Below are 72,089 nucleotides of genomic sequence, written 5' to 3' on the forward strand. Positions count from 1 at the left end.
AAGAGCGGGTGTGATAACCTGGGCCAGCATGAGTCTCGGCAGGAGGCTCATACTTCCGCAACTTTCCTTTCGATTCTTCCAACTCTGCCTTCAAACCACAAACTGTGCTCTCGAGAGCCTCGAACTTAGTGTCAACTTCACGGTTACGCTTACGATTCTCGAATCCAACATTTTTCTTGAAGCTAACAAACGAATCCATACTAGCTCGAATCTGGTCCATCATCTCGTTATGTGGCAAAGTACGCATACAATCACTAAGCGCGTTAATACGTGTCTTGTCGGTGTAAGCTATGTTCATGTGAGTGAGAGTGGAAAAGTAGTAGTGAACGGGATCATCGATCAAAGGTTGATCAGCACGGCGTTCTTCAGCAGCCGAAGGAGTAGGAGCACGAACGGAGTTGTTGCTCGAAGTCGACATCTGCAAACAGTAAAACCACAAACCATGTACCAAATAGAAATAAATGCTTATGATATATCTCATATGAAATGAAATGCATAATAATGCTATAGCAAAAGGGTCGGGCTGTAGACTAGACTCTAATGCACCCTAAGAACCACAGGTTGGCCACATTAAGATCCCCTAGTTCCCTATAACTAGAGCTCTGATACCAACTGTGATGGCCCCGTCAAAACACTTAACGGCTCCATCACTTGGTCCCACAGCTTGATCGAACTTAAATGAATTTAACAAACGACATTGCATTCTTTTGTTTCAAAAGTTTTCCAAAAAGGAAAGCATACCAAAATATGTAGTTTAAAAGTAACCCAACATATTAATTAACCCAAAGTTGACATAAAACATTGTCAACAAACCACAAGTTTAAATTATCCAAAAATAGAATGCAAGCTTAAGTTTCATAAATTGTTTCATTAACATCTGCCCAAATGCATGCAGACTCTTCTAAATACAGCGGAAGCATCATATAAACTCAAGTACCTGTGAAAACATGCGAATAAACTATCAATACAAAGGTTGAGTGAATTATAGGTTTAAATAATTGAATAAACTTTAGACCACAAGATTTAAAAATGTTAGAAAACATTAAACATTATTCCATTATCAATGAGCCACCTGGTAACCACTTAACCCTTTATTTACCCTTGCCAACATAATAATAATATACACTGGACAGTGTATCTACAACAAAATACGAAGTACTAAACATTTCGATTATAAATTGCTAGCGCAACTAGCTCGAAATGGGATTGTCAAACCCGATAGATCTATCCGTAGGATTCGCGTTCACCGGTAGAAACCAATGATTACAGTTACCAGACTAGGGAATATTTTTGTCCAACTCACAATGAATAATTTAAATTTAATTGTCACTTGTGTCTAAACGTAAAATGAATTGCATGTAATCACATCCCAAAAATATACTTTGAAAAGGATGTAAAAACGGGACTATAACTCACCTTAATAGTAACGAAGTAACCAACACAATTAAGTGAACAGTAAATGAGTACAGTGATCAGGAATGATCACAACGCCGACCCTAATCAATAATCAACAAGTATAATCGCGTAGAGAACGGAATGAGGAACGCGTTGATGTATAACAATAGATGATCCAAGCTATGAAAATTGATGAAGATGATGATGATGGTGGTGGTGTGCCATCGCCAAAAGGAAGAGGGAGGAGGAGGAGATCAAAAATAAAAGCTAGGTTTTAGGGAAATATTGGTGAAATACAAAATAATCACAAAAAAAAGAAATCAAGGGAGTAATACTCCCTCCCTTCCTCCATTCGGCCGAAATTGGGATGGGGTGGGCCCCATTGTGGGCCAACTTGCTAAATGTGTAATCCCTTGTGGCCCGGAAGCCCAAACGAAACTCGAAACGCGAAAACACGCTTACGCGATTAAAAATTCGGAGAGGTAACAAACGCGCGACGAAAAATAAATATAAATACACTATATAATTATATGATCTTAAAATATCATATTTAAAATAATTAGGATTTAAATATCCCAAAAACTCGACCGTTGGTTTGAAAACCGAAAAGATTCGCCGGATAGAAATCCGCGATACGTAGAAACGTATAATTCAAAATATGAATACAAATATTCACATAACACATAATAATTAATATATTATTATTGAAATAATAATATAGGTCATAGAAATGACGTAGCACAATTAACAGTTAACGGTCGTTAAATAATTAACGGTATAAGATAACGGAAAAAGTAGGGTCGTGACAGTAGGTGTCGAACTCCGGTTTATTGGGGTGAAGTAGGACAAAGGGAAATCGGGAGTACCGATTTGGTTCTAGAGATGAATAATAAGATTGAGATGATTCGGGCTCGACTTAAGGCGGCGCAAGATAGACAAAAATCTTATGCTGATAAAGGAAGGCGACCGAGTGAGTTTCAAGAAGGTGACATGGTGATGCTGAAAGTTTTGCCATGGAAAGGTGTTATTCGGTTTTGAAAGCGAGGAAAGTTAGCTCCTCGATTTATTGGTCCTTTCAAAGTTTTGGCTCGTGTTGCCGAGGTTGCTTATAGACTAGAGTTACCCGAAGAACTTGCGGGAATCCATAACACATTTCATGTTTCCCATCTCTGTAAGTGTCTTGCGGATGACTCGACTTGGGTATCGTTAGATGAGATTACCTTGAACAACAAGCTAGAGTATGTTGAAGAACCGATAGCTATTCTTGATGAAAAGGTTAAGTTGTTGCGTAACAAATAGGTGAGAACTTTTAAGTTCCAATGGCAACATCAAAAAGGTTCCAAGTTTACGTGGGAATCCGAAGAGTTTGTTTTGGTCTACCTTCAGGCTTGTCATGCGGCTTGGATCGCGAGGACGCGCTCCGATTCAAGTGAAGGAGAGTTGTAACACCCCGTTTTCCCCGTATGTGATTTAAGGTACGTATTTGATTTTAAGAACGTTTATACTTGGTCGTATATGTGATTAAATGATTTAAAGATTTTGTTGAAATACGCGATATATATATATATATATATATATATATATATATATATATATATATATATATATATATATATATATATATATGTATATATATATATGTATATATATATATATATGTATATATATATATACACACATGAGAATGTATACATGTATGAGTATATGCATGGTTTATGAAGGTTTTAAGTCGAGTGAGACCTAGTGGTGAAGTCTAAGTGTATATGCGAAGCGAGTATGAAGGGCACGAGTCATACTACGAGTCTTGGACTTGGTTAGTCAAAAAATTGGACAAAATGCTTTGATTGTCGCGTCGGGGAGGGCTGGGGCCGCACCGCGACATTGTACGCAAATCAAGATCAGGAACCATGTTAAACAGCTCGAAAATTATGTTGAATGTCGCGCCGCAAGGATGTGGGGTCGCGCCGTGACCTTACTGCTGTGCTGATTCGATTTTCAGTTTTAAAAAGGGGTGGTTCGAGGGTATTTTCATCTTTTCGCGTGTGGATCAGATTGTGGCTCAAAATCCCAGCCACATATCTCTTTTATTCATTTCTTTTCTCTTTTCTTTCTCTCTTTTCTCTCAAAACATAAAACCCACTTAGATTCAAAGTGAGATTTGAGGGTGAAGATTTGTGATTTGATCTTTGGAGCAAGAAGGAAATTTTTTCTCCTCGTTCTTAGCTACGACTTGATAGTGTTGGTAAGTATTAACTTCATCTTTTGAGTTTTAATTGATTTATGGCTAGGGTTTGTTCATTTGAGACTTGTAAGACCCATTTGGCGGTTAAATGGGTGAATTCGGGTTAAATTGATGTAAGGAAACCCTAATGGTTATAATCTAGGGTTTTGGTCATGTAAATTGAAGTTTTAAGTGTTAATTGTGATGTTAGTCACTAATACACTTGTGTAATGATGAAAGATTGTTAATGGGTTTAAGTTTGACCAAAATTGTAAGTCTAAGTGTTAAAATGGGTCAAATGGGTAATGGTTGACCTAGTTGGGTAAGATGGGTACGAAGTACCCATAATTTGTGTTAGTTGGTGTTAGTAGACTTTAATCACTAGATTTTAGTGATTAATGATGAGTCTTGGCCTTTAATGGGCGGTTTTGGTGTAAATGGGTCATTTAATGCATTTGGGTCATTAAATGTTCAATAGTTAAGTATTGGTGGTTTGTTCCACTAGTTTGTATGTTGATTTGGGTACTTAATGTATTAGGTACTTCACTTGAAGCTTACGGAAGTGTTTAATCACCACCGGCGTGATAAGGTGAGTGGAATAATTATACGTGTACGTATATAATGTATTTATTTGTGTAACGTGAAATGTGAGATAGTCGCGGTGTTAAGAGACCACATTCTAAGTAACGAGTGGGTTAGTCGCGGTGTTAAGACACCACTCATGGGTTTGATTGACATGTGGGTTAGTTGCGGTGTTAAAACACCACATTGTCATGGGGGTGAGTTAGTCGTGGTGTTAAGACATCACCCGGGGGATTAGTGATTACGCGGTGTTAAGTACACTAATGGATGTTATGAACTCCGATGGTCTTTCGCGAGTACTGTTCCCTTGTACGATTGGTTAACCATGGTTGTGTGAATTTTGTATTAGCATATTAAATTGTGAACTATATGCTATTGGTGTTGCTAGCTTATTGTGAATTGCGGATATTAGTTTATGCATAATGTTTGCATGGTTGTCGAATTGCTAGCTTGTATGCGGTATTGTGCAAGTGATTGCAAGTAAGTAGGTTATATATGTATATGTATAATTATTGCATTCACTAAGCGTTAGCTTACCCCTCTCATTGGTTACTTTTTAGATGCAGGTGCGGAGAAAGGGAAAGAGGTTGTTGGGCACTAGATTTCCCTTGTTGGATGCTTGTTGAAGCTTTTGGAAGTCGACCAAGTGTTTTGGGTAGTTTAGCCCCAAACCATGCTCGGGTGTTGTTTGTATTAAAACTATCATGTTAATGAGTCGAACTTACTTTACATTTAATTGAGGGCCTTCGTGCCCCTTTGTAAACATTAAATTTGTTATATTGTTTAAATGGGTTATATGGAACGGTTTACGTTATGTAAACGTTTAATCGGGCGTTAATGGTTTATTATTTTAAAAAAAATTTGTCGGGTTCATACGGGTTGGGTTGTTTCATAAGCTTTTGTTCGAGTGTTTTGTAGCACAGATGGCAGATAATAGTGATGCGAATGCTACAAACCCGATCCACCCCGAAACTTTCAGTGCTCTAGATGTGGAGGATGAGGTGGAGGTATACCAGGCTGAATATGTGCACGAACTTGAAGGTAAACTCAAAGAAGCTCAGGATAAGGTTGCTGAGCTTGAGTTAGCTAGACAGTCGGGTAATGAGGATACACCACCAGGTTTTGCCACTGCACAGTTGCACACCATACCACAAATACACCAAAACCAGTACTGAAATGTCTCATTCATATTGACTATAAACGTTCCATATTAATTGATTTCCTCGCAAGGTTTTGACCTCTATATGAGACGTTTTTCAAAGACTGCATTCATTTTTAAAATAACCATAACCTTTATTTTTATCGATAAAGGTTTAAAAAGCATTACATAGATTATCAAATAATGATAATCTAAAATATACCATTTACACACGACCATTACATAATGGTTTACAATAAAAATATATTACATCGAAATAAGTTTCTTGAATGCAGTTTTTACACAATATCATACAAGCATGGACTCCAAATCCTGTCCTTATTTTAGTATGCAACAACGGAAGCTCTTAATAATCACCTGAGAATAAACATGCTTAAAACATCAACAAAAATGTTGGTGAGTTATAGGTTTAACCTATATATTATCAAATCATAATAATAGACCACAAGATTTCATTTTTATAACACATCTCACATCAGGCATTTCGCAAACTGCATAGAGACAAAAATCATTCATATGGTGAACACCTGGTAACCGACATTAACAAGATGCATATAGAATATCCCCATCATTTCGGGACACCCATCGGACATGATAAACTCGAAGTACTAAAGCATTTCAAATTCCAGAATGGGGGTTGTTAGTTCCCGTAGATCTACCTTTAGGATTCGCGTCAATTAGGGGCCAGTTCCCTAATTCTTAGGCTACCAAGCTAAAAAGGGCATATTCGGTTTAATAAGTCAACCATAGAATGTAGTTTCGATTACTTGTGTCTATTTCGTAAAACATTTATAAAACTACATGTATTCTCATTCCAAAAATATCAGATTTTAAAAGTGGGACTATAACTCACTTTCACAGATTTTTACTTCGTCGGGAAGTAAGACTTGGCCACTGGTTGATTCACGAACCTATAACAAATATGTACATATATATCAAAGTATGTTCAAAATATATTTACAACATTTTTATTACGTTTTAATGATTTGAGTTTGTTAAGTCAGCAGTCCTCGTTAGTAACCTACAACTAGTTGTCCACAGTTAGATGTACAGAATAAAGCAATATATATTATCTTGAATCAATCTACGACCCAGTATCTACAAGTCTCAGACTCGATCACAACTTAAAGTATATATATTATTTTGGAATCAACCTCAACCCTGTATAGCTAACTCAAACATTACTGCATATATAGTGTCTATGGTTGTTCCGAAATATATATATATAGATGGGTCGATATGATATGTCAAAACATTGTATACGTGTCTATGGTATCCCAAGATTTCATAATATGTATAATACAATATAAATTAGTTAGGATATGTTTAGTCTAGATTTGTTACAAAATTTTCGTAGCTAAAACTAGTAAATTTATCCAATTTTGTTTTACCCGTCATTTTTTCATTTCAAATCCATTTTGAGTGATTCAAGTTGCTATGGTTTCATATTGAACTTAAGTTTATGAATCTAAACAAAAAAAGTATAAGTTTATATTCAAAAATACAGGTTACAAGTCAATATTATAAGAGGTAGTCATTTCAGTCGAAAGAACGACGTCTTGATGACCATTTTGAAAAACATACTTCCACTTTGAGTTTAACCATGATTTTTGGATATAGTTTCATGTTCATAAGAAAAATCATTTTCCCAGAAGAACAACATTTAAATCAAAGTGTATCATAGTTTTTAATTAACTAACCCAAAACAGCCCTCGGTGTTACTACGACGGCGTATGTCCGGTTTTACGGTGTTCTTCATGTTTCCAGGTTTTAAATCATTAAATTAGCATATCATATAGATATATAACATGTGTTTAGTTGATTTTAAAAGTCAAGTTAGAAGGATTAACTTTATTTGTGAACAAGTTTAGAATTAACTAAACTATGTTCTAGTGATTACAAGTTTAAATCTTCGAATAAGATAGCTTTATATGTATGAATCGAATGATGTTATGAACATCATTACTACCTCAAGTTTTGTGGATAAACCTACTGGAAAAGAGAAAAATAGATCTAGCTTCAAAGGATCCTTGGATGGCTTGAAAGTTCTTGAAGTAGCATCATGACACGAAAACAAGTTCAAGTAAGATTTTCACTCGAAATAAGATTGGTATAGTTATAGAAATTGAATTAAAGTTTGAGTATGAGTATTACCTTGAATTAGAAAGATATCTTACTGTAAATAAGAAAGATTTCTTGAGATTGAATGATCACTTGAAATGGATTTGCAAGATTGGAAGTAAGCTAGCAAGTTTGAAAGATTTCTTGAAGGGTTCTTGAATGGTTGTTATTATGATGATTAAAGCTTGTAATTGAAGCTAAAAGATGGTGAAAATGCTTGGAGATGATCAAGTCTGATGTTAGGAGTATTTTGAAAGAGAATTTGGAGTGTAAGTATGAGAAAATGGAATGGAAAAATGGGGTGAAATCATAAAAACGGGATAACTTGTTATAAAGAAAAAAAAGATCCTTAAGTTTGTTTTTAGCTTATTAGTCATACAAGTTGTTAAATAATGGTTCCACATGTTTTTGACTCTAAGATGGCTGCTAAGAATGAATGATTAAAGGTGTATATACCAATAGTAAATACATCTAGAAGCTGTGTATTGTACGAGTACGAATACGGGTACATACGAGTAGAATTGTTGATGAAAATGAATGAGGATGTAATTGTAAGCATTTTTGTTAAGTAGAAGTACTTTGATATGTTTCTTGAAGTCTTTCAAAAGTATACTAATACATCTAAATACACTACATGTATATACATTTTAACTGAGTCGTTAAGTCATCGTTAGTCATTACATGTAAGTGTTGTTTTGAAACCTTTAGGTTAACGATCTTGTTAAATGTAATTAATTCATTGTTATTATACTTAAATGAGATGTTAAATTGTTATGTTAATATGATAAAATGGTGTATGAATATATCTTAACATCATATATATATATATATATATATATATATATATATATATATATATATATATATATATATATATATATATATATATATATATATATATATATATATATATATATATATATATATATATATATATGTATGTATGTATATATATATGTATGTATATATATATATGTATGTATATATATATATATATATGTATATATATATATATATATATATGTATATATATATATATATTAAAATACTATTACAACGATAATCGTTACATATATATATTGTTTCGAAATCCTTAAGTTAGTAGTCTCATCTTACTTGTATAGTTCATTGTTAATACACTCAATGATATACTTAATTATCATTTTATCATGTTAAATATAGTATATCAATATCTTATTACAATACATATGTATTTAGTAAGACGTTATTATAACGATAATCATTATGTATATCATTTCGAGCTTCATAATTCAATATTCTCATTTTTATGTATATCACACATTGTTAATATACCTAGTGAGATTTTTACATAACATAATCTCATGTTAACCATATATATGTCCATATATATATCATCATGTCGTTTTTACAAGTTTTAACGTTCGTGAATCGCCGGTCAACTTGGGTGGTCAATTGTCTACATGAAACTCATAACAAATAATCAAGTCTTAACAAGTTTGATTGCTTAACATGTTGGAAACATTTAATCATGTTAATATTAGATATCATTTAATATATATAATTATGGAAAAGTTCGGGTCACTACAAGTACTAATACCCATTACAGAATCAATTCCCTCAGTACATCATGCCCCCACAGTTTAATTACCAGTACCCAAATTCAATGATGATGAACTAAGTCCAGCCACCCATATATCAACAATCATTCACACAACAGCAATTCCAACAACAGTTCCAACCACCAAAAAGATGTACCTTTAAACAATTCCGAGATTGTAGACCTTCTCCCTATTCCGAAAGTTCTGTCCAACCACTACTCTCAACTGGTTAAGGGAGGTTGAAAAGGCATTCGAGGTGTGTCAATGTGAGCCAGAATTGAGGGTGACTTATGCGAGCAGGTTATTAAAAGATAGAGCTATGGTGTGGTAGGATTCCGTGATAGCTAGTGTTCCTCCAGAACAGGTTAGAATGATCACTTGGGAGCAATTTTACGCGAAGGTATGTGAACAGTACTGTAATGTGTTTGATATGAATAGGATTAAGATGGAGTTCCTAGAAATGCGGATAACGCCGCAGATGTCAATTGATGAGGTGATTGAGAAATATATGGACAAGTTAAGGTTTGTGCAACAATGGGTGCCAGATGAACAATCAAGAATACAGCATTTTGTTAATATGATCTTGCTAGAATACAGGACATTTGTGAGGTCCGCACTGATGTTATCTCAGGCTTTTATAATGGCAAAGATGGTAGAAAGTGATGTTAGAGCAACGAGGGGTATGAATATAGGGAATGTGGTATCACAGGCTAGTCAGGTTACCAATAAGTCAAGTTCTAAGTCAAAGAAATCATTTGGGTTTACACAAAAGGGTAAAAGTAATCAAGCTAGCATAGGGTCCGATTCGAGAAAGAAAGAATGGTGTAAAGGTTGTAAGTCTTCTCACAGTGGGCAGTAATCTGAGGCAATGAGAAGATGTTTGAGATCTGATATGGTAGGTCATGAGTCTCAGGGGTTTTCCTTCAGGGAGAATGTGTGTTGGAGTTGTCATCTGTCGGGTCATCATTCAGCAAGTTGTCAGGCATCAAAGGGCGCAAGTTCCGAGGCAGGGTCAGGGGCGCGTTCGGCATCTATCGGGGGTTTCACAGCCTCTAGTGGACAGAAGAGAAAGAACCCACTGACTGCAGAAGCAAGGGCTTTTCAGATGACAGTGGAGGCCGCTACCAATACCGATGATGTCATAACCGGTATGTTCTTGATCAACTCAATACCTGCTAGAGTATTGTTTGATTCAGGCGCAAATAGGACATTTATGTTGGTAGATTTCTGTACTAAGTTAGGGTTACCTGCTACTGTGCTGCCTGAGCCTGTTAGAGTAGAGGTAGCTGATGGTAAGACGGTTCCATTCACAACGTATGTGTTTGGAGCTAGTATAGAAATTGATGGTAGACCGCTTGCTATGTCTTGTTTAGTGTTGTCTATCCCTAGTTTTTGACGTAGTGTTAGGGATGAACTGGATGAGCCTATATAAGGCCCACATCAAGTGTGATAAGAAGATTGTGACCTTCGTTTGACCGATGGAAACCGTATTGTGGCCCGAGGGGAACGAAGTGGGTTCATTTTTCCATTGATTTCTATGATGAAGGCGAAGAAGTCACTTTCTAAGGGGTGTGAGTCTTTTATGGCTTATGTTATTGATGCTAAGATAGAGAAGAGAACTGTTATCGATATTCCAGTGGTTTCGGAATTTATTGAGGTATTTCCTGATGAGTTACCGGGGTTGCCGCCGGTAAGAGAAGTAGAGTATAAGATTGAGTTGGTTTCGGGAACAACTCCAGTAGCTAAGGCTCCTTATAGGTTAGCTCCTTCGAAAATCAGAGAGATGATGTCTCGGATACTTGAATTGTTTGACATAACGTTTATAAGACCGAGTTCCTCTCAGTGGGGTGCTCCGGTGTTGTTTGTAAAGAAGAAAGACGGTACTCTGAGAATGTGTATAGATTATCGAGAATTGAATAAGAGAATGGTTAAGAATAAGTATCTGTTGCCTAGAATTAATGATCTGTTTGACCAGCTAAAGGGTGCGTCGTATTTCTCGAAAATAGATCTTAGATCCGGGTATCATCAGGTTCGGGTTGCAGAATCAGATAAACCGAAAACCGCATTCAGAACTAGATATGGGCATTACAAGTTCTTGGTGATGCCATTTGGGTTAACAAATGTTGCGACAGTCTTCATGGACCTGTTGAACAGGGTTTGTAAACCGTATCTAGATCTGTTTGCTATAGTATTTATCGATGATATTTTGGTGTATTCAAAGACAGAGACGGATCATGTGACACATCTTCGATTAGTGTTATAGTTGTTAAAGAAAGAGCAGTTATATGCTAAGTTTTCGAAGTGTGAGTTCTGGCTTCGAGAAGTACAGTTTCTGGGTCATGTTATCTGTGAGGCAGGTATTAAAGTGGATCCGTCGAAAATAGAAGCGGTAATGGGTTGGAATTCGCCGAAGATGCCGACAGAAGTTAAGAGTTTCTTGGGTCTTGCAGGTTATTATCGCCATTTTATAAAAGATTTTTCTAAAATAGCGGGTCCGTTGACTAAATTGACTAGAAAAGATGTAAGTTTCTGGTGGGGTGATCAACAGGAACAGGCTTTCAGACTCTGAAACAGTTATTATGTCAGGTTCCAATGTTCGCATTACCAGAGGGTTCAGATGATTTCGTGGTTTATTGTGATGCGTCAGTCGCCGGGTTGGGATGTGTACTGATGTAGAGAGATAAACTTATTGCGTATGCTTCTCGTCAGTTAAAGACACACGAACGTAATTATCCGATTCATGACTTAGAAATGGCCGCTGTGGTATTTGCGTTGACTTTATGGAGACACTACTTATACGGTACAAAGTGTGTGATATGTACAGACCATAAGAGCCTCCAGTATATTTTCACGCAGAAAGAACTGAATATGCGATAGAGACGGTGGATTGAGCTTATAAAAGACTACGATTGTGAAATAAAGTATCATCCGGGTAAAGCGAATGTTGTTGCCGATGCTTTAAGTCGTAAAAAGACTGTAGAGACTGTAAAATTTATGAGAATCGAAATAGTTTCAGACCTTATTAAACAGATAAGATAGTTTCAAGCTCAAGCTTTATTGGAGGAGAATTTAAAGGCTGAATTAATGAGCAAAATAAAAGACCAATTGACTAACGATTCTCATGGACTTAAGACATTTATGAACCGAATTTGGGTACCTATTCTTGGAGATTTAAGGAAATTGATCTTAAATGAAGCGCACAAATCGAGATTGACCGTCCATCCGGGTAGTACCAAGATGTATATCGACTTGAAACTGATGTATTGGTGGCCAACGATGAAGAAAGATATTGTTCAATTAGTAAAAAGATGTCATATTTGTGCTCGGGTTAAAGCGGAACATCAGAAACCCTATGGTTCGTTACAACAGTTAAAAATTCCAGAGTGGAAATGGGATCATATTACGATGAATTTTGTAACCAGATTACCTAGATCTCTGTGACACGGCTAATTTTTTTTTTAAACGTGGCGGAAGCATTTATTAATTAATTACAAAACACACTTTGATCATTCAAGTCAACTAGTGTCATGTGTGATTTCAACAAAATACATGTTTATATTAAGAAGACGTATTTACAATATGTTTACAAAAGATCACCGTATAAAATAAAACAAGACTACATCAGAGTTTACTCTTGTCAAACATAACATCATCATGCCCGTCTTCTCCCCAAAATGCATCACTTACAAAAGCTAACAACCTGCAGGGTGAGGATGGAGAGGAATTAGCACGAAGCTAAGTGAGTACGACTAGCTACATGCAATAGTATACAGGCACCGTTATACTAATCATGTCACAAAGGCTAACACACAAACATCACCCAAGTGCCGTCTACAGAGACTCTGGCGGCTCGACCAAACAATTAACCACCAGCTGATCGGACTGGGGCTTACCAGAAGTTCCTCCACCACCGTGTGTATATATATAATCCACACATGACAGACGTGTCATTCACATATATATACACCCCGATTGTCTAGGCTACCACATGAGGAACCCAACCCGCAGGTTGATCTCTCCTACCGGGGCTACCACACAATAGGGACGCACTGGGCTCTAGAAGACAAGCATCAACTAACATGCAGTCATCACAACGTACTAACTAACCACAACAGTAAGTATATCTAACAAGCATGGCAATCATAATACAACATGCTACTCTATACTATATACTCCAGTTAGTCCCACTCTCCAAATACCAGCAACCAGCTTAAATAATCTATTACTGAGCGGCTTCCTTATCCTTATCACCTGAACATAAGGCAAATCAAGTTAGTTGTTGTCCGTTAACACCAAACGATACAGTATAGAAATTTTTGTATCAAAAAGCTTTCGCTAAAAATTTCTACTTAACACTTATGCATTTTCAAAATATACATCCTGATCATCAATAAATAAACGGGAAGCATAACGGCTAGGAAACAGCTAAATTTCACTATAATGCATACTGATCTACATCCGTACGGTTGCACATGCATCCGTACAGTTACAGCCTCCATCCGTACGGTTACAATATGTAACCATGCGGTTGCAAGTTTCTGGCCCGGTTGCACAACACTGCTGCATCCGTACGGTTGCACTTGCATCCGTACGGTTACACCACGCAACCGTGCGGTTGTGTTCATCGAGCAGCAGTAGCAGAAAACTGACGGGTTTCAAGCATAAATCACTAATTTTTGTTCTAGAGCTCATTTTTTACATCTAAAATTACCCACAACTCGATAACAACATAGTTTAGACTATAAACCCACAATTTTGACATCAAAACAACATCAATTTAAAGATTTTTGACCCAAATTCACACTTTCAACTAACTCACACAAAAAACCAATTTTCTCAAAGATTACAGCACGAAATGTTATGATTCTTACCTTAATAGAATCAGTAAATCACAGAGAACAAGAAGATATAATTAATTTGAGCTCAAGAACAAGATCTAGCATTAGGGTTTTGGTTCGGTGAAAGAGTAAGTACGGGTGTTGAGTGGAAGTTTCAAGAAATGGAAGAAATGAGCTGAAAATTGCTTATATATTTATGTTAAATAAAATACCCCATCACACACGGGTATTTATCAGTTATCTAATAACTTTCGTACATCATTTGGAAACCCAAACGAAGTCCAAAATAAATAAACAAACCTGTTCTATGACCCTTGTCACAAACTAGTCCTAACTACATCAATAAATAATAATAAATATTAAATAAAAATAAAAGCATATAATAACACAATACTAACTTAAGGGCAAACTAGTAATCTTACAGCTAGGCCTGATTGAGGATGTTACAATCTCAGAAAGGTAATGATATGACTTGGGTAATTGTTGATCAACTGACAAAGAGTGCACACTTTTTAGCAACAAAAGAGACAGCCTCATTGAGCGTTCTGGCAGATTTGTACCTGAAAGAGATAGTTAGTCAACATGGGGTTCCGATATCTATCATATCTGACAGAGATTCTAGATTTATGTCTAACTTTTGGAATAATTTATAGAAAAGTTTGGGAACGAGGGTAAATCTGAGTACAACGTATCATCCACAGACTGACGGTCAGAGTGAACGTACAATGCTGACACTAGAGGATATGCTTAGGTCCTGCGTGTTAGAGTACGGTGGTCCGTGGGATATCCATTTACCTTTGATCGAGTTCGCTTATAATAATACTTATCATTCAAGTATTGGTATGCCACCTTATGAGATGTTGTATGGTCGCAAATGTAGAACGCCGACTTGTTGGTTAGAAGCCAGAGAGAAACAGTTTGCAGGTCCAGAAATAGTTCAGATAACAACAGACAAGGTAGCGATAACGCGTGAAAAGTTGAAAGCGGCACGAGAAAGACATAAAATGTATGATGATCCATGTAGACGTCCGATAAAATTTGAGGTGGGTGATCGTGTATACTTAAAAGTTTCACCGTGGAAGGGAGTTATCAGGTTTGGTAAGCGAGGTAAGTTAGCCCTGAGGTATATTGGGCCGTTCAAGATTATTCAAAAGGTTAACGACCAGACTGTTGTGTTAGAACTTCTAGCTGAGCTTGCAGGGATTCATAACACATTCAATGTGTGTTACCTTAGGAAGTGTAAGGTTGATGATGAGACGCAACTGGTTCCGTTAAGTGATTTGAGGCTTGACTTGAATCAAAAGTTAGTAGAAGAAATAGTTAAGATTGTTGATAGAAAGGTAACAAAGCTGAGAAAGAAGGAGATCCATATGGTGCTTGCTGAGTGGAAGCATGGTTTAGGATTGAACCTTACGTGGGAGACCGAAGAGATGATGAAGGCTCGTTATCCACATCTGTTTGACCTTGACCAGATTCTGAGGATGGAATCTTCTTAAGGGGGTGGATTTGTAACATCCTTAGACCGGGCTTAGATGTAAGATGACCTTTTTTCCCATAGGCATGATTGTGTGATTATTTATGCCTTTATTTTAATTAATGATTAATGTTATTTTATTATTTAGTTAAGACCAGTTTGTGACAAGGGTCATAGAACATGTTCGTTTATTTAATTTGGTCTCCGTTAGGGTAGTCAAATTAAGTACAAAAGTTATCAGATAACTGGTAAAAACCTGTGTGTGATGGGGTATGGGATTTTAACCCCAAATAAGTGTATTGTGCTGCCTTTCTTCCAATCTCTCTAGAAAATTCACTAGACTAAACCGTACCTATTTCATCTTCACCATCAAACCCTAGATTTCTAATTTTTGTTCTAGAGCTCAAATCATTCATATTATCTTGTTATTTACGATTTACTGAATCTATTGAGGTAAGAATCAAAGTGTTTCAAGCTTTAATCTTTGAGAAAATAAGGTTTTTGTGTTAAGTTTACTAAAAGTACAATTTGGGTCAAAATGGTTGATTTATATGTTGTTCGTGTAAAAATCTTGTGGGTTTATGCTTAATGATATTTAGTGTACTTGATTTGGCCAGTTTTGAGGTAAGAAACGAGCTCTAGATCAAGAATTGGCGAATTTTGGGTTAAACCCGTAGCTGCGTTCATCTTCACCTGCAGATAAACATAGTCGGCCGAGTGTCTCCTGACACTCGACCAACTGTATCGACGATCGACCGGTTGATTGACACACTCGACCGCGTGTGTCTGAATTCTGACCAGATGATTTATTTTAGTCATTCGGCCGTGTGAGAAGTCACTCGACCGAGTGTGTAGACACAGTCGACCAACTGTGTGAGTCAGTCGACTGTGTGTCTTTGTGGGCAGAATATTTCACTAAGTGTTGATGCTAAGCTGTTATGCTGCCCGTGTGTCTTATGATAATCAGGATGTAAATTCTGAAAATGTGATGTCGTAGCGTGGGGGTACGAAATAGTTTATATTTTACTAGGAAAAACTATTAAATACGATACATTTTTACACAAGTTTTAATTATTTATTTACAAAATGGATATACCTAAACCTTGCTACAACACTATAGGCAGTGTACCTAATCGTAGAGTAGTATAGTTTTTAGTAAGTCCGGTTCGTTCCACAGGGAACGGGCTTATTGCACACTATATTTTAAACAATTATATTCGTACAAAATATATTATATTAATAATATATAAAAGGGGGTTTTACCGTTTAATGACCGGTTTGTCGATTTTATATTTTAAACGAAGCGTAAAGTAAATGACGATATTTAACTAACAATATAAAATAAATAACAATAATTAAAATGACAATAAATAAAAGTACGAGGAAAAATGAAATAAAATATATTATGCTTATTTAAGCTTCCGTAACCATGATGTTTGACGTTTTGATTATTTATTACCCTGGGTTAATTGTCCTTTGTCCTGGATTATTTGATAAGTCCATCTGGTTTTTGTCCATAACAGTCCATCAGTCATAAATATAGAGTGCGAGTATCCTCGTCAAATTATCCTTATACCCGAAGTCAAATATTCCAACTAATTGGGAACTTAAACTGTAACAAGGTTTTAATACTGTAACAACCCAAACCAACCCGCGAACAAACCACGTGAAAATACAAAATAAAAAAAAAATTGCTGCACAGTGAACTGGCGCGGCGCGCCAGGATGGCCGCGCGGCGCGCCATTCAGGTCTGTCCGGAAAGTCTCAAAATGCGAAAAAGATTGACTAGTTCCCGACACTTTTAGACGAAACACTTTTTACCATACCTCCAAATATGTAAAACTAACCTGTTTCAAATATAAAATCAATGTTTTACAAGCGGGGCCCACATCGGCCGTTTTACGAGTTTAATACAATTTACGAGTTTCGACCACCAAAAAGTTTAAGTTCCAAACTACACAATGAGCATGGCGTTTGGGATTAAACTACCTAACTATCGGTCAAACTCCAAGAGCTACTAAAGCCAAAAGCGTCCCCTAGCATCAAGCGGGATCTCTAGTCCAAAACGATGCCCTTACCCTTGTCCAAAACCGAACCTATAAAAATAGTAAACAACGAGAGGGTAAGCAAAGCTTAGTGAATGCAATAATTATACGAATACATATATAATTATACCTACTTGCATACACTTACACACCAAACCGCAAACACGCTAGCATACACATTTAGCTTATCGTCACAATAACAAGCTATAAATCTCCAATACCACAAGCTAGCATAACAACCGCATATGAATATAACTCGAATAATATAATACGCTTAAAACACAAATAACCATGGTTAACCAATAGTACAAGGGAACGGCGCTCGCGAAAACGCCATCGGTGTTCATAACATCCGTTAGGGCACTTAACACCTCGCACCACTAACCCCTAGGGTGGCACCTTAACACCTCGGCACATCACCCTGAGTGGCATCTTAACACCTCGATGCATCACTCATTATTTTTATGGAGTAGTGTCTTAACACCTCGACACTACACTCCTAGGTGGCATCGTAACACCTCGATGCTACACCCGAGTGGCATCTTAACACCTCGATGCTACACTCTTCACGTGAAATGTGGTGTCTTAACACCTCGACACTACACATTTCACGCTACAACAAATAGATACATTATATACCTACACATATAATTATTCCACTCACCTTGTCGCCTTGAAGAATGCTACCTAATAATCTGCAACTCGTCAATGGAAAGTACCTATTCCATTATCACAAATTCAACAACACACTTAGATTGGATTTACAAACCAACCCAATTTGACACTTAGTGCAAATTTGACCCAAATGCACTTCCAAGTACAAACCGCGCCCAAAATTAACCAATAATCACTAACACAAGTGAGAATAGTCTTAATACGCCAATTAAACCCCATCATAGGTGTTAAATACCTATCTTTCCCAAAATGACACTTAAACCCTAATTTGACCCATAAGAAGTCAATATCACGCCATTAGCAAGTTTTGACCCCAAAACATATTTAACTTGGTTCTATGCTTCAACCTAATCCATTTTAAGTTTATAAACATTATTAATTCGACAATTGGGTCATAATCATCACCAAACCCTAATTTTGACCCAAAGTCAAAATTAGTCAACCAACACCCCTAAAAGTGTTCCAACACTTCCATAATCACTAAACCTAGTGATTAAACCCAATTACAAGTCCTAATCAAGGCCAATTTGTTCACCAACCCAAAATCCACCAACACTAACAATAAACCCGATTACTAGCATCACTAAACCCACTTCATGAGTAAATGGGTTTATCAACAAATCAAGTTCAAACCCTAACTTTGAATAGCAAAATCAACAATGAAATTCGGAGTTAGAACTTACCAATACCGCCAAAATGATGCCGTTGACGAGTAGAACAACTTTAATGCTTGAGGTTTGACCCGAAACAACCTCCTTCTTCTCCAAATGGAGTTCTCTCTCACTAGAACTCAATCTCTCTCTAGGATTTGAGGATGGGAGTGTTTGTGTGGGTGAGAAATGAGCTCCAATGGAGTTCTAGGTCAGTCTTGATGACCCCAAACCGATCCTAATTGAAAAGACCAAAGTACCCCTCATTTAAACCTTTTAAAAAGGCTGAAAATTGCCTCTGCAGCAATCGGCGCGCCGCGCCAGAAGGTGGAGCGCCGCTCCAAATAACTGGAAATTGTGGTCGAGCCCAAAACAGGTTTCAGCAACTTGTTTTGGCCATAACTTTTCGACCGTAACTCCATTTTCGATGAATCAAATATCGTTGGAAACGTAATAAGATATTCTATCCAATGGTAAGGCTTTGAAACATCAATTCAAACTTTATTTGGGGTTGAAAAGATACGTACACACCTTGTCACTTCGGACAACGTCCAGTTTCCTTCGACGTTCGAGCAAGCAACACGTACACTTCATACACGCATCGTACACCATAAATACATTATGTACAATAAATATTTGGGTCTTACAACTCTCCCCCACTTAAACTCGATCACGTCCTCGTGATCTTCCCCAATTAACCAATCCGGGACTACTCAACGGCCCTCAATCCTAAGTTCCAATCCGAACCTTCCTAGACAATTCTTCTCAATGAATCACCTTTAACAACTAAAATCGTCACCCACGATTTATCAAAACCACAATCCTAGCACTAAAACCTCTTCAAGTCCCCATATCGGGAAAAACTCAGCCAATCTCGTACCGAGATATCAACCCTATAGTGTACCCTTTCCAAGTACAATGCTAAAAACATCCAAATATCGACCTAAGGTCAACAACCCAAACGATGAAGACCAAGTAAAGACGAATCCTTACGGATAACACTTAATATCTAACACCCTTAGTAGTGTGCAAACATATCTAATATGCAACTACCCAATTACGTGAGCAAAATACGGCTATTACATCACTAATCACACAACATGGTCCTTACGACCGAACCATCAGAGCTTAAAACAACCAGTGGTTCTCAAGTCCAACAACGCGAAAGTTAGTTCACACGAAACCTATGATGTACAAAAACAGCTATCGTGATATATCCGTAGTGTGCAAAAACGGCTATTGCAACACTACCAACCATATGTGAGCGAAACACGGCTATCGCATCACTATTTATCAACGTGTTAGTAAAAATCGGCTATCACTCACAACCACGAGTGGTTAACGAAGAGCTAATCCTTCCGGATATCCCTCGTCACCTATCTTAAGTCAAACGCGGTCAACATAGAGATAACCCTAAATAAACACCACATAATCACCTTGTAGTTCACAAAATGGCTATTGTGTAACTACCACCCAAAGTATATGATAATGAGGCATCGTAACCTTTCTCAAAGTCCCATTACTCTATTCCCAAAGGTAACCACACGGCTATCACAATCGAGCCAAGAACCACGCATATTACTCATAGACATAACAATAATTCCCTAGAAGAGAATCCGGCATACACATCCCTTAACCGAGGGATCTTACTTTGCTCGTCGAACACGTAACTTATCTCCCAATGAGATTTACCACCTTACCACCTCGGTGATAATTTAAATCCAAAAACCATAAGTACAATTTATTCCAAATCGTACTTTTACCACAATCGACCAATGTAGGTCTCAACACTAGCTTAGAATCCCTACGAGCATCATCCAAATATCACTGCAATAGAACACCTTCGTTCAAGAGTACAAACTCCCCCACTTAGAACTCCGCTTCGTAACCACATCATCGAACAATAGCATCCCGTGGAATGACCACTTATCAACATACACAACCAATATCCTCATTGGTCATAGTCCTTGAATTCTCGCGAATTCGTCCTTAACAATAAATCCCGACGATAAACACATGCTCACTTTCGCAGAAAGAGTGACCACTAACCTAACAACTAATGCGCCAAATCGCATTACCGTAACTCCTATGAGAGAGACGAGGTTCACCAGTCTTGCATCTCTTAATACGCACGTTACCATAATCTTGCTCCAACCTTGAGCATACGAAGGAATTTAACCTATCCTTAAACTCTTTGAACGAAGAGTCTACCACAATTTACACAAACCTTACACTTGCAATAATCCAATTGCTATAGTTTGTCAAATTTCCACCTAGTCACTCATGTACCTAAGGGTTTCTATCCGGTACCCTAAGTACAATGTAGCCGCAACACCATCGGAGTCGAATACCTCGCTAGTAGGTATAAAAGAGGCACCTAACGTTGCGTCCCGTAGACTCCATTTCCAACATACATCGAGACCCAAAACACTCGATCTCAAGGGTTCTATCCACCCGTCGAACCTCATGGTTCAACAACTTCAACACGAAAGCAAAACGCTCCAATAATCGAACACCAATGCACATACCTATGGCTTGGTAGAAACATTTCCTAACACTAAAGAATGCTTGGTTGCACCAAGTCTTACGCCCTTCGCCCGACAACCAAACGTCATCATAGGGTGTTTCCATTAGGAATGCCACCCATACTAATACTACGTATTACCGCCATGCATTCGTCCCCAGGGCGCATTTCCGCGAGTCAACGACTCAAAAGCTACCTCGGTGCACTATCATCAAAATCGCTAACAAACCGAATCTTAACCGAGTTCACTAATCCCGCACCCTTATGGGTACCTTTGAAACATACACTCACTTGAGACTAATTAGGCCACGAAACAAAGTTTAAGTCTCTAATACATACATGAATCCATCGGCACACAATAAACAATAATAAGGCATATTTGTACCAAAGACGAAAATACCTGAAACATCATCGCTAGACCCTTGCGCTTCACTGACCCTCAGATAGTCACGCTCTAACCTCCTAACCCAATCGACAAACGATTCGGAGCACTCCGACTTACGGTGTCCCTTCTTTTGGCAAATAAAGCACTTGATTGTGCTTAAAGGTACACTCGTACAATCCCGTTCCAAATGACCTCGTCCTCCACACCTAAAGCACGTAGGCCCATAACCTCCCTTAATCCTCTTCTTCACTTTTTCAACACCTTCGGCGTACTTCTCGCCCTCTTACTAGGAGCACCTCTTGATTCCAACTTTCTCTTACCCAAAGAGTGATCCGCAAATTTTGGAGCATGAGATTTAATCCCCATAGTTGCTCCTTTGTCACCGACACCTTAAGGTTTAGGAAACCTCTTTTCTAACTCTCCCTTCACGACCTTAGGCACTTGGTCTCGGACCATCTCGGTCACTATTCCCTCGAACGACTCTTGGAGAACTTGTTTAACCTTGTCGGCGAAAATCGAAATATAGCGTTCGAACTCAGCCTCAATCCTTAACGTTAACTCATCCTTCCCTTCGTGAATAGGCTCATTCGTTCCACATCCATCTTCCGTTTTCATTCTAAGGAATGCAAACGATTAGATCAAGAGCGTGTAAACCATACGCACAACACCGTTCCATCTTGCTAAACACTCGTCGTACATAACTTGTTAGACATGATTTGCACCCGTAATAAGGTTTGCAAGTCCTTATTACGCATACACGCCGTATCAACTTGTTAGTACAATGACCGCCCCGCTCGATGATATAAACAAACACAAACAAATTCTACACGACAAATCACACGCGAGAATTATTATCACAACACAATAATATATTAATAATATCCGCATTACTAATATAAATGTAAGTCCACTTACAAACGAGGCACTAACTATAACCCGTTCCGACCCGTAATCCTACAAGTCCCGCAACAAATTAAGCACACACAAAAGTCTAAGTCTAGGCACCTATCTCAAGTCACCTAAATCCCTTAGACCATGCTCTGATACCACTTGTAACAACCCAAACCAACCCGCGAACAAACCACGTGAAAATACAAAATAAAAAAAAAATTGCTGCACAGTGAACTGGCGCGGCGCGCCAGGATGGCCGCGCGGCGCGCCATTCGGGTCTGTCCGGAAAGTCTCAAAATGCGAAAAAGATTGACTAGTTCCCGACACTTTTAGACGAAACGCTTTTTACCATACCTCCAAATATGTAAAACTAACCTGTTTCAAATATAAAATCAATGTTTTACAAGCGGGGCCCACATCGGCCGTTTTACGAGTTTAATACAATTTACGAGTTTCGACCACCAAAAAGTTTAAGTTCCAAACTACACAATGAGCATGGCGTTTGGGATTAAACTACCCAACTATCGGTCAAACTCCAAGAGCTACTAAAGCCAAAAGCGTCCCCTAGCATCAAGCGGGATCTCTAGTCCAAAACGATGCCCTTACCCTTGTCCAAAACCGAACCTATAAAAATAGTAAACAACGAGAGGGTAAGCAAAGCTTAGTGAATGCAATAATTATACGAATACATATATAATTATACCTACTTGCATACACTTACACACCAAACCGCAAACACGCTAGCATACACATTTAGCTTATCGTCACAATAACAAGCTATAAATCTCCAATACCACAAGCTAGCATAACAACCGCATATGAATATAACTCGAATAATATAATACGGTTAAAACACAAATAACCATGGTTAACCAATAGTACAAGGGAACGGCGCTCGCGAAAACGCCATCGGTGTTCATAACATCCGTAAGGGCACTTAACTCCTCACACCACTAACCCCTAGGGTGGCACCTTAACACCTCGGCACATCACCCTGAGTGGCATCTTAACACCTCGATGCATCACTCATTATTTTTATGGAGTAGTGTCTTAACACCTCGACACTATACTCCTAGGTGGCATCTTAACACCTCGATGCTACACCCGAGTGGCATCTTAACACCTCGATGCTACACTCTTCACGTGAAACGTGGTGTCTTAACACCTCGACACTACACATTTCACGCTATAACAAATAGATACATTATATACCTACACATATAATTATTCCACTCACCTTGTCGCCTTGAAGAATGCTACCGAATAATCTGCAACTCGTCAATGGAAAGTACCTATTCCATTATCACAAATTCAACAACACACTTAGATTGGATTTATAAACCAACCCAATTTGACACTTAGTGCAAATTTGACCCAAATGCACTTCCAAGTACAAACCGCGCCCAAAATTAACCAATAATCACTAACACAAGTGAGAATGGTCTTAATACGCCAATTAAACCCCATCATAGGTGTTAAATACCTATCTTGCCCAAAATGACACTTAAACCCTAATTTGACCCATAAGAAGTCAATATCACGCCATTAGCAAGTTTTGACCCCAAAACATATTTAACTCGGTTCTATGCTTCAACCTAATCCATTTTAAGTTTATAAACCTTATTAATTCGACAATTGGGTCATAATCATCACCAAACCCTAATTTTGACCCAAAGTCAAAATTAGTCAACCAACACACCTAAAAGTGTTCCAACACTTCCATAATCACTAAACCTAGTGATTAAACCTAATTACAAGTCCTAATCAAGGCCAATTTGTTCACCAACCCAAAATCCACCAACACTAACAATAAACCCGATTACTAGCATCACTAAACCCATTTCATGAGTAAATGGATTTATCAACAAATCAAGTTCAAACCCTAACTTTGAATAGCAAAATCAACAATGAAATTCGGAGTTAGAACTTACCAATACCGCCAAAATGATGCCGTTGACGAGTAGAACAACTTTAATGCTTGAGGTTTGACCCGAAACAACCTCCTTCTTCTCCAAATGGAGTTCTCTCTCACTAGAACTTAATCTCTCTCTAGGGTTTGAGGATGGGAGTGTTTGTGTGGGTGAGAAATGAGCTCCAATGGAGTTCTAGGTCAGTCTTGATGACCCCAAACCGATCCTAATTGAAAAGACCAAAGTACCCCTCATTTAAACCTTTTAAAAAGGCTGAAAATTGCCTCTGCAGCAATCGGCGCGCCGCGCCAGAAGGTGGATCGCCGCTCCAAATAACTGGAAATTGTGGTCGAGCCCAAAACAGGTTTCAGCAACTTGTTTTGGCCATAACTTTTCGACCGTAACTCCGTTTTCGATGAATCAAATATCGTTGGAAACGTAATAAGATATTCTATCCAATGGTAAGGCTTTGAAACATCAATTCAAACTTTATTTGAGGTTGAAAAGATACGTACACACCTTGTCACTTCGGACAACGTCCAGTTTCCTTCGACGTTCGAGCAAGCAACACGTACACTTCATACACGCATCGTACACCATAAATACATTATGTACAATAAATATTTGGGTCTTACAAATACTTTGTTTAATAATTACATCAGGATATTAACTGCGTGTAATCCAAGGTTTTAATACTTTGTTATCAATTATGCCAAGTGTCCTTGTACATAATTTCACCCATGTTTTAATAATTTTAGTGACTATTAATTCATTCCCGTGTCCGGTTAAATGAACGATTATTCGTACATATAAATACCCCGCCCATCGTGTCCGATCGAGTGTATATGGTTATTTATAGGTACGTCCAATTGTAAATCTTTATATTAAAATTAACAAACTATCATTTAGCTAAACAAATATAAAGCCCATTAATAGCCCATAGTCTAATTTCCACAAGTGTCATTCTTTTGTCCAAACCCCAATTATGGTACAAAGCCCAATTACCCAATTTTAGATATTTTTAGCCCAACATCATGATTACTTCGGATTAAATAAGCATAATAATAACTTAGCTACGAGACATTAATGTAAAAAGGAGAACATAACTTACATTGAGTATTTATCGCGTAGTGTTACACGGTCAGAATTTCGACTTCAAAACCCGTAAAATAACTTTTACATAACTCAAACTAATCTAATATAACACTAATCTATACTATATATATATATATATATATATATATATATATATATATATATATATATATATATATATATATATATATATATATATATATATATATATATATATATATATATATATATATATATATATATATTTATTTATATTATACTACAGAGTATTATTATTATTTATTTTATATTTACTCGCAGAATTCGTGACCTTTTATAGGCATTTTGGAATTTGGCAGCTCCGCGAGTCGTGGAGTTTTTGGCCTTCAAACTCCGCGAGTCGTGGAGTTTGAAAATCCAGCTCACAAACTTTTGGCTCCTAGCTTGTCGACATAATTTATATATAAATATAAAATATAAATAATTAATATAATTATTTATATATTATATTATATTCTTGTGCATAGTAGACTTGTAATTTTTAGTCCGTTGCGTCGGGCGTTGATAGTTGACTCATGTCCCGGTTTCGGATTTTCGAACGTCCTTTCGTATAATTTAATATCTTGTACTTTGCGTTCCGCAACTTGTACTTTTGTCATTTTTAGACGTTTCTTATCAATAAATTGAACCACTTGGATTGTATCTTGTACATTTGAGCTTTTTGGTCATTTGCGTCTTCAAATCGTCGTTTTCGCCTTTTGTCTCCGCACTTATTTAATATAAATGATTACAACTTAAAATAGGACAATTACAACTAAATAATTTGTAACATCCCGCCTTTTTCCGTTTATTTTTCCTTTATACTATTTCAAACTCCGTTATATGTTTATAACATCTCCCGTTAATACGCGTTTTAAAATATCTTGTGTAGGTAATTTAACGCACCCGATTCAAAGTTGAGGGACTAGTTTTGCCAAGAGGCCAAAGATTTGACTAGGTCAACTAGTCAAACCTTCAACCTCATCCACTCATCATTTTCTCATTTTCTTTTCTCTTTTCTTCTCCTACTTTCACATTTTCTTTCAATTCACCACATCAAGGAATCATCATCCATTTAATTTCTAGCAAGCTTCAATTCAAACAAAATACATATTTGGAATCCTTGCAACATCCTCTTCGATTCCATACCGATTTCATCAATTTTGGGTAACTTTCTAAAATCACTAATTTTATGTGTTCTTGAGATTTTTGAGTTAAAAGGTTGTTGATTAGTGTCTATGGCTCAAGTCTAGTATGATTATGTGATTTGTATGCTTGTTCTTGTTATTTTGATGTAACTAGTTCATATTGAAAGATAACATGCTTAACCTTGAGATTTGAGTGTTTATATGTTGTTAGATGCTAAGACTTCATGTTTTAATTATGCTCCTAGTGTTACTAGCTTTATTTTGATGTAAAGTTTGATTAAGGAAACCTCCTAAACTTGATTATGAAATTTGGTGAATTTAGTTTAGGGTTTGATGAACTTGAAATGAATCTTAGATGCATTGAATGATTGCCATGTTGTTTTGTTTGCGTTTAGTTGTATTGTATGCTTGATTATCTTCAAAACGGCGTATTACACATGTGCATTAATTTCCCGAATCATAATATGGCATTTATGAACTTGGAGTAATAAATGATGAGCATTAATGGTGATTTTGATATGAGTTTGTTTGGTTTTGATTGAGTAAATGCGTTTAGTTATTCTCCTTGTCAAATTACCTTTCTAATGATATATGATATGCGTTTTAAGTGTTTTCGGTGCATGAGATGTGTTAAATTGTATTTTGGTTCGTGACTTGGACCATTTTTCTGCAAACTGCATGGTTCCCAGGTATTGCGCGCCGCGCATATACCCGCGCGCCGTGCCGAATTAGAAATCCCAGATGTTTGCCTTCGTGGTTAAGTTCTGACCAGGATTTACACTTGGGTGCGCGCCGCGCAACCCATAGCGCGCCGCGCATACTGCCCAGCTCATTTTGTCTTTGTTTTTCATGTCACAAAAATGTTTCCCGCTTTACTATAACCCCGTTTACCATGAAACTTGACTATTATGCTCGTATATGACTTCTCATCATGAGAAAATTGTCGGACACCCGACCCGACCCCGTTGACTTTGACTTTGACCAAGTTTGACTTTTAGTCAAACTTAACCAAACGATTATACAATCGTTCTAACATGCTTAACTACTTGTGTCGTGCATGAAACTTGACAAATTGATCCACGTGCTATATTAATCGAGTCGTAACGAGCCATAGGACTAATTGAACATCTTTGACCCTTCGTGACTATCGTTATTGATACAACCTATTTGTTTAGGTCAAGACTAGCATTGTTTCTTGCACGTTTACTTGTCGAAGTACTTTGTGGTTCGTGCATACAAGGTGAGATCTGTAACATCCCGCGTTTTTCCGTTAAATTTAATTTTAACACCGTCTTTTTTTTAAAACATAATCTTTCGTATTTAAATTAATAGTTTCCGTGAGTAACGTTCATTATATTCCCGCTATTTAATTTTGACATCACCCGTTTACTCGAGCGTTTTAAAAATATTCGTTTGGTTAATTCCCGCACCCGACTACAAACATGAGGGACTTAAGTTGACAAGTGGGCAAAGTGGTGACTAGGTCAACTAGTCAACCACTTCACCTCCTCCATCCATTTCCATCCATCTCCCTCATCTCTCTTTCTCTCTAGCAAGAACACACACACACAACACCCAATTCAATCATTCATCATCTAAATTCGATTTAGGAGGCTTACAACAAAACAAATTACATATTTGGAATCCTCTCTTCATCCTCTACAATTTGATACCAACTTCATCTCGTTTGGGTAACATTTCTAAAACTCTAGATTTCTCTAAATTCGTGTTTTTGATTTGAAATGGTGTTAGTTAGTGTCTATGGCTCAAGTCTAACATGAATATATGTTTGGTTTGCTCGATTTGTTGTTTTTGGAGTAACTAGCATGAACTTGAAATGGGTTTGCTTAATCCTTGATTTTGGATGAGTTAATGTTGTTAGATTGTTAAAGTGCATGTTTTAATTGTGTTACTAGTATCACTAGCTTCGTTTTGATGCGTAGGTTGATTAAGAAAACTTCAAAAACATGAATATTGATTTTGTGATGTTTGACTAGGGTTTGATAGTTCTTGACATGAACTTTTGATGCTTGAATGCCATGGAATATTAATTGTTAGTGATTAGTTGTAATGTATGCTTAATTACCTTCGAAACGGCATATCGTATGTGTAAATTGGATTCCCGAAACTTAAAATGCAATTGATGAACTTGAAACTTTGAAAATGGACTTTTAAACGATCACTTGACGAGAAATCGGTTATGGAAAATGTTGTTTTTGTTTGATGAAACATGTTTAGTTGTGTTCCTTGTCAAAAGAGCTTTCCAACGGTATAAGATACGCTTCCTAATTGTTTACGGTTTGAGTTTTGCGTTTGTTTGAAATTTTACCAAGCCTTGAACAAGTGAAACAGGCCAGGGACCAGGCCACGGCCATTGTCGCGCCGCGGAGCAATTTGTCGCGCCGTGGCCCAAAGGGTGATTTTAGAACATGTTTTTCAAGCTTTCTGACCTTCAACATAGGCATTTGTCGCGCCGCGGAGCAATTTGTCGCGCCGTGACAATTGCCTGTTTCATCCGAACTTCAGCAAACTTGTTTTGGCCATAACTTTTTGACCGTAACTCCGTTTTCGATGAATCAAATATCGTTGGAAACGTAATAAGATTTCCTTTCTAATGGTAAGGTTTTGAAATGTCAACTCAAACTTTATTACAATCGTTCTAACATGCTTTTATACTTGATTCTTGCATGAAACTTGACAACGTGATTCACATGCTATACTATTCGAGTCGTAACGAGCCATAGGACTAATTGAACACATTTTACCCGACCTTGTGTCGTAACCGGTTAATTGATATAACTTACTTGTTTAGGTCAAGGCTAAGCAACTTTCATGCACACGTTTACTTGTTGAAGTACTTTTATACTCGTGCACTCGAGGTGAGATCATAGTCCCACTTTTACTCTTTTTGAACTTATATTTGGGATGAGAAAACATAAACGATTCTTTTGAACTAAGTGAACACAAGAACGGGAAAACAAACATTCTACATACGAGTTTAGAACAAAAATCCTCAATTCGATTATCATTAGTTACACTTGCCGGGTGTAAGCGAGAACTTATGTTATATGGCCATATGGGTTGACAACCCTCATCTTTGACGGTTCGCTACCGTCTACGGATGAAATATATTTTCGAGAATCAGTGTTTGTTCTAGCACTAAGTGATGGGGTATACAATGGAAGGAATGTTAAGCTTTGATAATTGGGTGCTCGTGAAACAAACTTTTGGAATGTATTACTATTATTTCATTGATGCAAATCTTGTGGTTCACTTGTACTTACTTACTTAAACCTATGATTTCACCAACGTTTTCGTTGACAGATTTCTATGTTTTTCTCAGGTCATGCACGATATGTGAAACATGCTTCCGCTTACTATTTGATACTTGCATCCGATGTCGAGTATACATGCATTTCATGGAGCGTCTTTTGACTTTACTTTAAACCGTGTCGCCTAGATTTCAATCGTACTTATAACGTTGTAACTTAACTTTTGGTTGAACAATTCTTGTAAACTTTGAAACAATCTTTATTTTGAAATGAAGGCGACATATTTTGGTCAAACGTTATCTTAAAGACTTATAATCAGGTAATGGGACCCACGTAGCCGACACCGTCACTTGACGATTTGTCGGGGTCGCTACAGTTGGTATCAGAGCCTTGGTTGTAGGGATTTAGAGTTCATTTGTGTCCACCCCGAGTCATAGGGTACATAGGTGAATCTAGACTACAACCGGCATATAGACTGAAGTAGGAATTATTTGACAAATTGTGCATTTATACTCGAACTCTTCTATCATATCTAACTCGTATTCGATCTTGATCTTACGTTGATAAATTTTGTTGATGCGCCACCTTGACTTTATGAAGTAATGTTAAATGCACATGAGAATCAGGGTAATATAATTTCCGGGATTATATTACGGTGATTCACATGGACGTTCCGACATTATGACGTAAAGAATTTAAGGCGAGTCAAGGAAAATTTTCTCTCTATCCTTATTCCATACTGTGGTTAGTATTGTTGAAAATACTAACCAACGATATTCTTGTGTCATGAAGGAACAATGGCTCACCAAGGTCAACACAACACTCCTCTCGAAACTCTTGAACAAGCTCTTCAACGAATGATAACCACCGCCGTGGGTACGGCCGTGGCCGATCACTTTTCTAACAACAACAATCATGGAGCCGGTAATTCAAGCGAAGGTTGCTCCTACAAGAACTTCATGAAGTACAACCCTCCCACTTTCGATGGAACCGGAGGACCGGTTACTCTCACCCGATGGTTTGAACAAATAGAGACCGTTTTTAACACAAGCGGCTGTCGAGACCAAGATAAGGTCAAGTTTTCCACCCTCACTTTCACCGGCATTGCTCTCTCGTGGTGGAACAAGTACGTACAATCAGTGGGTATCGATGAAGCCCTTACACTCTCTTGGGCCGAATTAAGAGAAAGAATGATCACCGAATACTTCCCGCGCGACGAGACTCGAAGGCTCGAGCAAGGGCTAAGGAATTTGAAAACGGTCGGGAATGACCTCGGAGCTTATAATCAACGGTTTACCGAACTAGTCTCAATGTGTCCGAATCTCATGGCTCCCGAATCACTAAGAGTCGAACTTTACATGGATGGCCTCCCTAAGGGCATTCAACACGGGGTAATGGCATCCCAACCCACTAACCTACAAGAAGCTTTAGCAAAGGCCCACCAAACTTTAGAAACGGTAACTGAAATGGAAGCACCGGCACCCATGATCGAGAACCAATCGAGCGGCAATAAAAGAACATGGGAAGCCTCTCAATCAAGCAACCACAACAATAACAACAACCCCGCCAAGAAGCCTTTCGCCTCCAACGACAAGAAAGGCTATACCGGAAAACTACCTTTTTGTAACGAATGCCACAAGCATCACTTTGAAGGATGTGGCAGGTTTCGCCACCGGCGCCAAGGACCCGTCGCTCGAAAGATGCCCAACGCACACAGAACGGGTGCTTGCTTCGAATGTGGCCAACCGGGTCATTTTAGGAATGTGTGCCCAAATAAGAAAATCAACCCCAACGCACGCCATTGAACTTTCAACATCGACACCTAGGATGCCCGAGACGACGATGGACTAGTCACGGGTACGTTCCTTCACAACAAACCATATATTTCATACTTATTCGATTCGGTTACCGCTAGATGTATTACAACCGAGGCTTTGACTTGTACTCTTTACATTCCACCTTTTTCCCCTAGATACTACTTAGGCAATTTAAGCGACCAATGGATAAATATTGTGAGCCTATAAATTTTATTGGAGGATATACGTTAAGAATTATGACTTGACGCCTATAGAACTAGGGAGCTCGAAACCTATTTGTTAAGGAGAAATTTTTCCCCTACAATTATGTATAGAATATTGTGAACTAAGTAATTTTCGATTGGAAACCGATACCCTCTTCCTCGTATCCACAATTGGGGGTTAAGGGAGACGAGTTTTCCGAACTCGCAACGTTAGTTGTAAATCTCTCTTAGTACCATTCGATTTATTTAGGACTCTGTCCGTATTCATGAACCTCCTAAACCACGTATGCAAACTTATCTAGACAAATCTGTTATCGTATTTATAGATGACATCTTAACTCATTCAAGTAAAGAAGGAAAACGAACAACATCACCATCTTAGTCTCGAACTTTTGAGAAAAGAGCAACTCTATACCAAATTCTCCGAGTGAGAATTTCTGTTAAACGAAGTCAAATTTTCTAGACCATGATGTTAATGGTCAAGGCATTACAATCAATCTCGAAATCAAGCCACACGTAATCATGAAACTCTCTCAACTCAGACTTGTATTCGTAAAATCCTAGATCTCGTCTATTTTTACCGAAGATTCATTCCTGACTTTTCTCGTGTTACACGACTTTTAAACTCGTTAACTCACTAAGGAAAACTTTAAACCTCTTCATGTCTGAGCCTTGAATGTGATTCTTCACACCAACCTTCCTAGCTAAATGCGTATAGCACTAGATGGAACTCAAACATGGAAATATTTCTACTTGAACGCCGAAAGGCATACTCTCTCGTCTCAAAAATCAACATAACTAAAATTCGTTATTTTGCACGAAGAATTCGAATACTAAATTGTGGATCCGATCAATTTTCTCGTCATCCCGTACCACACTACCTACCTCTGTTATTTCACCGTCACCGTCTGATATTACTGGGATTTAAGATAACACACAATCCAACGATACTTCACTCTTCTTTGACGTAACGCCCTTGTGTTTCTGATAATCGGTCAACTATTATTCAACCCCGAACTATACAACTACGTGTACTACCTCGTTTCTCTTTCAGACTTCAACTTTTGACAACTAGAGGCACGTTATGGCAACCTCGAGATGTAAACTCATCCTATTCTAAGTCCTCATTTCACTACTATCTTTACCGTTCGCATTTCCGTTTAAAGAAACTCCTTGTAACATTTCTCCATGGATAGAGAAACTCCTCATATTACATAAGTATTCGCCACGAGGGTGAATAGTCCTAACGAACATTTTTTTCGAACCCTAACTGACTCGTTCAAACATATCTTAAGAGATTCTATTCTAACACGGTGTATCTTTGTTAATTATCCCGTATCGAAATACTCGTTTCACTTCTAGTTTTACAAGAAGCCTCGGGACCGCGTTTAGACATGAGTACCGCGTACCATCCACAACCCGACGGACCGAACAAACATGTGATTTAAACCTTGGAAACCATAATACAAGTTTGTATTACCAACTTCAAATTTACTTGAGAAAAGTATTTTCCTTTAACCGAATCCTCGTACTACAATGATTTTCATTCAAGTTTTAACGTCACTCCTTTTGAAACCACATGTGACCGGAAACGTCATTCTCCCTTGTCGAACCAAGTAAACGATGATCAATTCACCGGGGCCGAGGTTGTTCATGAGTAACCGAGAAAATTTATTCATATTCAGGTAAAACCCTACGCGACTCGTAATCACCAAGAGCTACGCCGATGTTAGACGTAAACATTTCAAATTCCACGTGGGAAACCGCGTCACGTTAAGAGTCGCACCTTGGAAAGGTGCAATCCGTTTCGGGAAACGTAGGAAGCTAAATCCGCGATATTTTGATCCTTTAAATTCTTGGGGTGTTTTGGACCCGTCGCTAGCCGTTTAGACTTTTCCGACTCATTTTGGGTCTCCGTTTATCCTACATTCGATGTATCAACTCAAAGACGTGTTTTGCGAAACGAGAACTTGTTATCTCCTTTGATGAACTCACTATCGACGATAACCCTCACTTCCTAGGAGGACCGGTTGAAACCATAAATCGTGAAGCCAAACCTTAAAACATCGTATGATCCCGACCGTCAAAATTCGTTGAAATACCCTAGAACGTACTTCTCCCTCACTCGTAGAATTGGCAACGCAAGATCTCGAGGAAGATTCAACAACTACTACTTCCAACTAAATTTCGGGACGAAATTTCTTTTGAGGTGTGGATAATGTAACATCCCGCGTTTTTCCGTTAAATTTAATTTTAACACCGTCTTTTTTTTAAAACATAATCTTTCGTATTTAAATTAATAGTTTCCGTGAGTAACGTTCATTATATTCCCGCTATTTAATTTTGACATCACCCGTTTACTCGAGCGTTTTAAAAATATTCGTTTGGTTAATTCCCGCACCCGACTACAAACATGAGGGACTTAAGTTGACAAGTGGGCAAAGTGGTGACTAGGTCAACTAGTCAACCACTTCACCTCCTCCATCCATTTTCATCCATCTCCCTCATCTCTCTTTCTCTCTAGCAAGAACACACACACAACACCCAATTCAATCATTCATCATCTAAATTCGATTTAGGAGGCTTACAACAAAACAAATTACATATTTGGAATCCTCTCTTCATCCTCTACAATTTGATACCAACTTCATCTCGTTTGGGTAACATTTCTAAAACTCTAGATTTCTCTAAATTCGTGTTTTTGATTTGAAATGGTGTTAGTTAGTGTCTATGGCTCAAGTCTAACATGAATATATGTTTGGTTTGCTCGATTTGTTGTTTTTGGAGTAACTACCATGAACTTGAAATGGGTTTGCTTAATCCTTGATTTTGGATGAGTTAATGTTGTTAGATTGTTAAAGTGCATGTTTTAATTGTGTTACTAGTATCACTAGCTTCGTTTTGATGCGTAGGTTGATTAAGAAAACTTCAAAAACATGAATATTGATTTTGTGATGTTTGACTAGGGTTTGATAGTTCTTGACATGAACTTTTGATGCTTGAATGCCATGGAATGTTAATTGTTAGTGATTAGTTGTAATGTATGCTTAATTACCTTCGAAACGGCATATCGTATGTGTAAATTGGATTCCCGAAACTTAAAATGCAATTGATGAACTTGAAACTTTGAAAATGGACTTTTAAACGATCACTTGACGAGAAATCGGTTATGGAAAATGTTGTTTTTGTTTGATGAAACATGTTTAGTTGTGTTCCTTGTCAAAAGAGCTTTCCAACGGTATAAGATACGCTTCCTAATTGTTTACGGTTTGAGTTTTGCGTTTGTTTGAAATTTTACCAAGCCTTGAACAAGTGAAACAGGCCAGGGACCAGGCCACGGCCATTGTCGCGCCGCGGAGCAATTTGTCGCGCCGTGGCCCAAAGGGTGATTTTAGAACATGTTTTTCAAGCTTTCTGACCTTCAACATAGGCATTTGTCGCGCCGCGGAGCAATTTGTCGCGCCGTGACAATTGCCTGTTTCATCCGAACTTCAGCAAACTTGTTTTGGCCATAACTTTTTGACCGTAACTCCGTTTTCGATGAATCAAATATCGTTGGAAACGTAATAAGATTTCCTTTCTAATGGTAAGGTTTTGAAATGTCAACTCAAACTTTATTACAATCGTTCTAACATGCTTTTATACTTGATTCTTGCATGAAACTTGACAACGTGATTCACATGCTATACTATTCGAGTCGTAACGAGCCATAGGACTAATTGAACACATTTCACCCGACCTTGTGTCGTAACCGGTTAATTGATATAACTTACTTGTTTAGGTCAAGGCTAAGCAACTTTCATGCACACGTTTACTTGTTGAAGTACTTTTATACTCGTGCACTCGAGGTGAGATCATAGTCCCACTTTTACTCTTTTTGAACTTATATTTGGGATGAGAAAACATAAACGATTCTTTTGAACTAAGTGAACACAAGAACGGGAAAACAAACATTCTACATACGAGTTTAGAACAAAAATCCTCAATTCGATTATCATTAGTTACACTTGCCGGGTGTAAGCGAGAACTTATGTTATATGGCCATATGGGTTGACAACCCTCATCTTTGACGGTTCGCTACCGTCTACGGATGAAATATATTTTCGAGAATCAGTGTTTGTTCTAGCACTAAGTGATGGGGTATACAATGGAAGGAATGTTAAGCTTTGATAATTGGGTGCTCGTGAAACAAACTTTTGGAATGTATTACTATTATTTCATTGATGCAAATCTTGTGGTTCACTTGTACTTACTTACTTAAACCTATGATTTCACCAACGTTTTCGTTGACAGATTTCTATGTTTTTCTCAGGTCATGCACGATATGTGAAACATGCTTCCGCTTACTATTTGATACTTGCATCCGATGTCGAGTATACATGCATTTCATGGAGCGTCTTTTGACTTTACTTTAAACCGTGTCGCCTAGATTTCAATCGTACTTATAACGTTGTAACTTAACTTTTGGTTGAACAATTCTTGTAAACTTTGAAACAATCTTTATTTTGAAATGAAGGCGACATATTTTGGTCAAACGTTATCTTAAAGACTTATAATCAGGTAATGGGACCCACGTAGCCGACACCGTCACTTGACGAATTGTCGGGGTCGCTACAAGATCATAGTCCCACTTTTACTCTTTTAAACTTACTTTTGGGATGAGAAAACATAAACGATTCTTTTGAACTAAGTGAACACAAGAACGGGAAAACAAACATTCTACATACGAGTTTAGAACAAAAATCCTCAATCCGATTATCATTAGTTACATCAGATGGTGTAAGCGAGAACTTATGTTATATGGCCATATGGGTTGACAACCCTCATCTTTGACGGTTCGCTACCGTCTACGGATGAAATATATTTTCGGGAAACAGTGTTGTTCTAGCACTAATTTATGGGGTATTCAACGGACGGAATGTTAAGCTTTGATAATTGGGTGCTCGTGAATATTAACTTTTAGAATGTACTATGACTTTATCAATATTGCAACTCTTGTGGTTCCGCTTGCTTTTACTCATTTACCTATTTAAACCTATGATTTCACCAACGTTTTCGTTGACAGATTCTCTATGTTTTTCTCAGGTCCTTGAACTTAGGTGATACATGCTTCCGCACATACTTTTTGATACTTGCATTGGATGTCGAGTATACTTGCATACGTGGAGCGTCTTTTTGGCTATTTTAAACTATGTCGCACGTGTTTCATATGAACAATAACTTTTGTTATGTACTTGTCTTGGGAATTACTTTTGTAAACATTGAAACATCCTTTATGAAATGTATGCGACATATTTTCGGTCAAACTTTGTTATAAATACTTATAACCATGTAATGGGATCATACGTAGACGACGCCGTCACTTGACGATTTGACAGGGTCGCTACAAGTGGTATCAGAGCCTTGGTTGTAGGGATTTAGAGTTCATTGGTGTCGACCCCGAGTCATAGGGTACATTGGTGAGTCTAGACTACAACCGGCATATAGACTTGACATAGGAATTACCTGACAAATTGTGCATTTATACTCTAACCCTTCTACTCATATCTACTCTTATTCTATCTAAATCTTGCGTTATATAATTTAATTGACACGCCACCTTGACTATATGATGTAATGTCGAATGCACATATGAATTAGGGTAATATAATTCCCGGAAATTATATTACGGTGACTCATATGAACATACCGACATTATGACATAAAGAATTTAAGGCGGGTCAAGGATAATTTTCTCTCTATCTTTATCCCATATCACGGTTAGTATTATTTAGAATACTAACCAACGGTATTCTTTTGTTTTGAAGGAACAATGGCTCCTCGCCGTGTACGACGCAATGAAACTCCCGAACAAGCCTTACAACGCATGATAGCCACCGCCGTGGATGCGGCCATGGCCGGTCACTCGTCTAACAACAACAATAACAACAACCACAACAACAATAACCAAGGAGCCGGTAACTCTAGCGAAGGGTGCTCCTACAAAGCTTTCATGGGGTGCAAACCTCACACTTATGATGGAACCGGGGGACCGGTTGTGCTTACTCGTTGGTTTGAACAAACCGAGGCCGTCTTTAGCATAAGCGGTTGTCGGGACCAAGACAAGGTCAAATACTCCACCCACACTTTCTCCGGAATTGCTCTAACATGGTGGAACACCTATGTTCAATCGGTGGGTACCGATGAAGCTCATGCCCTCTCTTGGGCCGATCTAAGGGAAAAGATGATTGTTGAATATTTTCCGCGCGAAGAAACCCGAAAGCTTGAGGAAGAACTAAGAGCTTTGAAAGCGGTCGGAAACGATCTTAAAGCTTATAATCAACGCTTCGCCGAACTATCCTTGATGTGTCCTAATCTTGTTAACCCCGAATCTCAAAGGATTGAGCTCTACATGCTCGGTCTTCCAAAGAGCATCAAACAAGGGGTGATGTCATCCAAACCCACTACTCATCAAGCCGCTATGAACATGGCTCGCCAACTAATTGAAACGGTTGACGAAATCGTAGTGCCGGCTCCTAAGGCCGAGGACAAGTCGGGTGGCAACAAAAGGAAATGGGAAGCCACTCCATCAACCAACTACAACAACAACACCTTCACCAAAAAGCCTTTCAACAACGACGGCAAGAAGGGTTATGTCGGAAACTTACCTTTTTGCAACAAATGCCACAAGCATCATCACGGCGAATGTAACAAGCTAGTTTGTCACCGTTGCCAAGGTGTTGGTCATAGGGCCAACAATTGCACAAGCGCCGCCCCCGTTGCTCGAAAGGGGCCCAATCCTCCAAAAACGGTCACTTGTTACGAATGTGGCCAAACAGGCCATTATAAGAACGAATGCCCGAAAAAGAAAGCCAACCCCAACAACCGAGGCCGAGCCTTTAACATCAACACCGAGGAAGCCCGAGATGACAATGAACTAGTCACGGGTACGTTTCTTCTCAACAACACTTATGTCACTTGCTTATTCGATTCGGGTGCCGATAAATGTTTTGTGTCTAAGACTTTGGCTCCTACCCTTTGCACTCCACCACACCCTTTAGATACTACTTATTCCATCGAAGTGGCCGACGGAAAACTCTTAAGTGCCGACATATATTACCGGGGGTGTACTTTGAACATTTTGGGTAAGGAATTTGAAATTGACTTGATACCCATGGAATTAGGGAGTTTTGATGTAATAATCGGTATGAATTGGATGGTCAAAAATAAATCTCACATTCTTTGCGATCTTCATGCAATCCGAATTCCTATCGAGAATGGTGAACCATTGATTGTCTATGGCGACAAAAATTGCACCGGACTCAATCTCATTTCGTGCCTTAAAGTTCGAAAGCAACTTCGCAAGGGTTGTTTCGCGATTCTTGCTCACGTTAAGAAAGTCGAGGCCGACGAAAAGCGCATCGAAGATGTGCCAATTGTTAGTGACTTTTCCGATGTATTTCCCGACGAATTACCGGGTCTTCCACCTCATCGACCGGTTGAATTTCAAATCGATCTTATTCCAAGAGCCGCACCCGTAGCGCGTGCACCATATAGACTCGCTCCATCCGAAATGCAAGAATTGCAAAGTCAAATCCAAGAGTTACTTGACCGTGGTTTCATTCAACCTAGCCATTCACCATGGGGCGCTCCGATTTTATTCGTCAAGAAGAAAGACGGATCCCTACGAATGTGCATTGATTATCGTGAACTAAACAAATTGACGGTTAAGAACCGATATCCCCTTCCTCGCATCGATGATCTCTTTGATCAACTACAAGGTTCTCGTGTATATTCAAAAATCGATCTCCGTTCGGGTTATCATCAACTAAGGGTTAAGGGGGAAGACGTCTCCAAAACCGCTTTCCGGACTCGTTATGGTAGTTATGAATTCCTTGTCATGCCTTTTGGTCTCACAAATGCACCGGCGGTGTTCATGGATCTCATGAACTGCGTGTGCAAACCTTACCTCGACAAATTCGTTATCGTGTTCATTGACGATATTTTGGTCTATTCTAAAATCGAAGAGGAACACAAAGAACATCTCCGACTCGTGCTTGAACTCTTGAGAAAAGAACAACTCTATGCCAAGTTCTCCAAGTGTGAATTTTGGTTGAAGGAAGTTCAATTCCTCGGTCATGTTGTAAGTGATCAAGGCATTAAAGTCGATCCCGCGAAAATCGAAGCCATTAGTAAATGGGAGACTCCTACTACTCCTACTCAAATTCGTCAATTCTTGGGTCTCGCCGGATACTATCGTAAATTCATCAAGGATTTCTCCCTAATCGCTCGTCCTTTAACCGCGTTAACTCACAAGGAACGAAAATTCGTTTGGACATCCGAACAAGAAACCGCTTTCCAAATCTTGAAAACTAAACTAACCACCGCTCCTATCTTGTCACTTCCTGAAGGCAATGATGATTTTGTTGTATATTGTGATGCCTCGAAAAACGGTTATGGATGTGTATTAATGCAACGAAAGAAAGTCATTGCTTATGCCTCTCGACAACTCAAAGTCCACGAACGAAACTACACGACACATGATCTTGAACTCGGTGCCGTCATCTTTGCACTTAAGCTATGGAGACATCATCTTCTTGGTACCAAGAGTACTATCTTTACCGATCACAAAAGTCTCCAACATATCTTCGATCAAAAGCAACTAAACATGAGACAACGAAGGTGGATTGAGACCTTGAACGATTATAATTGCGAGCTTCGTTACCACCCCGGAAAGGCTAATGTAGTGGCCGATGCCTTAAGTCGAAAGGAAAGAGCGGTGCCTCTTCGTGTCCGAGCTTTGAATATCACCATCCACTCCAACCTTAATAGCCAAATTCGGGTAGCCCAAGATGAAGCTCTTAAGGACAACAACATCGCACGCGAACTATTAAACATTCTCGTCTCCCGATTCGAAGTTAAGGAGACCGGACTTCGATATTACGCGGGAAAAATTTGGGTGCCTAGATATGGCGATCTACGAAACCTCATCCTAGACGAAGCCCACAAATCGCGATACTCGATTCATCCCGGCGCCAATAAGATGTACCATGACCTTAAAGAACAATATTGGTGGCCGAACATCAAAAAGGAGGTTGCTAGATACGTCGCCAATTGTTTGACTTGCGCTAAAGTCAAAGCCGAACACCAAAGACCGTCCGGGTTACTTCAATAACCCGAGATCCCGCAATGGAAGTGGGAAAGGATCACGATGGATTTTATCACCAAACTACTGAAAACGTCAGGCGGTTATGATACAATTTGGGTCATTGTTGACCGTCTCACCAAATCCGCGCACTTTCTCGCCATGAAAGAAACCGACAAAATGGAGAAACTTGCACGACTTTACATTAAAGAGATCGTAGCCCGACACGGAGTACCGTTATCGATTATCTCCGACCGAGATGGTCGTTTCGTTTCTAGATTTTGGTGTACGTTACAAGAAGCGTTGGGAACGCGTTTGGACATGAGCACCGCATATCATCCCCAAACCGATGGGCAAAGTGAACGTACAATACAAACCTTAGAGGATATGTTACGAGCCTGCGTTGTTGATTTTGGAAAAGCTTGGGACAATCACTTACCTCTCGCCGAATTCTCTTACAACAATAGTTATCACGCGAGTATTAAGGCCGCACCTTTTGAAGCGTTATATGGTCGAAAATGTCGCTCTCCTCTTTCTTGGGCCGAAGTGGGTGACGTGCAAATTTCCGGGCCCGAACTCATTCACGAAACAACCGAAAAGATTCTTCAAATCCGAGATAGGCTTCGGACGGCCCGGAGTCGTCAAAAATTCTATACCGACAAAAGACGCAAGGACCTCGAATTTCAAGTCGGTGACCGCGTCATGTTAAAAGTCGCACCTTGGAAAGGCGTCATCCGTTTTGGGAAACGTGGGAAACTAAATCCACGGTATGTTGGTCCTTTCGAAATCTTAGAGCGTGTTGGGACCGTTGCGTATCGTTTGGATCTTCCGCCTCAACTAAGCTCCGTCCATCCTACCTTTCATGTATCTAACTTGAAGAAATGTCTTGCCGAGCCCGATATCGTCGTCCCTCTCGAGGAACTCACTATTAATGACAAACTCCACTTTGTGGAGGAACCGGTTGAAATTGTGGACTACGTCGAGAAGGAATTAAAACAAAGCCGGATCCCGATTGTTAAGGTTCGTTGGAACGCCAAAAGGGGACCCGAGTTTACTTGGGAAAGAGAAGATCAAATGCGAAAGAAACACCCTCATCTATTCCCGGTTCCGGAATCGTCGGATTCCGAGGAGGAAACAACGATTACTACGCCTGCTTAAATTTCGGGACGAAATTTCTTTTAAGGTGTAGGTAATGTAACATCCCGCCTTTTTCCGTTTATTTTTCCTTTATACTATTTCAAACTCCGTTATATATTTATAACATCTCCCGTTAATACGCGTTTCAAAATATCTTGTGTAGGTAATTTAACGCACTCGATTCAAAGTTGAGGGACTAGTTTTGCCAAGAGGCCAAAGATTTGACTAGGTCAACTAGTCAAACCTTCAACCTCATCCACTCATCATTTTCTCATTTTCTTTTCTCTTTTCTTCTCCTACTTTCACATTTTCTTTCAATTCACCACATCAAGGAATCATCATCCATTTAATTTCTAGCAAGCTTCAATTCAAACAAAATACATATTTGGAATCCTTGCAACATCCTCTTCGATTCCATACCGATTTCATCAATTTTGGGTAACTTTCTAAAATCACTAATTTTATGTGTTCTTGAGATTTTTGAGTTAAAAGGTTGTTGATTAGTGTCTATGGCTCAAGTCTAGTATGATTATGTGATTTGTATGCTTGTTCTTGTTATTTTGATGTAACTAGTTCATATTGAAAGATAACATGCTTAACCTTGAGATTTGAGTGTTTATATGTTGTTAGATGCTAAGACTTCATGTTTTAATTATGCTCCTAGTGTTACTAGCTTTATTTTGATGTAAAGTTTGATTAAGGAAACCTCCTAAACTTGATTATGAAATTTGGTGAATTTAGTTTAGGGTTTGATGAACTTGAAATGAATCTTAGATGCATTGAATGATTGCCATGTTGTTTTGTTTGCGTTTAGTTGTATTGTATGCTTGATTATCTTCAAAACGGCGTATTACACATGTGCATTAATTTCCCGAATCATAATATGGCATTTATGAACTTGGAGTAATAAATGATGAGCATTAATGGTGATTTTGATATGAGTTTGTTTGGTTTTGATTGAGTAAATGCGTTTAGTTATTCTCCTTGTCAAATTACCTTTCTAATGATATATGATATGCGTTTTAAGTGTTTTCGGTGCATGAGATGTGTTAAATTGTATTTTGGTTCGTGACTTGGACCATTTTTCTGCAAACTGCATGTTTCCCAGGTATTGCGCGCCGCGCATATACCCGCGCGCCGCGCAGAATTAGAAATCCCAGATGTTTGCCTTCGTGGTTAAGTTCTGACCAGGATTTACACTTGGGTGCGCGCCGCGCAACCCATAGCGCGCCGCGCATACTGCCCAGCTCATTTTGTCTTTGTTTTTCATGTCACAAAAATGTTTCCCGCTTTACTATAACCCCGTTTACCATGAAACTTGACTATTATGCTCGTATATGACTTCTCATCATGAGAAAATTGTCGGACACCCGACCCCGTTGACTTTGACTTTGACCAAGTTTGACTTTTAGTCAAACTTAACCAAACGATTATACAATCGTTCTAACATGCTTAACTACTTGTGTCGTGCATGAAACTTGACAAATTGATCCACGTGCTATATTAATCGAGTCGTAACGAGCCATAGGACTAATTGAACATCTTTGACCCTTCGTGACTATCGTTATTGATACAACCTATTTGTTTAGGTCAAGACTAGCATTGTTTCTTGCACGTTTACTTGTCGAAGTACTTTGTGGTTCGTGCATACAAGGTGAGATCATAGTCCCACTTTTACTCTTTTAAACTTACTTTTGGGATGAGAAAACATAAACGATTCTTTTGAACTAAGTGAACACAAGAACGGGAAAACAAACATTCTACATACGAGTTTAGAACAAAAATCCTCAATCCGATTATCATTAGTTACATCAGATGGTGTAAGCGAGAACTTATGTTATATGGCCATATGGGTTGACAACCCTCATCTTTGACGGTTCGCTACCGTCTACGGATGAAACATATTTTCGGGAAACAGTGCTGTTCTAGCACTAATTTATGGGGTATTCAACGGACGGAATGTTAAGCTTTGATAATTGGGTGCTCATGAATATTAACTTTTAGAATGTACTATGACTTTATCAATATTGCAACTCTTGTGGTTCCGCTTGCTTTTACTCATTTACCTATTTAAACCTATGATTTCACCAACGTTTTCGTTGACAGATTCTCTATGTTTTTCTCAGGTCCTTGAACTTAGGTGATACATGCTTCCGCACATACTTTTTGATACTTGCATTGGATGTCGAGTATACTTGCATACGTGGAGCGTCTTTTTGGCTATTTTAAACTATGTCGCACGTGTTTCATATGAACAATAACTTTTGTTATGTACTTGTCTTGGGAATTACTTTTGTAAACATTGAAACATCCTTTATGAAATGTATGCGACATATTTTCGGTCAAACTTTGTTATAAATACTTATAACCATGTAATGGGACCATACGTAGACGACGCCGTCACTTGACGATTTGACGGGGTCGCTACATAATTTACATGTTGGGAGGATATTGCTACTAAATATATGTTCATTTGGAGCACTATCAAATATCCCCACACTTGAACGTTGCTTGTCCTCAAGCAATACAGAACTTGAAATATAATACATCACACGAATCACTTCTTTATTCTTCACACTTTATACATTAGTGATTTTGAGATGGCGGTATGAACAATGGTAGTAACGATGTGGTTTACAGTCCCACATGACTATAAAAATTTAGATCCTTTAGGAAATTGGATCTTTATGAAAACATTTGATCTTTTGAAAATTCATTCTAGCTTTTATCCTAGACAAGTTTTCCGGAATAACCCTTCACCGGTGTTTGCAAAATGTTTTTGTGGGTTTTGTGGGTTTCAGATTTAAAAATTTTAGCTCAAAACTTATGGTTTTGTGTCACCCACTTGCTAACCTTGTATTAGGAAAGCAACACGTCCAGTATACTTGCTCCGTATATTACCTTTCGGTAAACTACCGTCCGGTTGTAAAGGAAAGCGTTGAACAAGCAACTGTTAAGGCAATGTCCCCTGACATGCTTTTAATTATGGTCTATAACGTGTCGGACGCAATTACTATCCTTTGTAGGAGCAATAGTAAAGCTCACCCTTATAATTTTTCGGTCTGGCACAAGGTCCTGTCTTCGACCATGCTATGCAACCACCGTTCTTAATTTTGACACCCGATTTGGTTCAGGTGACCAAATGAATTCCAGGTGAATTCCTAGGATTTTACGTTCAATGGTAATGAACGCATTGAAAATGGGTTTTCAGAAAACAAATCGGTTTTAATTTGATCAAAATATTTTCTCGTTCAAGCTCGAGTTTAGATATCATTGAATTCCATGAGTTTGAATTCTCAATCTTTAAGGTCAATCTCAAGGATTGAGTAATATCAGGCTTAAAAGCTGATTTTTGATCTTTTAAGGAGATTATCCTTTCTGGGGATCTGATTCATTAGTCTTATCAAGCTAATTTGCACGGCGCCCTCCCCATTTTACAAGACAGATCCTCTCATGGTTAGGATAAGTCTGACCATTTGGCGACCCTGTTTTATGCTGAGGTCCGTGGATTTCCTGCTGATTTTAGTGATGACTTTTCTAGATTTTTCGTCAACCTACAGCTGGTCTGGACGAAAACTTCTTGACCTAAATCAAGAAGCGCGTGTCTTTTTCGGAAGACTTTACTTCCTTTTAATGATGGAATTGATTCATCGTGTAGATCCATCTTTTCTTTTCTTTCATCGGGTAAAATAGTTAATTTAGTCCAAAACAAAAGCATCTGCAATAAACTTTACAGAAACATGTGCTAGATAGTTTTTAATTGAATAACTAGGTACATTCTCCCCACACTTAGTTTCTTTCTTTGCCTTTTTATTCTCCTTTATTCCATTTTAAATGAATTCAAGCGTTTTAGGGTGTTTCTTAATTTATGTCCTTTCCGAGGTAACGATAATTTCGGTATTAACACCTAGTTTTCACCGTTCATAAATATATATAAACATGATTTTAAATTCATTTAGTTGAAAATTTTTCAAATTTTCATAAAATTTGGCAAATAAACCAAGTATAAACCCGAGAGAATTTATAACCCTTCCCCACACTTGAGATCATGCAATGCCCTCATTTGCATGAAATCAGACTCTAATTATAAATTCATGAGGGTGATTAGTGTAGAAAAGTGATTGAAAATACCCAGTTTGTAATTACAAAGCTCGTCGAATGATAGATGTCGCGCCTCATCGTTCATTCCTTCTTGTTTTATCACACATGCTTTTTTTTCAAAAACGGCTGCTTTTCTGAACTGTTTACTAATATTTGAAAAAGCGTCTTTTACCCTAATCATGCATTTTTATTAACGAGTTATGCACTAACCCGAACCCCGAATTTAATGTTAAGTGGGGTTAAACTTCCCCACACTTAGCTGACGACATGTGAAGTCGGTAGAATGAGTTCCACGAATTAGAGTAGTGAGCCAGTTATTTACATTTCGGGTGGTGTATAATATATCAATGGGTTTAATGTTTAGACTCACCCGATCGTCACTACTTAATTCTTTTTTAAGTGTAGCTTATAGTAAATGGATATGTCTCTTTTCTGGTTCTTGGTCAAATGGATCGATATACACCGACATACTTATTTCTATAGGGTGGACAATTCCTAATATTTCCTTCCTTTTATTCTCAGGATCAAAGTTTTCACCTCTATTACCCAATTGGGTGAAATTCGAGGTGTCATTATCTATTACAGCTCGTAGTTTATTTCCGGTGGATGACTCGTCTATTGAGAATATTGGGTTGGAAGGTTGTGGAATGGTGAAGTTCGGTTTGGCCTCGGGGGTAAAATTTTCAACGTTATCGTATTCCCAAGAGTACCAATTTGTCACCCTTACTTCTTCTTTATCCATTGATGGATCGATAATTTCGTCGATAGAGGCTAATGTGTCGATATGTTGTGAAATTGGTAAGACTGAATAAAAAGTATCATCGGGATAATTGGTGATTTCGGAGCTCTCGAATTCATCAAAATTCGATGATATGAGATTTTCTTGCACAATACTCCTCAGATCAACAGGTGTGTAGTCTGATAGATTTTCAGCTTGCCGGTTTACAAACTCTCTCATTTGTTCATTTTGAGCATTGAGTTCTTCGAGTTTGATTTTCATATTGTCTAATAAATTTTCAGACACGTAATTTTCCTCGTCTACTGGTTGTTGAGTTTGGAAATATTCTTGGGAATAATCCCAATTTGAATTGTATTCTTCTTAATCATTCCATTCAGGTTCCGTGGGTGCGTAATTTTCCATAGGAACATAATAATAACATTCCCATGTTGAGTGATAATCTCCACAGATTTCACAACCAGTTATTGTTTCGTCATTCGTGATCCAAGATTGATCGAACGAATTGTCATCAACACCCGTTTGAGAGTATTGATTTAATTGATTTTGGATATCAAAAAGAGTTTCCATAGCCTTGTTTTCAAAATTTTCCATTTTATTGCGATGGCCAAATTTTAGCTACAATGTGGTGCATTTACTAATTATCCTATTAGTTATAAAAATAGAAAAACTTATATAAGTTATCCAATTAATAGACTTTTCTGCTTTTGCCCACGTTTCGAATAGCCAAAAGATGCAGCAGGGAGCCAGAACCCTTTAAATCGGAAGCTCACAACTCAGCCACTAACAAATCCAACTATTACTACGAAGCAGAAAATTGTCAACGTCCATTAATTTAACCACTTAAATAATTTTTCTTTCCGTTTGAGATATTAGATAAGAAATAGATAAAATTTCTAAGTCCTAAAAACTAAAGCGCCAAGAAATAAGAAAGAAAAAGAATGCGCGTCGAAAAAGTCGAAAAATAAAAATAAGAAAGTAGCGAGTCGTGACTTAAAAGGCACTAAAATTTTAAAATCGTCGCAAAATTCTAAAGCACCTAAATCTTAGTCTAAAGAAATAGCACTTAAGGGATTTAACGGCAAAGCCTAAAAATCTAAAAATAAAAATAAGCTACGGCAAAATACTAGAACTTAAAACTAGCTACGAACAATAAATATACAATATTACGATTAAACGATTAAAAAGATACAAAATATAAAAATAAAATTAAAGTTGTAAAAATTATAATTTTTATAAAAATATTATTTTTATATTATTTATTTTATAAAAGTATTAATTTATATATATATTTAATAATACTAATTAATATTTAAAATACAAATTAATTTAAAAACTAAAACTAAATATTAGTATTAAATATAAACTTAATTAAGTTTTAATAATAATAATTAAATTATACTCGTAATAAATGCCAAATTAGGGTTCTGGGTGCGTCTGTCAGGGTGGCTCCGCGAGTCGTGGAGTTTTAAGCCTGCAAACTCCGCGAGTCGTGGAGTTTGCATTTTCGGTTTTTTTTTTTTTTTTATATTTTTTTTCTAAAATGATATATAAATATATTTATACAAAAATAAATTAAAAATCTAGCGTTTCGCCAAGTTCCCCGGCAGCGGCGCCAAAAACTTGATGTCGTAGCGTGGGGGTACGAAATAGTTTATATTTTACTAGGAAAAACTATTAAATACGATACATTTTTACACAAGTTTTAATTATTTATTTACAAAATGGATATACCTAAACCTTGCTACAACACTATAGGTAGTGTACCTAATCGTAGAGTAGTATAGTTTTTAGTAAGTCCGGTTCGTTCCACAGGGAACGGGCTTATTGCACACTATATTTTAAACAATTATATTCGTACAAAATATATTATATTAATAATATATAAAAGGGGGTTTTACCGTTTAATGACCGGTTTGTCGATTTTATATTTTAAACGAAGCGTAAAGTAAATGACGATATTTAACTAACAATATAAAATAAATAACAATAATTAAAATGACAATAAATAAAAGTACGAGGAAAAATGAAATAAAATATATTATGCTTATTTAAGCTTCCGTAACCATGATGTTTGACGTTTTGATTATTTATTACCCTGGGTTAATTGTTTTTTGTCCTGGATTATTTGATAAGTCCATCTGGTTTTTGTCCATAACAGTCCATCAGTCATAAATATAAAGTGCGAGTATCCTCGTCAAATTATCCTTATACCCGAAGTCAAATATTCCAACTAATTGGGGACTTAAACTGTAACAAGGTTTTAATACTTTGTTTAATAATTACATCAGGATATCAACTGCGTGTAATCCAAGGTTTTAATACTTTGTTATCAATTATGCCAAGTGTCCTTGTACATAATATCACCCCTGTTTTAATAATTTTAGTGACTATTAATCCATTCCCGTGTCCGGTTAAATGAACGATTATTCGTACATATAAATACCCCGCCCATCGTGTCCGATCGAGTGTATATGGTTATTTATAGGTACGTCCAATTGTAAATCTTTATATTAAAATTAACAAACTATCATTTAGCTAAACAAATATAAAGCCCATTAATAGCCCATAGTCTAATTTCCACAAGTGTCGTTCTTTTGTCCAAACCCCAATTATGGTACAAAGCCTAATTACCCAATTTTAGATATTTTTAGCCCAACATCATGATTACTTCGGATTAAATAAGCATAATAATAACTTAGCTACGAGACATTAATGTAAAAAAGAGAACATAACTTACATTGAGTATTTATCGCGTAGTGTTACACGGTCAGAATTTCGACTTCAAAACCCGTAAAATAACTTTTACATAACCCTAACTAATCTAATATAACACTAATCTATACTATATATATATATATATATATATATATATATATATATATATATATATATTATATATATATATATATATATTTATTTATATTATACTACAGAGTATTATTATTATTTATTTTATATTTACTCGCAGAATTCGTGACCTTTTATAGGCATTTTGGAATTTGGCAGCTCCGCGAGTCGTGGAGTTTTTGGCCTTCAAACTCCGCGAGTCGTGGAGTTTGAAAATCCAGCTCACAAACTTTTGGCTCCTAGCTTGTCGACATAATTTATATATAAATATAAAATATAAATAATTAATATAATTATTTATATATTATATTATATTCTTGTGTATAGTAGACTTGTAATTTTTAGTCCGTTGCGTCGGGCGTTGATAGTTGACTCATGTCCCGGTTCCGGATTTTCGAACGTCCTTTCGTATAATTTAATATCTTGTACTTTGCGTTCCGCAACTTGTACTTTTGTCATTTTTAGACGTTTCTTATCAATAAATTGAACCACTTGGATTGTATCTTGTACATTTGAGCTTTTTGGTCATTTGCGTCTTCAAATCGTCGTTTTCGCCTTTTGTCTTCGTACTTATTTAATATAAACGATTACAACTTAAAATAGGACAATTACAACTAAATAATTTACATGTTGGGAGGATATTGCTACTAAATATATGTTCATTTGGAGCACTATCAAAATGCATAAGTGTTAAGTAGACTTTTTAGCGGTGCTTTTGTTACTGATTTCCTGTATTGTACTGTCTAGCACTAACGGACAGAAACTAACCTGATTTGCCTTATGTTCAGGTGATAAGGATAAGGAAGCAGCTCAGTGATAGATTATCTGAGCTAGTTGTTGATATTCGGTGAGTGGGTCTATCTCCGGATAGAGTATTAAGTAGCAGACACGCTACTTATTCAGACTCTTTACTCTTATGTTTATATCCAGTATGATTGCCATGTGTAGTTACGTATTGGCATGCTAGTTAGGACGATTGCATGATTGATTGTCTGTGATCTTATGTGCGCACTGTTAGTTGGACACTAACCGAGGCGGCAATGTTGGGAACCCACTGAGGCGGCAAGGTAGGGTTTATGTGAGGTCGACCGTGGTAGCCTGGTCGGGTCATGATGTTACTGATTGTTTAGTATAACATAGAAGGACACATGTGTTGCGTCTGGACGGTTATGCAGGGGATTCATTAAAGTGGACTATCAGTAGACTGTAGCCTGATCAGCTAAGTCGTTTGCTCGTACAAGCCGCCGATCTTCATATTGTCAGTTGTTGTTGTATGCTAGTTCAGGATGTTAGCATATCTACGACCCTTGCATGTTCAGTTGCTTATGCTTGGTCTGTTAGATAGTATCCATTCACTTAGCAGTTGTACTAATTCCACCACATTTTTCACCCCTTGCAGGTTTAGATACTGCTGCTTATGACGGGTGTTGCGAACGGTTTGGAAGACATGTTTGACTATGAGCTGACTCTGATGTTTTCTGATTTTGTTATGTTTTTATGTAACACCGTTGTTTTGGAATGTTGTAAATACTCTAACTAAGCTGATTTGATAGTTATGGTTTGTAAACGTTAACTAGTGTTACTTTGGTAATTATATGTACTTCCGCTGTGTTTAAAAAAAATCAGGGTGTTACAAGTCCCTGATATCGGCTAAAAAGTCACGTTTTTACCCCGATATTAAGGCCTAAAAACAAGGAAGATTCAAACTTTGTCGACAAAATACCCACTTCATCGGTTAGAATTGAAGAACAAGTAATTACGAAGACGGTGCAAAAAGAATCAAGAAAATCGGAGCTAAAACGAAGATTCTAGAGCGAAAACGGTGAAAGACAAGAAAACAAGTTACGATCCAGGAAAATCAGGCTGACCAGGCCAGCAAACGGCCTGCCATACGGCTTGCCAAACGGCCTGCCAGTATGGCAAATGGCCTGCCAAACGGTCAGATCAAACGGGCTCGATAAACAGCTTTCCTTAGCAAACGGCCTCCAAAAACGGTCTGCCAGCCATTTGCAGGCAAAAATCTTGTTTATTTAAAGGGTCTTTGTCATTCATTCCAACACACACTTCAATTCACTTCTTTCTCTCTCTTGTACAATATTAGTCACACTCTCAAGGCCTTCGAATCCGTGCGGGAAACCTAGTACCTGGAGAAGAACGCCAAAGATTGTATTAGGAACGGTCTGGAATCTTGAAGTTGTCACTTTTGTATTCGGAACTCGTTTAATCTACTGGTACTTCTATCCCTTATCTTTATATAATGTCTTCTATCATTATGTTATGTGATATTGTTGCCATGATTAGCGAGTAGTTATCTTTAGTGTATGCTATGATATAAGCAGTTATAATGCCGAAATAATATTATGGTTTGTGTATGCTGTTGAAATGCTTTCCGATTATGCTTTAAACTCAATCACTTTTCCAACTAATAGAACGTAGTTATTGGCTCTATTATTGGAAAGTCGCGAAACCCGATTTAGAGTACACTATCTGTGTCAACCCTTGGTAAGAGAAGTCTATCGGATACAACGTAAGATCGACTGAGGCACACCGGTTGTAGTAAGTCTATCAAGCTTTAGATTCCGACCGAGGACTCTTTCTTAGTGAAACATCTGACTAGACCCTTAGTACATTGTCGGTCCCAGACCATGCTAGTGTAGTCACCAAGCATATAAACTTCGTACGTGCACACTGAAGCACAGCGGTTGTTGTAAGCTGTACCTCTGCTAAGTAAGGCCATGGAACCCGGTCAGTGTTGATTAGTACACTGCACCATAACGCGGTCTCAAGCATTGCACCCCGCTTGAGGGATTCTTAGTTAATTAAGGAACTGTTTGTTTAGACACATAAAGGATTGAACCGTTAGGATAACCGAACGTGTTCATGGAAGTCAGCTTGACTTGGCCATGGTGTTCTTTATGGTTGAACTCTTTTTAAGGGCCTAACTATCTTTTAAAACCAATCATTAACGAAAGCATTGAAACACATCACGTCTCTCGGATATGGTAAACCATGTATTCTATTATGATTAAGAAAGTTTAGACCATTGTGGAATGTTAATACGTCACCCAACTGAGTCGCTCAATTGGATGAGCCGTCTGAACGTGTATGCCTGTAGTCATACTGCACGGGCGTCGGGGGTAAGGGACGTTGCTGTCTATTCAGAATCTTCAAGCCTAACGCAGTACCCAGCGACATGTCTTATGACAGGGGCGTTTAGGACCAGTGTAATGAATACAAGGCCTCTGCCTATTTATGAGCCAGCATTCCATAATCTCGGCAGAATAACTGATGAAGTCATAGTATGCACTCTCTTTAACTTTATCTGAATTACGAATTTTATCGCATTTACTTTATATGTCTTATAAATTAGAAAATCCCAAAATTAAGTAACCACTACTCCTTCCTAACTATCTTAGGCTTAAATATAGGTTCGGTTCTACTGATATCTCAAAAATACGACTCTAGGTCTTACTTCCCTTACTCATACTAAGGAGTAGTATGATTTAGGCTCCGCTAAATATAAATTTAAAACAGTACCTTCCCCCTGGGTGGTTGATCCTGACGCGCTGCGGCCCGACGACACCGCACGAATAAAAACCGTCCTTTTCCGCCATATCAGTCCCTCCCCTGAAAAATATCCGTGAGATTTATTTCCTAAAAAGCCGGATTGCCCCGAGGAAGGTTTTACCGAGCCGTATTCAGGACCCAGGTCTGACCGCCTGCCCCTTGGGATGGTTTAAGGTTCGGATCCCTGTAATGCGGTTCAGGTTTCCTGTTCGAAAGCGAGTGCGTATGTGTGAAATGAAAGTATTCGATGCCAACAACTTGTCTTGAAGAAAAATAATAATAAATAAACATATAGTCAAATGGAGAAGGTAATTTTATTGTTTATGATGTCAACCCATATGATTGCAATTTGTGTATGTACATCCATTTCGTGATTTATATATAGAAGAACTAGGTTTTGAGCCCGTGCGTTGCACTATTGCTCAAAAACCGTATAAAGTCAGTTACTAATAAAAAAAAATGCAACAATGAAAGACCGTGTATTTCTAAGAAAACATACATGATTAAGAAAGCATCTCTGCGTGTGTGTATCACGCGCGCTAAGGGACGTGTGTATGTATGTATAGGCAATTACATGTGTAAATGGCCTAATCGTTGACTACGTTCAATGACGTGGAGTTTTCAAACCTGAAAATGAATAAAGTAGCATTTGAACAATTATATACAACAACGAATATGTTGAATACATTTTTAATAAGACAACAAAAATCAAAAAGCAGCATTACTCGAATCAACTCACTTGTAGTACATTCATAACAATGCTATATACTCCCTCCGTCCCTAAATTATTGTCCAGTATTCCATTTTGGGATGTCCCAAATTAATTGTCTACTTCCATAAATAGAAAGGAAAGGAGATATTTCATTGGTGGATATGGAGAGAGAAGATATTTCATTGGTGGAGAAATAAAGTTAGTGGGATTTCCTAAAACTGTGTGTTTTTTGTCTGAGGACAATTAATCTGGGACGGAGGGAGTAATAAAATCATATCATAGTATTAAGGCTCTATAGACTAAATGTACCATCTTCAGTTCTTAGTTTTATATTATTGCAAAATGACTTGCAATTAAAATAATCCAATTTTGTACCAACGGATCTTCGGTCCAGCGGTACCGCGGTTACACTTGTGTACTCGCAGGGCTAGAGGTCTCGGGTTCGAACCTCGTCACCCGCTCTAGGAATTGCAATATATTCCTTGAAGGTGGCCCAAAGGGAAGGTTTTACCGACCCGCTCCGGGACTAAGGTCCGGCCCGCCTGCCCCTCGGGATGGTTTAAGGGTCGGATCCTCAGAGTGTGGTTCTGGTTTCCTGCCCAAAAGCGCGTGTGTGGTTGCAAATGATGACTAGGCTTCGGTCCGGACTAATGCAAGCTTGCTTTTCAAAAAAAAAAATCCAATTTTGTAACAAAATGATTTTTTATGATTTCAACTTTCGCATATACAATGTGGCACCTTTGGTGTTCAATCCCATCTCCAATTATGTTGAAATGCTTATTTGACCATTTGACCCATTAGTTGATAAACTCCTTGCATAATCTCACCATCTCCTCAACTTCAATTTGGTCATATTGACTAACTCTTTTTATGTTAGATAATTATTGAACTTTCAGTTTTCCTTTCACTTTCCTCCTCTACTTCCTAAAGAGATAAAATCATAGATTAAACATAACTGATCAATCATGACTGTATTCTCCTTTCTCTTCAATTAAATATCATCTTCTTTTTTCTACTTCTATCTTATGTATTAAATCTACTACCCACTGTATTTAGATCTAAATCTCATATTTTCAATCTTTCCACTATATTAAATCTCCTTATTTTGTTCATTGACAATTTTTTTTTGAAACAGCAGAAGATTTTATTAAGATAAAAAAAATCCTAGCAAGAAGCTAGAAAAAAAATAACGTGCAACAAAACTTACATAGTGTCCAATGGGTTTTGCAACCACACGGACCAATTAATCCTAGCTTTTTTGTATCTAGAGAATAACCAAAAGAAAGACGTAATAATAATGTTATCTAAAACATGAACAATTTTGAAGCTAGGATCCTTAAAGATGTAGCAATTTCGAAGCCGCCAAATGTTCCAAAGGGAAGAAAAGAAGATACTACTCATAACTAACCGTTTGTTTCCGTGAATAGGCAAACTGTTGAACCAATACCACATGTCGTCCATCGAGTTCCAAGTCGGAATAACGATGCCAATCCATGAACCAATGTTAGCCCATATTTGTCTACTAATAGTACAAGCAGCAAACACATGAAATTCTGTTTCTGGATTCACTTCGCACCACACACATGAAAGATTGGGGAGTAAAACACCCTTGAGCACAAGATTATCCTTTGTAGCAAGACGATGCATCTTTAAACGCCAAATAAAAATATTGATTTTAATCGGAAATTGAGAGTACCATACAGTTGGATGAGCATAAGAGGCCAACGAATGTTGGTCAATCATCACTCTTGCTTCGGCAACATTGAACATATGAGCAGAATGACCATTACAAATCCAAACATCAACATTAGTAGATAAAGAAACATTTAGAAGGAGATCGAGCAGTTGGTTAAAGGAAGATAATTCAATACCACCACGAGGATCACGCCTCCAAAACCATGACCAAGCGCCTTCGAAAAAACGATCTGCAACAGTGTCTGATTTTCTTTCATCTAAAGCTAGTAACCGAGGGAAACGATCAGCAAGAGGGATCCCCTCTAGCCATGGATCAAACCAAAAACTGGTAAGCGAGCCGTTACCCAACTTGATAGAGATGAGAGAAGACTGAATTTGGTTGCTTGTGTGAATTTCACACACGCATTTGCATATGACAGCCCAGGTTCCAGAATAGTATTTATTTGAAGTAATGACACCTCCACGAGTAGCTCCATGAATCGCAGTAACCACCTTAACCCATAAAGCATCACTGTTTACTAGAAACCTCCATCTCCATTTGTAGAGAAGGGCACGGTTTAAGGAAGCAAGACTTGAGACATTTAAACCTCCCTTATCGTAAGAATTAAGTATAAGTCTCCAATTTATCCAATGAATTTTTCTAGCATTATCCTTACCCCCCCAAAAGAACGAGGCACGCAAAGACTCCATCGATCTAATAACGTTAGACGGAGCTTTGAATAACGACATGTAATAAGTTCCAAGACCGCCGAGAACCGATTTGATCAATGTAAGACGGCCACCAAAAGATAACATATTTGCCTTCCACGAAGCAAGACGTTTCTTTATTTTTGCAATGACTGGATCCCAATTGGCCGCTTTTGACATGTTAAGGCCTACAGGAAGACCTAAAAAATGGAAAGGTAAAGATGCATTTGAACATCCCATGATCCCGGAAAGACGAGCCACTTCACGCTCGTGAACACCAATACCGAAAAGATTGGACTTACGGAGGTTTATAATCAGACCTGACACCGCAAAAAAACATCCGAGAAGCGTAACTAGATTCAAGGCATTTGTATCATCCCACTCACCTACAAAAATGGCATCATCAGCATAAATACAGTGAGAAACAAGCTCCCCACACTGATTATTCCCTACGCGAATGCCTTTAAACGCCGAGTTACACATGGCGTCTTTCATCGCAGCAGAAAGGCCCTCCATTCCAATTAAGAACAGGAAGGGGGATAAGGGATCTCCTTGGCGAAGCCCACGTCCTATTTTGAATTCAGACGACGGGCTGCCATTGAGAAGGAGGGAGGCGCAAGAAGACGTAAGACAAGCTCGTATCCAACTAATCCATTTCGCATTAAAACCGAGATTAGAGAGCATAGAAAAAATATACTCCCAATGAATAGAGTCAAAAGCTTTGTCAAAATCAACCTTGAACAACATTGCCTTTTTATGTCTCTTTTTACACCATTCAACGACCTCATTGATAATGAGAGGACCGTCCAAGATTTGACGTCCTCTAATGAAAGCTGTTTGCTCGGGACTAATAATGTCATCAATAACCTGTGTCAACCTGTTTGCGAGAAGCTTCGCAATAATTTTGTACTGAATACCAATAAGACTGATCGGTCTGTAGTCTTGGACATAGATTGGATTTTCTTTTTTCGGGATCAGAGAAAAAAACGAGGCGTTGCATCCACGAGGAATACGACAACTATTATCGAAGTCAAGAATCATGCTATATATGTCATCTTCAATCATATCCCAAAAATATTTAATGAATCTGAAAGAAAAGCCGTCCGGTCCAGGCGCTTTATCACAACCACAAGACCAAACCGCGTCTTTAATTTCTTCTTTAGAGAACGGTGAGCTCAAGAAGATAGACTTGGCACCAGAAAGCTTCTTCAAATTGCTACTAGGAGTAGCAACAGTAGCACAACTCCCATGTGCAAATTTATCCGAAAAGAATTTAAGGAAAATGTCTTTGACTCTCGAAGGCGACGTCTCCCATATACCATTGTGCATGATGCCATTAACTTGAAGCTTTTTACGTTTCCTATTTAGTAATGTATGGAAAAAGGAAGAATTTTCGTCCCCCATACAATTAGCTAGCTTCTTATTTTTTTGAGCCATGTTTGCAATATCAACAGAATCAATAATCGCCAAGTCTTTAAGGATTTTGATTCTTGTACTAGCAAGAGTAGAAGGGTCAGTAGCATTACAAATTTCAGCGTCTACATCTTGAAGTTGCGACATAAGAGAAATTTTATCAATAACAGCCTTCGATCGCGATTTAATACTCCATTCTTTCAGCGCCAATTTCACTCTTTTAAGCTTATCTTTGAATTTGATTTGTGGGTTTGAGCTTAAATAAACATCCGTTTTGTTCCACGTTGATTTCACCGTCTCTTCAAATCCTTCGATCTCAAACCAAGACTTGAACAACTTAAACGGAGTGGGACCGTAATCCCGAACCTCGTTGCAAAGTAAAATAGGACAATGATCGGACCAAAGATTAGTGAGAATAGAGCCCACCAAGTTTGGAAACGAGTTTAATAAACCATTGGAAGCAAGAAACCGGTCTAACTTGGAGCGTTTGGTGAAAGATTTGTTGGCTCTTGTGTATGATCTACCACCGAGATGAATATCCACCAGACAGCCGTCTTCTATGAACTTGTTAAATGCTTCAGCGGTACGGTTACAAAAAACAGAACCCACACGTTCAGACATGCTGCGAACAGAGTTAAAGTCGCCAAAAATGAGATATTCCCCGGTATTTGAAGCCATGAAAGAAATGATAAATTGCCATAATCTTTTCTTTAAAACGAGGGACTGCGGAGCATAAATGTTCATGAGGTAGAAAGTATCATCGCAATTGATGAACTTTCCTTGAACAATAAGCAAATTCGCAAAGGAGATTACTCTGTTACTAGAAAAAACACGAGGATCCCAGACAGTAAGAATCCCCCCGGAACGACCCCGCGCACTCGAGGAGGCCACTTTAAAATGAAAATTTCCCCAAAATGCTTTGACCGCGAAATAATCAATAGTACACATCTTTGTCTCTTGAAGACCGAGCACCGAAATAGAATGATCATTACAAAGTTTTCTAACCCAATTTTGTTTGGATTTATATGACATCCCTCCTCCAATGTTTAGCGAAAGACAATTCATAAAATAGTGTTAAAACCACCCATACTTAATATAACAGATTTGTGATCTTTAGTCATGTTGCCCAAATCAAAACCGAGTATCTTTCCAAACTCTACATGCTTATTGAAGATGATCTCTGGTACATCAGTAGAGGAATTGTGACCTGAATTGCTAACCGATTTATTGCTGAACACAGGAGAGTGACGCCTAAGGTCATCAGTAAAACCCGGAGGTTTTGAAAGAGAGGAAGACGATTTTGATCCCTCAGGTTCACTTATGACAGATTCGTGAATCTTAGAGGGAGGTGATGCATGTTCGTCGGATAGCGATGGATGACCCATCTTACCCTTATCAAGATTGCTAGTTACCTCTTCTGTTAAAATTTCTTCACTTGTGTCCGGTTTAGCAGATGAATCAGGAATAACATTCAATGTGTCATCAACAAAGGTCTCTGAAGATTCTACAGACTTAACTTCATCCGAGTCATAAGAGGCTTGAGAATCATTCGATGACGAGCCAACTTCATAGTCCAAAATAATAGGGTTCCAATCCGATGACTCTCGAACAAGAACTTTAAAGGTCTTGTTTTTAACCGAAACAGAGATTGCATCATGAATATAATCAAATCTATCCGTAATAATGTATAGCTTCCCACTTTTTGAACTGCCATTACCTTTTATCGAAAAGGATTTTGAACCAAACTGAAGCGCAACCTTTTTGCATATATTCTCCGTCCAAGCACAAGAAGGAAGGCCACTTATTTCGATACAAACTGCACGTTCCTTAACCACAAAGAACTCATCGAATTCCTTATATTCTTCAATATATGACAGAATTTTTTCATGGCATTTGAAGCCGTTGAACGAATCAACGTTAGGGAAGACTACATCGATCCAAGCACCCCCAAGGTAATTAAAATTCAAACCCTCAAAACCTTCAACATCCCATATTCGCTTTATGTAAGGAATCAGTTCTGGGTTAATGAGTTTAACAAAAAGGAGCAGAGGTGCCTCCGAAGAGCGAATCAAATCCTCATCAGGTATAACAAGTGTTTTTACACACTTTACATTCTTCAACGCTTCATTGTTCACCACAGATGCATATGAGTTCCCAAACAAGGAAGGGAATTCTTGAAAATTTGGAACCCTAGTTGGGTGAATGAAAGACATACCAATAGCATTAGCAGAAGCTTGAACGGCATGAGTCTTAAGGTCATCTCTGCTGAATCTAGCAATGCGAGCATAAATATGGTAGCTCCCAATCCAAACGGCAGACAATTTGAGTTCCAGAGATTTCACAGATTCAACATTAAGAAAACGGACAAAAGCAAATCGGCAACCCACTTTCGACAATTTCCGAGCTATGTATACGTCGAGCACTGTTCCGTGTTCCTTGCACAAATTTCTTAGATCATTAATACTGAACGTACGTGGGAAGTTTGTGACATAGATCGTTGTTGCAAGCTTTGCTGTACCGATATGATCCTTACGCGACATGATGTTCTGATGATTGACGATCTCCGGCGTTTGAACCCGCCGGAGTGATTCCGAGAAGAAAGTAGCGTACGACGATTAGGGTTTTGAAAAGGGGCAATGGGTCTCTTTTTTAACGAAAGTGTTATACAATAGATGTTACGATTCAGTTCTCATTCAATTTCTAAAGAAGTAGTTAAGTGTTTCTGATATTCATTGACAATTAGATGCATACTATGGTCACCTCATCTTCTTCTTGAAATTCCGAACTTCCACTCCCATATATCATCGTTGTTGATATTAATCGAAGAATTCTTGTAACGTTAATCGAATGATTCTTGCTACCTCCGGGGTGCGTTACCAACATGAAGTTCCTACATCATCATGGAATTTTAACAATTTTGTAATATTAATGTACTAATACTAATAATGTAACTATCAGCCTCTCATGAATACTTGAATACTTCAAATTCAATTGCATACTACGAAAGGCAAAATTCTAGACATAGTCATTTACGGAGTTGTATGCTTTGTGATATAAATCACCGTTCATTTCTATATATCGACATACAAAATAGAGGCTAAAATATGTAATCTAAAATTTTGCATAAAACTAAATGCAAGTAAACTGTAAACTTTTTGAAATCAATTCAACGTCATTTGATTTACTCCGTATCTTTTTGAAACATCCTATACCAAAAATACATGTGAACTTTTAACTGTACAAATCAGGATAAAAAGAACCTGTTCATCCACAAGGACGAATTCGTTTATCAAGTTGTGTGCTTGTCATATCCTTATCCCTTTTGGACCCACATCCTTACAATCTCGATTCGGATGGAGAAATTGAAAAGCTAAGGTTCAATATCACTTATTTGAATCACGGCAGCTTCCATTATTCTGAGAAAGCATACTAAACATGTTAGTAGAAAAGTCTTAAATTTGTATAAATATATTTAATACGCACAACATATAACTATTATTAAACTACCAACATACAAATAACATAAAACAATTGTAAACTACAGATATACAAACGAAAGAAACAAAAGAAACCTAGAGTGATTTTTTAATCACTAAAACAAAATTTACGATATGGTTGGTTGAAATAATCCCTTTAATCAGGGGAACCAATTTGTAGTCAGCTTATTAAGGAATTAATTAAAATTGTTATTTTCTAAAATCAAAACGATTGTATTTTTTTGCGAGAATTAGGTGAATGATGTGTAAATTACACTTGTTATTAATCCCTTCAAATATGGTTCTATTGACAATTAGGATAAACTAATTTCTTTTTTATATAAGTATATAGATAGATAGATAGATTCTACTTGCTTTAAAAAAATAAAAAATTAAGGTGGTAAAAATTAATAAATAAAGGGGATGATTCCCTCTAACTTTTTTAATTTTACTCTCAACTTTTCTTACATAATTTCATTTACAACATTTTTTTTCCTTTACAAATTTTTCTTTAATATTTTTTCTCGAATTTCTCAAACGTTATTACAATCTTTTGCTACAATCTTCTTTTAAAACTTTTCTCCCTCTTTTTCTTTAACAAAGTTTCCCCTAAAATTACTATTAATTAACAAAAGTATTCAAATTATTGAATTGTTTTTAAAAGCAAAGTAATTCATTAAATATATAAATCGAATAGAGTACATATAGATCAACCACGTGAAGCATGAGCAAACAGAGCTCCACTTGACCACAAACTCGAAAAACAATAAAAGCGTACTTGTATAATCCAAGTTATATCACTTAAAGATGAATGGTCAAACAGAAGTTCCAACATATCACGCAATGAGCTGAGAAAATGGAGCTAGCTGCAGAGATCACAACTAAGAACCATATACTCGACTACAAAACGTAAATGTTAGGATTGGATAACCAAGTTTGCCAATCCATTCGCACCTCTTTAAGTCTTCTAGAGATCCAATCGAAAGACACGATCTGAATTTGATTTAGTAGCATCGGTCCTGTCATGCCCTTGTTCCTAAAAACTCTTTGATTTTGATTTTTCCAAAGCGTATAACCACATACCCACATTATGGCCGGCCAGATTTTCTTGCCTATAGTTGATAGACAACATGCAGATTTACCTTGAAAAGCTTCTTCCATGTTAGTGATAGCAGCAGCTACCTTTCACCATTTAAGAATACGATTCCATACATCCTCGGCTAGTTTGCACGACCATGATGAGTGCTCCACTGACTCTAAACCATCATCACATATCGAGCATCTATTAATATGAAGATCAATCCCCGTTTGTCGAGTTCAACCCTTACCGGAAGCGACGTTTCATAGCTTTCCACACGAACACCTCCACATTTTTTTGGAAGTAATGAGTTGCGAATTGTCCCACAGTTTGTTTTATAACTCGTCAATAATTTGTCATCAAGCAAGGAAGTTAATTTTTATACATTGGAACTAATGTGGATTTTAATTACTTTAATTATTTGAAAATGAAATTAGGTTGGTAATTTTCTTTTTGGTTATATTACGGTTATTAACGGTAAAATATTTTTTTATAAATATATATAGTTATGTACAACGAAAAGCTTCTTACCAGCAATAACGCACGATTTGACTTCAAGCTTGTTTAAATATCATCGGATAGATTATTTAGGAGTATTTTGATTAGTCTTCTAACTGACTTGTAACAAGACTAATCATTTTTATCCAGAATAAGTAGAAAGAAAAATTCTCACGTCAGAATTATGTCAACACTTTTTTCAGAAAAATTGATAAACAATTAATACGATAATCAGTTACTACTGAAGAACTGAACTCTTCCGTAGAAACATGCAACTAATAAAAAAAGTTCAAATACGCATCGAGTTCCATCTCATTTCGTCTTCAACCGTCATGGTAGTGAAATGCTCTTTTAAAGACGAAACAAAGATGCATATATTGTGCTAACAGTGAAATGGAAAGACGGACCAGGGACAAAGCAAGGACGCCACTCTTGGAACAGGTTTAAGAGGTGTATAAAGCCACAATTAATATTTCATTGGATAATTAGAAAAGAGATTAATATCTTTTTTAATATATATAAACGAAAAGGTTTAGATTGTTATAAAAGTAATAATTGGATGATAATTTTATTATTATTATAGATATTGCATAGTATATTTTTTTGAGTATAAATAGGTGTGTTGAGTTAGAGTTTATTGTATGTATTTTTTTGGTTAACAAAAACACTCTCTCTCTCTAGATTCCAAATGCCACAAAACTCTCATTGTATATTTTTCTATAAATAAAAAACCAATTACTCATACCTTTTGTTCAACCTTTGTTTTCTCCGTTTTACAGTATCTCTATCTCTATATACCTTCTACAGTCAAGAACCACTAAAGGTAGTTATAAGCCTACTGAATTATAACACGTTATCAGCACGTTTATCTCAACATTTATACTAAATATGGTTGGCTCTGCCACCTAACTAATATATGGTCGGTTATACCACTTAAATGATATATGGTCGACACTGTCGCCTAATTTACATTTATGTTATCTAACATTTATTTATGTATACTAACATTTACATTTATGTTATCTAACATTTATTTATGTATACTAACATTTACAGTTATGTTCACTAACATTTATATTTATGTTATTTAAGTTATATATGGTCGGTTATACCACCTGAATTATATTTTCTGTAATCTAACTCTTATTAACTTCACTAACATTTATATTTATGTTATTTAAGTTATATATGGTCGGTTATACCACCTGAATTATATTTTCTGTAATCTAACTCTTATTAACTTCACTAACATTTATATTTATGTTAATAAGACCTCATGATTGTACGCAACACGTCATTTGACAACACGGTACTTTATGTACGCAACACGTCATTTGACAATACGGTACCATGGGTCGAGATTAATTCCGATCAATACGAATACGATGGGGTCTTTATATGTTATCTAACATTTATGATTACTTATGCAATTAATCATTATTTATTTCATGCATACTAATGTTTATTCTTAAATTTATAATCTTAAAAGTTAAAATAAAAAAAGTAGTTTGTATTTTTATTAAAAGTAAATCTTAAAAGTTAAAATAAAAAAGTAGTTTGTATTTTTATTAAAAGTAAATCTTAAAAGTTAAAATAGAAAAAGTAGTTTGTATTTTTATTAAAAGTAAATCTTAAAAGTTAAAATAAAAAAAGTAGTTTGTATTTTTATTAAAAGTAAATCTTAAAAGTTAAAATAAGAAAAGTAGTTTGTATTTTTATTAAAAGTAAATCTTAAAGGTTAAAATAAGAAAAATATATTATAATAATATATATTATAACTTAATATATATTATAATAATATCATTAATAATATAATATAATATGAACCTATATTCCCTTATGATTTTATTATTTGTAATCATACCATTATTCCTTTGTTTACTACTTATGAATCTAAACTAATTCTAATTGCATGTTGTTATTTATCTACGAAAAAAAATATTATGATTATGATTATGATTATGATTTATGTTGTTCATCTTTCTGAAAATAGAAAATGTCAAACTTATCAAAGCTTAAGTTTGATGCCTTAGACGTATCGGGAACAAACTACACATCATGGGTTATGGACGTAGAAATAAATCTTGGATCATTGGGTATTCTAGAAACTTTAAAAGAAAATAATACTTGTTCCGATCAAGATAAATTAAAATCAATTGCTTTTATTCGCAAACATATTGATACCACCTTAAAACATATGTTTCTCACTATCAAAGATCCACATGTTTTATGGGAAAGTATCAAGAGTAGATTCGATAATCAAAAGGAAATATTACTTCCAGCTGCGAGGGAAGAATGGAGAAATCTAAGGTTCCAAGATTTCAAAAAGGTAAGTGAATACAGCTCGGCCATGTTCAAGATCCATTCAAAGCTTCAATTCTGTGGTCAAGAAATAAGTGATGCTGATATGATGGAGAAAACTTTCTCCACAATGCATTCTGCAAATATAACTGTGCAAGAAAATTTAAGATTGCAGAATTATAAAACTTTTTCCAAACTTCAAACTTATCTCTTAGTTGCAGAAGTTAATAAAGAATTACTGATGAAAAATCAAGAATCTCGTCCTACCGGTGCGCTAGCATTTCCTGAAGCTAATGCTATTAACAATAATAATAATAATAAAAGAAGAAATGCACATGGACGAGGGTGTGGAAGAGGTCGTAGCCATATTGGCCAAAACCATCATCATGGAAATTACCATAACAATAATAAAAATTATAACTATGTTCGAAATCACCCTTATGGTAATGGTCGTGGTGGTGGTCGTGGTCGTGGTGGTCGTGGTGGTCGTGGTCGTGGACAAAGAAATAATAATCCACAAAATTATAAAATCCAAACACCATACAATCCCACAAATCACAATGTTGAAGAAGGCTCTTCAAAGAATGTTGAAGATTCTTGTTACCGATGTGGTAAAATTGGCCACTGGTCTAAAAACTGCCGAACAAATCAGCATTCTGTTAATCGGTATCAAGAATCCCTAAAGGGAAAAGGAAAAGAAGCAAATCTTGTGGATGACCTTGATACAAAAATCACTTAGCCAACTTGTGACTACTTTAATGAATAAATTTCTAATATCTATATATATATATATATATATATATATATATATATATATATATATATATATATATATATATATATAGATATAGATATCCTATTATATGTTCTCGTTAAATAAATGGTTGTAGATTTTCAATCTACACCATATCTAGTTTACTACATATTTCCTTATTATGTGCTATCGTTTGTAACATGTTTTGAATGTAATATATTGATGAATTATATACTCATTATTTGTTTCTCATATTTTTTTTTGAAGTTCATGATGTATACTGCTGGAGTAAAAAATCAGTCAAATGGTGGAGATATTTGTATTGCAGACAGTGGTGCCACTCACACCATACTCAAATCTAAAAAATATTTCACAGACTTGAAAGCAACGGAAGGAACTATACATACTATATCAGGTCCTGTGGACTTAATAAAAGGAATGGGAAAGGCAAAATTCATGTTACCAAATGGTACGAATTTTCTGATAAATAATGCCTTATTTTCTCCCATGTCAAAGAGAAATTTGTTAAGTTTCTCTGACATATACCAAAATGGATATGATTATCAGTCAGTGACAACAGAAAATGAAAAATATTTAAGTATCACTGATAAGAATCGTGTAATTGAAAAACTACCAAGACTTCATTCTGGTTTATATTATACACATATAAATGTACCTGAAGTAAATGTGGTAGTTAAAGAAAAATTATGTGATCCTGTAATGATCAGTTTGTGGCATGAGAGATTAGGTCACCCAGGATCAACAATGATGAAAAGAATAATACAAAATACACATGGACATCCATTGGCGGATCAAAGGATCCCTCATGATGCACTTATCCCATGTACATCATGCTCACTTGGAAAGTTGATAATAAGACCATCACCTCTTAAGGTTGAAAAAGAATCACCAATGTTTCTTGAAAGAATTCAAGGTGATATATGTGGACCAATTCATCCACCATGTGGACCATTTAGATATTTTATGGTTCTAATAGACGCATCTAGTAGATGGTCTCATGTTTGTCTATTATCAAGTCGAAATATGGCATTTGCAAAATTTCTTGCTCAAATTATTAAATTGAGAGCACATTTCCCTGATTATACTATTAAAAGGGTGAGACTAGATAATGCCAGTGAGTTTACGTCTCAAGCATTTAATAACTTTTGCATGTCTATTGGGATTATTGTTGAACATCCCGTTGCCCATGTGCATACACAAAATGGTTTAGCTGAATCATTAATTAAACGATTGCAGCTAATAGCTAGACAATTGATAATGCGAACAAAACTCCCAGTATCTGTATGGGGCCATGCAATTTTGCATGCTGCATCATTGATTCGAATTAGACCAAGCGCAAGTCATACATATTCTCCTTTGCAACTTCCTTTTGGTCATCAGCCAAATATTTCCCACCTTAGAACATTTGGTTGTGCAGTTTATGTCCCTATCGCACCACCACAACGCACTAAAATGGGTCCTCAAAGAAGGATGGGAATATATGTTGGATATGAAACATCTTCAATAATAAGATATATTGAACCCATGACGGGTGATGTTTTTACAGCACGTTTTGCTGATTATCACTTTAATGAAACATTATTCCCTAGATTAGGGGGAGAAATAAAAAATAAAGAAAATGATGTTTCATGGTGTGAACCTCAATTAATGTATCTTGATCCTCGCACAAAAGAATGCGAGATCGAAGTTCAAAAAATAATGCATATGCAAGAACTTGCAAATAAATTGCCTGATGCATTTACAGATACAAAAAGAGTGACTAAATCATATATACCAGCAGCAAATGCTCCAGCTCGAATTGAAATTCCAAAAACTGGCAATAATGTTATTCTTGAGTCTTTGCCATGCCAGAAACGTGGGAGACCAATTGGTTCCAAAGATAAAAATCCTCGGAAAAGAAAATCAGCTGATAATGAGGTAAAAGAAAGTGTTCAAAAAGAACTACAAATCAATACTCCTTCTGCAGAGGAGATTGATGATGTCAATACGGAATTTTCAATCAATTACGCACATTCAAAAATATTATGGAACCGAAATGAAATGAAAAATCTTGATGAGATATTTTCATATAATGTTGCATATGACATCATGAATGATGATGATGATCCAGAACCAAAATCTGTCATGGAATGTCAAAATAGACATGATTGGGATCATTGGAAAGGAGCAATACGAGCTGAATTTGAATCACTCAATAAAAGAAAAGTTTTCGGATCTATCATTCTCACACCTAAAGATGTGAAACCTGTGGGATATAGATGGGTTTTTGTGCGAAAAAGAAATGAGAAAAATGAAGTTACAAGGTATAAAGCTAGACTTGTAGCTCAAGGTTTTTCTCAAAGACCGGGAATTGATTATGAGGAAACTTATTCTCCTGTTATGGATGCAATTACTTTTAGATACTTAATCAGCCTGGCAGTTTCTGAAAATTTAGAAATGCATCTCATGGATGTTGTGACTGCTTATCTTTATGGATCACTTGATAGTGATATATATATGAAGATACCTGAAGGATTTAAGGTATCAGAAGCAACCAATGCAAAACCCAAAGAAATGTACTCAATCAAGTTACAAAGGTCTTTATATGGGTTGAAACAATCGGGTCGCATGTGGTATAAACGATTAAGTGATTACTTGATAAGCAAAGGGTATACCAATAATCTTATTTGTCCATGTGTTTTCATTAAGAAAACAACATCCGGATATGTGATCATAGCTGTTTATGTTGATGATCTTAATATCATAGGTACAAATAAAGAGATCCATGAAGCCATTCAACTTCTAAAGAAAGAATTTGAAATGAAAGATCTCGGAAAAACCAAGTATTGCCTTGGTTTACAAATTGAACATATGCCTAATGGTTTACTTGTACATCAAACAACATATACTGAAAAGATTTTAAAACGTTTTAATATGGACAAGGCAAAACCATTAAGTACTCCTATGGTTGTTAGATCACTTAATGTTGACACTGATCCATTTCGTCCCTGTGAAGATCATGAAGATATCCTGGGACCAGAAGTACCATATCTTAGTGCAATTGGAGCTCTTATGTATCTTACAAATTGTACAAGACCTGACATTTCTTTTGCAGTTAATTTGTTGGCAAGGTTCAGCTCAGCTCCTACCAAAAGACACTGGAATGGGATCAAACACAAATTTCGATACCTTCGAGGAACTACTGATTTAGGATTATTTTATTCTAACGAATCAAAACAAGATTTGGTTGGTTATGCAGATGCAGGTTATTTATCTGATCCACATAAAGCTAAATCTCAAAATGGATATGTATTCCTAAATGGAGGTACCGCAATATCATGGCGTTCTCAAAAACAAACACTTGTTGCAACATCATCAAATCATGCCGAAGTAATTGCATTACATGAAGCCAGTCGGGAATGTTTTTGGTTGAGATCAATGACACAACTCATTACTGATTCTTGTGGACTAGAACGCAATAAAAGTTCAACAACTATTTATGAAGATAATGTAGCTTGCATAACACAGATGAAAGAAGGGTATATCAAAAGTGACCGAACAAAACACATACCCCCTAGATTCTTCTCATACACTCAAAATCTCATTAAGGACAACCAGATTGAAATGAGATATGTTCAGTCCAGCAAAAACTCTGCTGACCTTTTCACCAAAGCACTTCCAACTGCTATTTTCAGAACACACGTTCATAATATTGGCATGAGGCATGTTCAGAAGATGTAACAACTCAGGCGTTGCCTACTTGAGGGGGAGTCAACTCTATGTTGCACTCTTTTTCCCTTAGCTAAAGTTTTATCCCAAAGGGTTTTCTTTAGCAAGGTTTTTAACGAGGCAGTACTAGTTATTCACTAATAAAATTATCATCCAAGGGGGAGTGTTATAAAAGTAATAATTGGATGATAATTTTATTATTATTATAGATATTGCATAGTATATTTTTTTGAGTATAAATAGGTGTGTTGAGTTAGAGTTTATTGTATGTATTTTTTTGGTTAACAAAAACACTCTCTCTCTCTAGATTCCAAATGCCACCAAACTCTCATTGTATATTTTTCTATAAATAAAAAACCAATTACTCATACCTTTTGTTCAACCTTTGTTTTCTCCGTTTTACAGTATCTCTATCTCTATATACCTTCTACAGTCAAGAACCACTAAAGGTAGTTATAAGCCTACTGAATTATAACATAGATAACCATAATGAGGACGACATATTTTTTTATTCTTGTGCTCTTAAAAGCTATGATTGTTATAAAATATCTAGATTGGATGTTAATTTTATTATTATTATATTTCTTGCATAGTAATATTTTATGCTATAAATAGACATGTATGGTAGCCATTTAAGGTGCACCATTTCTCTTGAAATATCAATATCAATATTTCTTCTCTCCTTCTTCTCTCTTTTTCTCTCTTTGTTCTTATAACCATTAAAGGTAGTTATAAGCCTACTGAATTATAACACGTTATCAGCACGAAAAGCTTAGTGTAATTAAAAGATATCTCAAACGATCACGAATCACTAATCAAGTGTTGGGTTGCAATTTTGGTTGTATGCCATAATTCCATCCAGTAGAGTGACAATAGAAAACTTTTGATGATAATCAATAAAAAACTTTTTTCCAAACTTGTCAAATGTTTTGTTAAAAACGTGACCGTTGAAAAAAGGAGGTTGAATAATAAAACTTAAAAAACAAATTATTTTTTTAAGAGTGTGCATCAAAATGCCCGTTTAATAATGGGGAGTAAAAATATAGTCAAATTGTTTCAACGAACAAGGGTTCAATTGGATGTCTCTTAAAAAAAATCCGCGGGTACGGGTGATGGATCCAATGGATCCGCATCCACGACCCGCGGGTGCTATCCCTAATTGTGACAAGTACAAATCAACTAAAAGTCTAAAAAATAAATGCTCTTATAGGGACCAAATGTTCACAATAATTGCCTAAGCTAGATATGAAACAAATAGTTCATAAAAAAAAAAAAAAAGTCGTTGTGCGTTTTCGGGATGATAGCCGAAATACACTTACAAAAGTAGGTCAGCCGTCAATTCTTTATGGCCATATCAACGTAGATCAATAAAATCATTTATGGTTTTGATAAAAGATTAATTAAAAATTAATTGTTTTTTGGTCTTGGATTCTCGGTAACAAAAGCAAAGGTTGTTTTTGGTTGCCACAACAAACAAGACAGAGGTTGTTGACTTTTGTTGTTAAACATGGCACAAGTGAACAATAACAATAGATTATTGTTTTTGAAAAGAATAATGATGCGTTAATTTTATTGTATAAAATAAAATTAAAGAAAATGGTTTTCATTGATGACTATGAACAAACGCAAACAAAGTGTTTGTGGTATTTGGTGATTAAAAAAGTGCATCTAAAGCTTCTACTGAAAATAATATGCATCTAAAACTTCTACTGAAAATTAATGTGCAAGGTACAACGTATAACTATATGGTCAAATTCATTTGAGCCTTCGGAGTCACAAGTATATGATGTATATATATATTACTCAATTAACAAAATAGTAAATCTAAATTAATTCATATGAATAGTAAAACGAAATTAATTAATTTACTATTCACATAAAAAAGCGCATATGATAAAAAGCGCATCACATATGATAAGCGCATATGATAAAAAGCGAATATGATGAAAAACACAACGCATATGATGAAAATCGCATATGATTAAAAGCGCATATGGTGAAAAACACAGCTCATATGATTAAAAGCGTATATGGTGAAAAGGATATATGATAAAAAAAAAAACACATATGGTGATTTATATAAATAAAAAAAAACACATATGGTGATTAATGGAAAGCACATATGGTGATTAATGAAAAGTATATTGTGAAAAAGAATCACAAATGTTTCTTGAAAGAATTCAAGGTAAGATATATGAACCAATTCATCCATCATGTGAACCATTTTG

General features: G+C 36.9%; 1 protein-coding gene across 1 annotated transcript; it reads left to right on the forward strand.

Annotated features, from left to right (window-relative positions):
* Positions 1 to 14,900: 14,900 nt before the first annotated feature.
* LOC139868885 (uncharacterized) lies at positions 14,901 to 51,406 on the forward strand. Its single transcript, XM_071857223.1, has 3 exons — positions 14,901 to 15,236; positions 50,970 to 51,018; positions 51,351 to 51,406. The coding sequence occupies exons 1-3, from the start codon at positions 14,901 to 14,903 to the stop codon at positions 51,404 to 51,406; spliced, it is 441 nt and encodes a 146-aa protein (XP_071713324.1).
* Positions 51,407 to 72,089: the final 20,683 nt, after the last annotated feature.

Source organism: Rutidosis leptorrhynchoides, chromosome 9 (assembly GCF_046630445.1).
Source record: "Rutidosis leptorrhynchoides isolate AG116_Rl617_1_P2 chromosome 9, CSIRO_AGI_Rlap_v1, whole genome shotgun sequence".
Taxonomy (NCBI): domain Eukaryota; kingdom Viridiplantae; phylum Streptophyta; class Magnoliopsida; order Asterales; family Asteraceae; genus Rutidosis; species Rutidosis leptorrhynchoides.

What these genes read in the sequence shown, in the direction of transcription:
- LOC139868885 (XM_071857223.1), top strand. Translation starts at nt 14,901, where the DNA reads ATGTATGATGATCCATGTAGACGTCCGATAAAATTTGAGGTGGGTGAT. An exon ending in TTAAGATTGTTGATAGAAAG is followed by an intron (nt 15,237 to 50,969) that starts GTAACAAAGCTG and finishes GCGCACTGTTAG; the next exon opens with TTGGACACTAACCGAGGCGG. An exon ending in GAACCCACTGAGGCGGCAAG is followed by an intron (nt 51,019 to 51,350) that starts GTAGGGTTTATG and finishes CACCCCTTGCAG; the next exon opens with GTTTAGATACTGCTGCTTAT.